Raw genomic sequence first — 67,453 nt, forward strand, 5'->3', positions numbered from 1 at the left:
TTTCACTTAACATTGTTTTGTACAACAGAGGCTGTCACGTCGTCTACGCCGTGCGGCTGGTCGTTGTGGTTGCAGGACAAACACGACGCATGACGTGTACGATCCTTCCGCAGGAAGAGGAGCCTTGGGTTCCTCTAGTCAAGCAGCTACAGGGGACGAGGAGGACGAGGAGGCCGAGGACGACGATGACATGGACAAGAGGCACGATGAGCTTGGGCCCTCTCAGCTCCATGACGCTCCATCGACTTATCCTACACCGCCTCTAGGCACTAGGCGACGCCGTCCCCGTGACCCTTACACTCCAGGCACCAGCGCTCTGGGTCACAAGGGTAGGGGCAAGAGTAGGAGACAGTGAGGGACGTGGTAGATGTTACTATGAACTATTGTATTTACTTATCTTTAATTATTCGGGACCGTATGAATATTGTGGACTATTTGTACTTTGCATGACATATTATGTTAGTTGTGATATTCGTTGTGGTTGCATTATGCTTGTTGGATGAGTAAATGTTTAGAATATATATTGATGTCTCTGTTTGTAACTGTGGATGCTTCTAATACAAGACTGTATCTTGCGAATTTTTTTCGTGAATCTTTAATCATACTATACTTGTACAAAGACACAAATGTAGTACACAGATTAACTATAAATTTATTACGTTTATAATCCAGGAATATTTGTACATACGCTGTGTACAAGAATCTATGCATTTCAGAGAATCTATGATTTTCATAGAATAAATATAGACTTTTCAGATACACGGACATCATCGAATTATCACATCACTGATATAGACCTCTCAGCTGCAAGGACAACATGCAAGGAAGCACAACTAAACTCTATCTCCACCATCCATCTTATGACTGTTTGATCCAAGGGCTGAGGTAAAGCGGCACACGGATCGCTGACATGGCACATTGACAGGCCTCCATTCCTCCTCTTGACCTATAAATAACCACTCACTCCCTCTCATTCACACAAACAATAAGGAAGAAGAACACTCCTCAGCATTTGCTTTCGTTGTAGTACCAATGTCTGGAGGGTCGTCCAGAGGGAGAGGAAAGGGGAAGAAAACTACCTAGGGGTGGGAGGGTCCTCTTGGTCCCGATTTCTTTGAGGAAGCTCTTTATGAGAGGTTCCCAGTTGAGAGCAAAAGTGATTTCACCAAAGAGGCACCACTGACAGGATACGATGAAAGGAAAGAAGAGTGGCCAAAATGCATGCATGGTGAGGACTGCCTAGTGCAGATGTTCACCGAGGGAATAGATGGAGGTCGTCGTTTCTTCAAATGCCCGCGAGCATGGGTAATTTCTTTTACTATTTGTTTCTTCATTATGTTTGTCTTGTATATCACTTACACGACATACTTTTTGTAGTCTTCCTTGACAGAAGAAAACTGTGGGTTCAGTAGGTGGGTCGATCCTCGACCTATTTATCCGCATGCGGAGTACATCTACTACCTACAAGACCGTATCTTCGATCTAGAAAGGGAAGTTAGCAGCGGTTACAAGGACGACGAACAGGACGACAACAACAATGGTGCCGATTCACAGGAGGCACTCTGCAATGATCCATATTGCACCTGCCCTAACCACAAGAAAAAGGGGTCTCCCCCATCACCCCCGCCACCACCACCACCAACAACGGGAGGCTACTATGGAGAAGGTGCAACACAATTTGCTATGTGGCCACACTACTAGGATGAGTTTATGTTTTTCTTGTGGAGAATCCCAGGTTTAATTATCTAAGGCATGTTAGGTTTAATTACCGAAGGCATGGTTTAATTACCTAAGGCATGTTAGGTTTAGTCAAAGAACACTATGTACCCAGGTTCGGTACCTGTAGTCACATGCCATTTAATGTGTTTCGTGTGTTGATTTCTATAATATCGTATGTCGTTAACTGTTTTTTGCAGCACGTGTTCGAATAGAAATAAGTCTATATTATTAAGCGGAATATTAAGACCATTGATAATGAAAACAACCACATAATGAAAAGTTAGATACTATATCATATTACACAACATATTAATAGTATAACTAAGTGCCGACAGTAGACAAAGGGGCAAATGCACTTCCAAATCCTCAATCTGAAACGTACTGAGTAAGCAACTCATCATCCGAGTACCAGTCCTCTACTACAACCCTGTTGCTGCGGCTAGGCTCAACTGCGTTGCTCTCACCTGCCTGTCGCTTGTAGTAAGCGGCCTCCGCTTCGTCTGCGGCCGCTGCGGCCTGAGTGAAGAACGCGTCGTCATCCTCCTCTGCCTGTAAGCCTGCCTCTGCTAGGGCGATGAGCTCGCTCAGTCTGCCAGTGTCGTCGTCAGCCTCCTGCGCCTGAATGCCCGCCTCTGCTAGAGAGATGAGCTCGCTCAGTCTGCCTGTGTCGTCGTCAGCCTCCTGCGCCTGTATGCCCGCCTCTGCTAAAGCAATGAGCTCACTCAGTCTGCCAGTGTCGTCCTCATCCTCGTCTCCATCATCACACAGCACAATCGATGATTGAACGGTGCGACCAGCTCGTGATCTATGGGCATCTAACTTCTTCTCCTCATATCTTGCACGAGCCACCTCTACAGCATGTTCTCCGCTGCAACCAATCCCTTGATGTATAAAATGCAATCAGTTAGCAACTCGATAATATTACATTTAAAACCAGGCAATGAAAAAAGGTTTTCAAGCACTCACTGGCACATAATGTAGCAACATGCTCGTCCAAGACCTGCATCTGTACTCTTGTCTCCTCCCTTGCCTCATTCCTTGCCCTCTCCTCCTCTAACGTCGTTCGCCTCTCCAATCCCCATTTGTTAAGCCCAACATCGATCGGGTTACAAATACCGCGCTGTCTAGCAAACTCACACATCTTTTCTTTGTGATGTTTAACGAATAGGTTGACGTAGTCAGGTCCATATCCCCTCTTCCGTGCAATTAGTTGCCTCTTCTTTCAGTTCATCCAAGAACTTAGCTTGACCATCATAACATTCCCAACTGCATTTCCTAGTGCTCTGTTCAAAACAAATATTATATCATATATGTATTAGGAAAACAAACAAAATACGATTTCATGTTTACCAGAATTATAACAAACCTCATCATACTCAATCATATGGCCGCAATAATGACCTATTCCAAGCTCCGAAGGGACTAGGCCATAGTTGGATTTTACACCACATTCGCACATGACAGGAGGTGCTTTGTAGATTACACGTTCTTTCTTCTTTTCCTTAACCCTCCGCGGTTCTTCCGGCCATTGGTTCTTAGGACCATACAACCACTCCTTGAAACGACACTTCGCCATTGAATACACCTAAATAATGAGACATTAGTACATAAACACATATAGCTCAAGATTTTAACACATATACTTTGCACTTACTTCATGCTTGTTTGGACACACAAACTCCAACGTATTCTCAGGGTTTATCACAGCTCGATCTCCGTAATCGCACAGAGGAGGTTCCTCGAGTCGTCTAACGGCGGCTAGGTGCTTCTCCTTAGCCGTCATTGCCGGAGGGTTAGGGGGGGTGGAACCCACCGCTTGAAGTGCTCACGTGGATGTCTCCCTCTAAACCAATCGTCGAAAAACAGGTACCTAGGATCAAACTTTTCTGCACCATCGATCCACTGAAAGAAAAAGCACCTCTCATGGTCCTACACAACGAGATTCCAATAATATATTAGTACCATACTTAAACAAATAAAGAAAAAGGATAGTACAAATAATTTCTTATATTAAACCGACTACATATGTAGAAGCAACGCGCGGCTGTGTCCGGATGTTTCGATTGAAAAACATGGGCCGGGAAACCACAATCACAGTTAGGGACAGGAAGGTCAGGGGGAACAGGGGCATCTTTGCTAGACGCGTCGGGGTATAATTCGCGAGGACGACCCCGTTTTCGCCAAAACTCCTCCCGAAACATTTCTTGCATCTAACAAATAGGATGTAATTTAGCAAACATAAATAAAAACATCACAACAAAATATCAATGAGAACCATAACTACAATACAATCAATTTCGTTATAAGAACCAAAAGCAGTTAACATTATACCCTAAACCTAGGGTTTCTCATTTCATCCACAACAATAAAACCCATAACATAACTACATTCGGCTTGGTTTGCTAGCATTTTTCAACCCTTGAAATGAACCTACAGTTGTATAATACATATATTGAGGGATACAATGAAACCCTAAGTGATGACGATTCTTAGGTTCAAAAATCCGACTAATATATACCGAATCGATGCGAAAAAAACAAGGAGGGGAGCGAGGATACCTTGCTCTCGAAGATCTACGGATCAAATCAAGGTTTTCAAGGTCCAATATGTCGATTCGTGAGGTAGGATGAAGTGGCGAGAAAAAAAACCCGAGGAGAAAGAAGAGGAAGAACGCTCAGGGAAGAAGGCTGGGCGGGGGTTAAATGCAGGTAGCTCGGCGCCAAGATCTACGGCGCCAAGCTCGGCGCCATCCGCTCTGGCGCCGAGCCCCTTGCAGGCCGTTTGCCCGTGGCCAGGAGCTCGGCGCCAGTCACTGTGGCGCCGAGCTCGGCGCCACTCACTCTGGCGCCGAGCCAAGGGTCCATTTCTGGAATTCTTTCCGCCAGGGGTCTATTTGAGAGAAACTTTCGGAAAAAGGGTCAAAAAGTAAAAAATTCGAGAAGCGGGAGCTGAAGCACTTAAGGCGGCGGCACTCCACTTCCATCCACAGGAAGCCACACCTGAAGATGATGGGGCCGGGTGTTGATTCAGTAGATGAAGGCCAAAAAAGCATCGTGGATTTGAAGCTCCCCCAACTGATGGTAGACAAGTCATGCAGATGTTCTCTTTTGAAGGAAGCTGTTTGTGCAGTGCAATGCATTTGGGAGTCGACAGTTTCTTTTCTTTTCTATGGCTGTTGTTGGTCTGTTGTTGGGCTATGAGAGCATCTACTTTAGTTTACTTTCTCTAGTTAAACTCTTTTACCTCCGGGGGGCAGTAGGCCCTTTGTGCTGCGCTTCCTGGAGTATCTAAGTAGACTCCTTTGATTTTCTTCGAAACTTGGTCGGTAATTTGGTTGCTTCGTGGAGTAATTAATTAGCAACCCATAGTGGAAAAAAAAGTATCCAGAAAGGAATAGAAAAACCTTTCGAGCATCCAAGTGCTAGACTAGGGGACTACAAAAGCTTCCCTGGGATAATCTTTTTAATTTTATCGCAGCTAGCTAGTTCCTGATGGATTGCTGCTAACTGTTGACTACTTCACCTTGACCTACACTTCCATTCCATATCGCCACAACTCTTTATATATTACTTTGTTTGACCAAATAAAATATAATAACAATCCCATGGATGCAACTATATATAGTGCTTCTCGTATGTGTCATGTCAAAACTAATCCACGATCCAATGGAAAAACCGACGCGGCACGCATGCACTACCATCATAAAATCACTGCAACTTGGATAATGTCAACCTAACACAACCATCAGTGAAGCTTGCCTTTCTTTGCATGCCTCCAGTTAGTGGATCGATGTGAATCATCATGCCACTGCCCTAGCTAGCTAGATTGACTTCGCTGCGATCACAAAGTCAATCTAGTTCCTTCTTTGCAGCACTATGGTAATCACGTACTTTTGAGCTTGCATGATTTTAGCAGCAAGTCAACGGATGCATCGTCCTGCAATGCTTGGGCTGCAAATTTACATAGAGGCGGGCCGCGGCGGGCACTGCAGGCAGCCTCTGGTCAGCCCAAGCATAAAAGCTGGCAGCCAGCAAGGAAAGCGCACAATTGGGCCTCTAAGTCGAGGCCCAACCCTTTTCAAAGCCCACAACTGTGCCCTTCTGTCCTTGCCGGCAGCCTTTTGCTCTCCTTTCCGGCTCCGTCGCCGTGACAGCGCTTCCATCCAGATGCTTGGTGGTTTCTCCGTGCTGCGCTCGCGTGCCGTCCTCCCACTCTCACTCGCTACGCCTACTCGCTTCCTTCGCCGCCTACCCCACCCGCGCGCCGTCTCCTCCTCTTCCTCCCCCCGCTTCAGCCGCCGCCGGGGATGGAGGCCTCCTACAAGTTCGGGCCCTACAAGATCGACGCCAGGGAGGTCTTCCATGCCACGCCCCTCTCCTACGCCATGGTCAACCTCCGCCCCCTCCTCCCGGGTATTATTCCCTTCCCTCTTTTCGCTTCGCCTTTGCCGATGCTTTGCTTGCCTGCTGTACCCGCCGCCACTCCGCCATATCAATCATTTTTGGTTTGTGGTTGCTATAACATTAGTCATCGCGAGAGAAAGGGGGAAAAATTCCAGCTTTCTTGCGGAAATGTGGCTAATGGAAGTTACATTGATCAAACAGCGAGTTCCAAATGCTAAATAAAGATTTTGTGTTGAGAGCCATTTCTGTCCTAATAATAAATTCATCCAGGCACCAGTGTACCATCGTACCATTACGGGTTGTTTCGGGAGGCTAGGAATATGGGCAATGTCTTATGCTTGGCTGGGAATTTGAACTAAGTTCCCTGCAAGCGGATGCTACTTGATCCAATCTAACTACTGAGTAGTGCTTGTCGTGGGCGTTGCATTCAAGCTTTGTAAAGCTTCAAACCATGCCACCACATCGCATTTCTTTTTTACCAGTTTGTGTTCTGCAGCTTTTTCTTAACCAGACAAATCATTCTTATGCAGGTCATATCCTTTTATTCAGCAAAGCGGCTTCTGTGCTTTCTTGGAAGTTAGATTTGGGCGGTTTATTGTGGCTGTGGAATTGGAGCTGCGAATCTATTTTCTTTGTGTTGTCATTTGGTGCAAAGCTGTCATAACTCATAACCCCACCAGAATAAACTTATTTGGCTCTAAGTTTGATACATCACATATTGACAAAAATGTGTTGTTCTATATATCATTTTTTCCTTGACAATACATACATGTTCTTGTGTGCCCCAAGCGTGAAGTGAAAAGATTCACTGATCTCAGTTCTGATGAGACAAGCGACTTATGGGTTACTGCAAAGGAAGTCGGTGTATGTCTTGAGCAGTACCATAAAGCATCTTCACTTACCTTTGCTATTCAGGTGTGGTCTGCGCTTCAATTTTATTGTTGTAGTGTGCTCATCCTTTCAGTACTAATAACCCAAATTTGTTATGGACTTCGTAGTTGTTATATTCTATGCTGACATACATGAAATTGCTTATTAACAAGTGATATTACTTATCAGGATGGTCCTGAAGCTGGCCAAACAGTTCCACATGTCCACATTCATGTCATCCCGAGGAAGAAAGGGGATTTTGAGAAAAATGATGAAATATATGATGCGGTACATGGCATAGTTTTCTATCAATCATGTTATTTTATTATGATGTCTGATCAAATAAAGCTTGCCCTTTTCCTTGGTATAATAGATTGATGTGAAAGAGAAAGAATTGAAGGAGAAGCTTGACCTGGACATTGAGAGGAAAGATAGAAGCATGGAAGAAATGGCTCATGAGGCCAATGAGTACCGTGCTCTTTTTTCCTAGAATAACATCTAGTGTAGGAGTTGGTTTCTAAGTTGAGCTGCCTGTTTGCCATGAATAAGTCTTGCTACTTCTTGTTCTCCATTGTCGTGATTCAGTTACCATTGCAGTGACATGGTGATGGTGTCCAGTGGTGTGAACTGGACTGGTGGCATGTTATGTAAGATGGAGAAATGGTCATCTTGTCTAAGGACTGCATTCTTACTGGCAAACCTTTTAGATTAGAAACTAGTTTTTGTGTACTGAGGAGTGAGGAGGATCAGCTGTTTGTTGGAAGGATGCCTTTACTACAAATCTTTTCTTTGTGTAACTGTAAGAGAGGAGGTACCATTTTCTGTTATCAAATCTAGACAGCCGTTAGGGATTGGATGTAGACTAAGACTCACAAATCACAAGCAGTGTACAAAAATACTATGTCATTTATTACTTTGGCTAAATCATTTTCTGAAGCCCACACCCTACCAAAAAGGGAAATTTATACTTCAGGGTTAAGTAGAAAATGTATGGTATCTTACAGAATCATAAAACCTTATACTCCATAGCTATGGTTCATGAATTGAGATTGCCTCCACCCTTCAAATTTTTCAAAGGCAATATTCTGTTCACTCTACTTCGAAGTATATTGTTATTATGTAGTTAGATCTGCCCCATCATTCCTTTTACTGAAAATTTCTGTCTTCAGTATGCTTCAAGTCTGAAACGAATCAGGTTACCTAGCTGACAGTTTAAGCAGATTAGCACAATCAACTCTTTAGATACTGTTAAATAAAATGGACTAGGATGGAAAGATGTGTGTGTAGTTCTTTTGTGGTGAGCTGAAGTTTTATTCCTAGTGCCGACTATCCATTATGTTTGTGCTTTGGAGAATCTTGGCCGGCAGTGATCTTTTCACTGAATAAGTTGCTTATTAGCATGGTGCTTCTGCGGAAACATCAAAAGTTAAGCTAATTCGTGGATGCAGGAATTCTTTCGATCTCTCGCCGACTTGGTTAAACTTTATTCCATGGCCCCATGCTGATGGTTCTGATTGTAAGTTGTTGACAACCCAGATGTTCTGTTTGAAACTCATGCTGATTGTTTTAGCTTTACGTTTTTGTGAGTGAGAGGTAACGGTCCATCGATCCCAACTGATGCGATAAGAATGTCAAGAAGTCACTGGCTTCGCTTAGTCTTTGAATGTTAACATACTTGGGGCTTGCGTTACGCATAGGTGAAGGCATCTCTTGTAACTGGTTAGATCTTGAATACCCCTTTCACCGATTTGCATCTTGGATTCGATCAACTTTAGTCGCTTTCATCCTTTTCATTGTGCTCTGCTTGGTATCAGGATTTTGAGCTTTGTTTCAAGGGATTCCCCTTGCTGGAGGCCATTGCCCACTGGCATGATAGGATGCCCTGCACTTGAATTACTCTGAATTCGTCTAGGTCTGTGTCATGAACTTGCAGTCTGGTATCCTGATATCATCGTAGCCATTTCTGTGGTGGCGAGCCTATTGCGTTTGTGGTGTCGTTGAAAATGTTCTTGGAATAAGTATAAAGTAGGTGATGTCAGGTGTATCCTCCACTAGGCACTAGCAAATACATGTCTTTTTCCCCTGCCCTTTGCATCACCATGCGTATCTGTGTCAAATCAAAATCTTGTAAACGCTTTCTCCTTGCTGCCTCTGCGCTACTGCTACAACTACGGTTTTACACTACAACTCTACTGTGAAGAACACACCATGGGCGTGTACGGTTTGTGACAGATCCTATCCATGACAACAACGATAGCCATGATCGTCGCCGCGTCGACACCCGGCCGGACGACGAGGCTGAACACGTCGTCACCGAGCGTCGCCGCCGGCCTGGACGCCACGCCGGCGTTCTTCCTCGTTATCCGCGCCGCCTCCTTGCCGTCGCTGCCACGACGGATCTTGCAGCTCCTCCTGGAGAAGGAGCCCTCGACCCGGTAGCCCGAAGCGGCAGCGGCCTGCGGGTGCTTGTTGCAGCCAAGGCCAGATAACGATGACGGCGCAGCAGTGCCTGCTGCTGACATGTGGACCTCTGCTTCGTCGCTGATCTTCAGAGCTGAACACCTGCTCATCGTGAACACTTGCTGCTGTGACGAGGCAGACGGCTTCTTGTCGACGCCGCCTTCTTCCGTTGCTGTGTAGCAGTTCCAGCGATCGTGCAGGCTGAGAAGCTGTTACAATGAAGAAAAAAAAACAGTTTTTACCCTGATTAGGAGCTGTGGTTTTGCTTAGTCAAAAGCTAATTGCGGAAAGGACAGTAAAAACCGGTTTAGGATCATGCTTGTGCTTGCCTTGTTGCAAGTTGCAACAAAAGGTTTGAATTCTTTTTAGAAAAGGCAGAGAGAAAAGGTTTCAATGATAGTAAGATAATAATAAGATACCAATATATATGCGACAACAGAATAAGATCTCATTGTATATGATTCTATTTCCTTATGAAAGCATTTTGTTTGCTTGTTTTTGTAGGCGACGGCATTAATTTTCCTCATATTTTGTCCTACTTTGGTTGATCCTAAATCTTCACACATGTCACCAAAATCTTTGAATTAATGTGGAGGTTACTACTAAACCAGTAAACAAAATTAGGGCAAATGCATTTCATCTGACGACGGCCTTCAAAGGCGCTGTCATATTCCGAGAGAGGAAAATAACAAATAAATGGGACAGAGTGAGTACTAATAATGGAGATAGCAAAATATAAAAAATTGACATTTGCGATTGATCGCTACATGTTGACTGTAAATAATTCTTTGATCCAGTCTTCGATCAAGCTTTAAGGAATGCTAATGAATTTCGTATACTTTTGGTATTACTTTATGTTGCTTCCAAGAATTTCATTCACAAGTAAGAAAAGAACACCGCAAAGGATAACCTGCCTCAAGAAAAATCACTGGGTCTGTTTTGCTGTATTGCCAATAATTGTTTTTATTTTTGAGGTCTTCATATCAAGGCAGCAGAAACGGATTCTTTAAAGTTGAGGGAAAATGCATGCATGTCCTAAACAAGCAGAAAGTCATTTGCTGCCCTGGATTGTGCAGAAACGTTGAGTAGTAGTAGCAAGTAATCACCTGTGGCCTGAGGGAGAGGAGCGGCGTGCCCTGTCCATCCATGAGCAGCAGCTCGCCGGCGCAGAGCTTCCGCCGCCGGGAGTAGTTGTCGACGCGGAACGCCAGCCTGCCCGCGTCGTCGTAGACGCAGAAGCCGTCGGTGCCCTGGAACCCCATGCTGGACCTCTTCCATACCGTGTACACCGCCACAGCCGGGCGGCGATCCGATGATGCCGCCGCCGCCCGACGAGCTCGGCCGCCGCGGCTAGCATCCGACGGGTGTATTCTATTGCTCATGGTTTGCTGCTGGCCTGGTCTGAGAAGGAAGGAAGGGTCTCCTCCCTGGAACGAGAACGTGAGGTGCAGAGATCAGAGATGGATGGGTGGGTTGGAACTTGGAAATGCAAGCTAACTGAGGAGAAAGGAGGCGGCAGAGAGGATGGGAGTAGAGTTTTGACGTGAGGGAGCAGGCAGGCGTCTGAAACTCTGAAAGCTGTGGCTTTCACAATTTTATTGTCATGGCGTACGTGAACGGATGCTTTGTTGAAATGAATCTCGAATGCCTACCTTGCATTGCAATGCCGGATGACGCATCTGAGAATGACCACGACGAAATGGGAAGCATCTGTTTGTGCAAATGGTCGTCGGAGTACGACCCTGCCCTACGTGTTCAAATACCGGTTTTTCTTTTCATGGTTTAAACACAAACCAGTGCTTTTTCAACTGCAATATTTGTAAGCATACAGCTGACCACTTATTCGCTACATGTTGCTATACCCAGGAGGTGTGGCACGCAGTCAGCAGAATGCTGAGCCTGCAATGCCCAGCTCCTAGCCCTGGACTGACAGTGATAGAATGGTGGCTGCAAAAGAGGCTGGGAATGAACAAACCCAAGAAGAAAGGATTGGACTCCACATTTATGTTGATTTCCTGGAAACTTTGGAAAGAAAGGAACGACAGAGTATTTAGCATAAATCAAACAAAAACTGTGGCACAATTGATATACGGGATCCTCGAAGAGGCTCAACTATGGATGGAAGCCGGCGCTAAGCATATGGTTTCCTTGGGATGGACGGCTGCAGTACAAGTAGTAGGAGGTTTAGGATCCTCTTAGTTTCTTGGCCTTCATAAGAAGTACCTCTAGTTGATTCAGTTCCTATGTAATAGAACTCTAAGTAATCAAATTTGCAGTTGGGTGAGAAGCATGATTATCTTTTCAGTTGGGTGAGCAGCCACACCACACAGGTCTGTCACATCAGCGCCACACCACTCCAGCGCCGCCGCGCCGCCAAACGCCGTCCACCACACCAGCGCTGCTCCGCCCCCACCGATCACACCGCCTCACCGACCCGGACTCGGCGGATCTCGCGAGCAGCATGTCCCGCCGCCCGCGACCGGTGCCTGGAGCTGGAGCGCGTCATCGCCGGCCGCTTCAGCTCGGGAAGCATCGGCCTCGACGACGCCGTCAAGCTGTTCGATGAATTGCTCCCGCTCGCCCGGCCCGCCTCGGTTCGCGCCTTCAACCAGCTCCTCACCGTCGTCTCTCGCGCCAAGGGCAGGGGCTCCTCAACCTCTGCGCTCGTCGTTTCCCTCTTCAACCGGATGGCCCGTGCCTCCCCCACCAAGGTATCTCCCGACCTGCGCACCTACAGCAAAATCATCGGCAGCTTCTGTAGCATGGGTCACCTGGATTTCGCTTTCGCCGCCTTTGGCCTCATACTTAAGAAGGGCTTTAGGGTGAATGCCATAGTCATAAATCAGCTTCTCAATGGTCTTTGTGATGCAAAGAGGATGGGTGAGGCCATGGATGTATGGCTCCGACGAATGCCCGAGTTTGGCTGCACACCCGATGTCGTCAACTACACCACACTTCTCAAGGGTTTCTGCAATGAAAAGAGAGCTCAGGAGGCACTTGAGCTGCTCCACATGATGGCTGATGATGGAGGTGGTAGCTGCCCACCAGACGTGGTGGCGTACAGCACTGTCATCAATGGCTTCTTTAGAGAGGGTCAGGTGGACACAGCTTACGGCCTATTTCATGAAATGCTTGATCGGGGGATTTTGCCTAACATTGTGGCCTACACCACATTCATTGATGGCCTGTGCAAAGCTGGAGCAGTTGACAGGGCCGAGGGTGTTCTTCAGGAGATGATTCATAAAGGTGTTAAGCCAGATAATAGGACATATAATGGAAAAAGTCTACTCCACCCCCCAACTAAGGGGGTGGTCTACGTAACCCCCTCAACTATGAAACGGTCTGATTTATCCCCTGAACTTTCCAAAACCGTCTATTTTACCCCCAGGCGGTTTTCAGCAGCAGTTTTGCTACAGTAACAGAGGTTTGCTACAGTTGCCGCAGTTGGACCATAGAAGCTGCAGCTATGAATTATTCTAATTAATTACAGACAAAATTGGATTTTCCAATTAATCTAAAACTACAGCAAAAAACTTTGTACTAAAGCGTACTATATTATATATTCGCTGTGTAGATCTACTCATGTGGAGTCCAACAAAATTAGATTTTCTATTTTATGATTTTTCTGTGATTTACTATGATTTTTCAAAGATTTAGCGGAAGTAAGGGAAAAAGACAAAGGCATGCACTGTAGCAAACATGTAGTTACTGTAGCAAAACCTATGTTACTGTAGTAAAACCGCCGCTGAAAACCGCCTGGGGGTAAAATATACGGTTTTGAAAAGTTCAGGGGATAAATCAGACCGTTTCATAGTTGAGGGGGTTATGTAGACCACTCCCATAGTTGGGGGGTGGAGTAGACTTTTTCCGACATATAATTGTTTGATCAATGGATATCGCACTACAGGACAGTGGAAAGAGGTGGTTCGAATCCTCAATGAAATGTCCACACATGGTCTGCGAGCAGATGTTTTTACTTATAGTTTGCTGCTGGATTATCTTTGCAAGAATAGAAACATCACAGAAGCTAGAAAGATTTTTTATTCTATGATTGGAAAGGGCATAAAACCTAATGTAACTACCTATAGCATTCTGCTTAATGGGTATGCTTCGAAAGGAGATCATGCTGATATGCATGATCTCTTAGATCTAATGGTAGCAGATAGTATTTCACCTAACCATCACGTCTTCAACATAGTGTTATGTGCATATGCTAAAGGTGGTATGATAGATGAGGCAATGCATATATTTGACCAGATGAGGCAGCATGGGTTGATTCCTGATGCATACAGCTATGGAGCATTAATAGATGCACTTTGCAAGTTGGGAAGGGTGGACGAGGCAATGCTTAAATTCAATCAGATCCCCTAATATCATTGTTTTTAGCTCACTAGTGTATGGACTGTGCACCGTCGACAGATGGGAGATGGTTGAGGAATTATTCTATGAAATGCTGAATCAAGGGATCCATCCCGATGCCACTTTCTTCAACACAATAATGTGTAACACAATGATGTGAAAACTGTATTATTCAGTGTCATTAAAAGCTTTTTGAAACTTCAGCTGAAAGAATGTATGTATTTTGTCTCCAAGGTTGGCCACTATACAACACTGTAAAGAGTTCGTAACAACTGTATTTGATCCCAACTGCTCAAATACATTTTTGAAAAGTTCACTGCTCAAGTACAAGGTTGATTACAGTTCAGCAGAAATTCCAGTTTTATAGTACAAGGTTGGTCATCATGGCCACGGAATCTCGAGCACCAATTCTAAACAATTTCCAGGTAAACTACCCTACTCATTCTTATGTTTGAACATACGAATCAAGGACACCAGCCACTGCCAGAAAATAGCCAGGTAGTTTGCCTTCTTTGGTTTCACTTCAGGCCTTGGCCCAAAGAGGCACACACAATGGCTCGAGAAGAAATTATTAAAAAGTTGTTCGAGACACTAATTTGTAGCAGTAGAAAAGAAGAACGCTGTGCAGGTACTGTCTGGTTGGTCTCACTGACCATGTACTGCGGTCGACATCCAAAGATCCTAGAACTACTCCCGCAAATCCAGGTTTGCCAGTCAAGAATGTACATAAATTATTACAGAAATTCCTCAAAACATATTTTACTTTTATCTAAACTGCAACAGTGCATAATCTGTAGATCATCATATCATGGCGATTGACCTATATAATATGTTAGTGACAGTAACCCACAGTGACTTAGACACGGAAGCTAACTTTAGCACAGTTTTCTACAGTGACTTAGACATGGAAGCTAACTGCTAGCCCACTTAAAAACTGCACTATCTTTTGATTTAGTTTGGAAGTTCTTACTAGTTTTTACACGTCACTCTATGCCTGAATTTAAAAATTGCCCTGTAGTGTGGTGCCAAAAGAATCATCGTTTGGTTGAACTGTTTATGCATATACTGGTGAAATGTATCTGTTCTCTTCAGCTAGCAACAATTCTTTCTTAGGGGTGATACCACTCTTGTATTTGATTGTTTTCTTCCCACCAGAGTTCTTCCACCTTGTTGACAAATGTAGATGACATTTCTATCACAGGAAGCCCTTTCGCATCTTCTTGGTGATCCAAATGAGCTTACACAAGATTTGGCATCCCAAGGCATGAGCATTGTTTATGAGCTTGGTGATGCATCTATGAAAGAGCAGCTTGTTCATGCTCTTCTGAACACACTGCTGGCACTGCAAGAAAGAAGAAGGCTATTAAGGTGCATAGTTTTCTTGATTTATATTTTATTTCTAGGCAGTTATGTTTTATTCCAAAGTATTTATGTTTTATTGTACTTGCATTAGTTGATGGAGGACTATGAGGTCTTTCAAGAAGGCACAATCGGCAATAATCCTACTCGAGGGAAACTTAGCACTTTTTTTTTTGAAGACATCACCGGAGGGGTGAGAGCCCCACCTGAATGGATTTTCCATTGATTCCGGCGAGCCGGTGGATGGAGGGTGCCAAGGCACCTACAGGGTCGAGGACCCGTAGTCATATTTAGATTACAAATGAGGAGGTAGGAGAGCTTAGTTCATTACAAACATTGCACACCACTTGTCAACTATCCATCGATCTTCGACTTTTAGGCGGCAGCTCCAGAGGCGACATGCTTCTTTGGCAGTAGCAAGCAGCCGCCGAAGGCAAGGCTGTTGCTGACGGAAGACGACGTCATGCCTATGGTTCCAAACTTGCCAGCAACAGAGGAGAATCATTGTAGAAAAGAGCTTTGATGGCACCTCAGCCGGCCTGGGCAATTCCCAGAGCCTGTTGACAGGAGGGATAGGCAGGTCTCTCCATCCAAGGTGGTTCCAGAAAGATCTAGCGACCGTGCACTGGAAGATGAGATGGTCACATGTCTCAGCGGATTGGCCGCAGAGTTCGCAAATGTCGTCATCCAGGACATGCTTGTTGTGGAGGTTTGCTCGGCACTGAATTCTTTCATGGAGCAGCAACCAACCGAAGAACCGAACCCGGGGGGGAGCATGGCTTTTCCAGACGAAGTTGTCGATCATACTGACTTGTCCGGAGTGTGTCGAGACACGGTTTATGCTGCCAGTGTCCAGCCTGTTCGCCGTGCAAGTAAACTTGCCGGAGCGTTCGTCTGGCTGCTGTTGTAGGTTGATGGAAGCGATGATAGCCTCGACCTCAGCCTTCTTGCTGCATGCCTGGGGAGAGAGTCGCGGCACCAGGATGGTCGCAAGGCCGCGAATGCATACTTCCCTGACTGAAACATTTGGCTGAGTGCAGTGACTGAGTAGGCAAGGAAATTTGAGTGCCAGCGTGGTGCCCTCTGTCCATGAATCCCACCAGACCTTGGTTATACATCTGTATGCTGGCAGTAGAGATTTCAGGCCATCCCAGTGGTTACCGTCATTGGCCCCCTCCAATGTTGATAGGTCTGTGTGTTGCCGGACCTAGCACTTACAAGGAGCTGTGCAGCCTTGCCAATGAGATGGGGCAACCGGACCTGATATACAAGTTCATGGATCTAGCTAATTATCAGGCTGCCCTCAATTCTAAGAGGGGTGCTGCTTTTGGATTTTCTAAGATAGCCAAACAAGCTGGCAAGGCACTTCAACCTTATCTGAATTCCTTAATTCCTAGGCTTGTCCGTTACCAACACTGTAGCTCGTGAACAGTACCACGAGGGGAATAAGATTGGTTTGCTAGCAGGTCATTAGAGATAAGGTTATTTAGATTAGATTGTGTTTGTTAGGTAGCTGGCTATATAAGCACAGCCACACCATCCATTGTAATCAAGCAAGAAGAACCCTAAAAGTAGTCAGAGCCTCCAAGGGAGGGCGACGAATAGGTTCTTCGTGCTATCCCTATTCGTCGCCCTCCCTTGGAGCCCCTATTCGTCGCCCTCCCTTGGAGGCTCTGACTACTTTTAGGGTTCTTCTTGCCAGTAAAGTTTATCTCTAATGACCTGCTAACAAACCAACCTTATCTCTAATGACCTGCATACTCAGTAAAGTTTCAAGTGTTCAAAAAGCCTCGATTAGTTTGGTGATGAAGCTTGCTAAGGTACACTGATGGTAAAACTTAGCAAGTTAAGCTGCATATCTGACATGAGAATTATATATATAACTCATTATGTATCTATTTCTGCCCCTCTCCCTCTCCATCCGTTTGTTGTATTATGTGTGGTTAGCACTCCAGGGCACTTCTACATCTATATAATTAAAATACAACAGTAGGGGCGTGCCTACTGTATTTCATTTTATATATATATATATTAATTATATAGATGTAGAAGTGCCCTGGAGTGCTAACCACACATAATACAACAAACGGAGGGAGAGGGAGAGGGGCAGAAATAGATACATAATGAGTTATAGTGGAATAGACTCAGTATTTTACTAAATTTGATGGTAGCTTTCTTGACATCTGTGTTTTAACTTTAACATATTCAGTGAACAAAAGATCATAGCTTTTTTTCTGTATTCATTTCATATGTTAATATACTATGCTCATGTAGCTACCATCACCAAATTAATCAACTGAAGAGGATATCCTTAGCTTATGACTTCCTAATGTCTTTAGGGTGCTGGTCCTGCCCTTCGACCTCATCTGCCAGAACTTGTTAGTTGTATGCTTGAATGTTTGTCAAGTCTGGAGGATCAAAGGTTGAATTATGTCGAGGTATGCTAATTTTGTTTCCCTTTTATAAGGACTGGTGGCTATGATTCTGCAGGTGTATATCTCTCAGATGCAATTCTTTACTCACTCCTGTATTTGGATCAAGATGCATGCAGGGAATGCTGGCATCAAAACAGATAAGCTTGAAAGCTTGCGTATAGCTGTGGCTAAAGATTCTCCAATGTGGGAAACTCTTGATATATGTATAAAAGTTGTTGACAAGAATTCACTTGATATATTGGTTCCTCGCCTGGCCCAAATGGTTAGATCAGCTGTTGGTTTAAATACAAGGTTAGTATTGCTTTTACCGTAAATCTTATTCATGATAGCATCAAATGCTGCATTTCTCATTACTTCAGTCATATGGTTTCATTCGTTTTCTGTCTGATTTCAGAGTTGGTGTTGCTAGCTTCATCACCTTGTTGGTACAGAAGGTCATGATTGACATCAAACCATTCACAGCATTGTTACTGAAGTTACTGTATAGTGCTGTTCTGGAGGAAAGGAGTTCAGCAGTAAAAAGGGCCTTTGCATCCTCTTGTGCTACTGTTTTGAAATATGCTAGCCCCTCCCAGGCTCAGAAGCTTATTGAAGATACTACCTCTCTGCATTTTGGTGGGAAAAATGATCAGCTATCTGGTGCAATTCTTATCAAAGCCTACTTGAGCAATGCAGCAGATATAATTTTCAAATCATGCTTTCTTTGTTCTCTTTTCATGTTTTACCTATTGTCTAATGTTTCTGATGCTTCTTTGATCTATTTTTCATGAGTTTACTTGTATATGACAATAATGGTTTACTTTTTTGATAACCAGAGTCCAGAGGTCCTAGTGGTGTGAAACCAATGAGTTTGCTCGGTGATTTTCTAAAGCAGGCCAGGTTTGGCAGCCTAGCTTGAAATTTACAAGCATGTAAGGAATCAATAATCCTTCCATCTGTTACCCCAAAAACTGTGTCGTTTATATCATCCCAGTAGCCCACCCTTCATTTTACACCACACTTATTCAAGTTTGCATTATGTTAAGTATCACATTTCATCACCATATATACACATCATGCTTGAAATAATCATATATCATGCTGGGGAAATCCAAATGTTCCTTTCAGATAGTGCCGATGTCATTATACAGTCATTCCAACTAATAACTCCAAACATCTCATGGCGATTTGGCCAAGAAAGTTCCGACCTTCCGACCTTTACATGGGCTGCACTTTATACTCATGGACTGGGTCATTTCCCCAATTCACCATCCTCACTTAAACATGCTAAAACAGTCTGAAACCAGTGAGACGAAAGGTTCGGGTGCCATGCGAAACCCTTTTCCCCAACAACAGTCCATGTTCCAAGTTTTCTATTTTCAAGCCAAAGATATCTCTGAAAATTTGAATGTTCAGTGTGTAAATTGTAAGGCAATGATGATATCTCTGGTCTCAAAACTAATATTCTGTCATGTAAACAAAAGGTAAATATTAAACCGTGTGATGAAATTCCATCCTTCCATCATGCATTTACCTAACTGCATTATAATGATATCTGTACCTAATGGAGTACTCTCTTGTTTACACACAAACTGTTTTTTCATCATTTATATACCATAAGTTGGTTGTCTGTCATGAAATTGTTTGAAGTGGAAGTTCTGTTGCCCATCATGGCATCACCTGAGGACATTTAGAGATGTCAGAATGCTTCCTTACAGGTATGTAAAAATTCATAAAACCGTATGTTCTTCATGGCAGCAAGTATTCATAAAAGACCTATTAAGCCTAATTAATCCATCATTAGCAAATGGTTACTGTAGCAGCACATTGTCAAATCATGGACTAATTAGGCTTAATAGATTCGTCTCGCGAATGAGCCTCCATCTGTGCAATGGGTTTTGTAAATAATCTATGTTTAATACTCCTAATTAGTATCTAAACATTCGATATGACAGTGACTAAAGTTTAGTACTTGGAATCAAACGGGGAAACAGAGTTTGGCTTTGGTCCCCTACGTTTCTGAGCTTATGGAATCTGATTGTCACTCTATATGTTCTTCTTTGTGCATAAATTTCAAGACCTTCAGAGTAAACGGCATTCTGAACTGCAGGTCTTACATGGTGTGCTGAAAGCATCTACTATGTAGTAGTATTTAATTTGTCGTCGTCCTAATTAGTTCTGTCAAACTTTCTTTTTTTGGCGTGCTGAGCAGATTCAGGAAGTCTTGATAGCATCAACACTGAATGTTATTTGGACGCAGCGCAGCTTTTTAGTCCAGGCCCGTCCTGTGCAGCCTCAACACTTGTCAGCATGCCAGAGTTGATTCACTGAACTACTGAAGCGTCACCTTCCTCCAAGTCCGTGGTGACTTGCACATCCACAATGTACTGAACCACGGCAACTCTGCTGCAGAGCCACGGCAAGGAGGAGGAGGAGAGGTTCTTGGACTTCCTCAGGGCAGCTCCTTCCAAAGAACTATGGCTGCACCGCTTCGGCGTCGCCGCCCCGCACGCCTTCCTCCGCTGCGTCGCCACCCTCCGTGCGCGCTCCGCCACATACGCACCGGCAGCCTAAGCCAACTTCTTCCTCCGCTTGCCGGCCTTCGCGCGAACGCGCTCCTCGTCTGGCTCGCTTTCGTCGCCGCGGGCGTCGCGTTCGTGTTCCTGCTGATGACGGGGGCGCTCGACTCCGCCGTGCCCGACGCTTCCCATCGCCGGCGGTGGACGGAGGTGGCGAACCAGGTGCTCAACGCGCTCTTCACCATCATGTGCATGTACCAGCATCCGCAGCTCTGCCACCACCTCGTGCTCCTGCTCCAGTGGCGCGCCGCCGAGCTCCGCGACGTGTACTGCAAGAACGCTGCCGCTGTTCCGCAGCGGGAGCGTGTGCACGTCGCCGTCGTGCTTCGCGTAGTACGCCTACTGCGCCCTCTTCTGGAACTTCAGCAGCGAGACGTGCCCGGACTGAGCCGTGAACTTGTGCATGGCACTCGGCCTCGGCTTCCCCGTCGCCGCCGCCCTGCACATGGTCTACGGCCCGCTCGGCAGAAAGGTCGTGCTCCCGGCGTCCATCGACGACGAGGACGCCGCGGCGGTGCTGGACGAGTCTACGGCCGTGAACGCCACCTCGCAGTACAACAATGGCAGAGCGGCGGTCGCCAAGGCGGAGTGGGCCGGCGGTCTGCTGGACCGCGCCGACGACCTGACGGTGGCGGCGCTGTCCCTAACGTGCACGTTCTGCGTGTTCGGGTGGAACATGGAGCGCCTGGGATTGGGGAACATGAACGTGCACGTCTTCACGTTCGCGCTGCTCTGCGCCGCGCCGGTGCTTGTCTTCGCCGTCGCCGCGCTCAACATCCACGAGACCACGACGCCGCGCTAGGGTCCATCGTTGGCGCCACCGGCGCGCTGCTGTCCGTGCTCGGCCTGCTGTACGGCGGATTCTGGTGCTCGCAGATGAGGCGGTGGCTCGGGCTGCCGGGAGACCGGTCCATGTGCGGCGCCCGGCCGGCGACCGCGGACTACGTCAAGTGGTTGCTCTGCGCGCCGTGTGCGCTGGCGCAGGAGGTCAGGACGGCCAACCTCTACTACGTCGAGGACGAAAGTCTGTACGTGAGGAACAGCGGTGACGATGACGTGTTGCTGGATGGAAAGCCGGCGATGGCGCCTTTGGAGAGAGAAGGGTGCGTTGCGCCATGGACGGCCAACAAAGCCGGCGACGGTGTCGAGTGTGTTGTTGCCGTTGACGCACCGCCGGTGCCGGTGGTGATGGTTGACTAGGCTAACAGATTGGTTCGTGTGATTCTTTGAGACAAGAAAAATTTGCCAAAACCATTTCTTTCTCCTCCGCCTCGACCTCCTCGCCGACCTCTCGCTTACACCGGCCTGCACCTCCACGCCCTACGCGTCCACTCCCTCCTTCCCAACCCATCCCACCTCACCTTCCCCTTCGCGCTCAAAGCCGCCTCCCGCCTCCCGGACCCGCACTCCGCCGGCGTCCAACTCCATGCCCGCTCCCTCAAGCTACCCTACCACTCCAACCCCCACGTCCTCACCTCCCTCCTCAACCTCTACGCAAAAATGCGGCCTCTTGCACGACGCCCAGAAGGCGTTCGACGAAATGCTCCATCCCAGCACCGTGTCACGGACCGCGCTCATCACCGCGTACATGGACGCGGGGCGCGTCCAGGAAGCCGTTGGAGTTGCGAGGAAGGCGTTTGCGAGTGGCATGCGCCCGGGCCCTGAATGCGTGCGCTCGTGTCACTGATTTGGTGACTGGCGAGGCCGTGTGGAGGGCGGCGGAGCAGGAGGGGATTGCAGGGAGCATATTTGTGGCAACTGCGGCATTGGACTTGTATGTCAAATGCGGGGAGATGGAGAAGGCAAGGGCAGTGTTTGACAGGATGCAGAACAAGGATGCAGTGGCCTGGGGTGCTATGGTTGGGGATACGCCTCCAGTGGCCATCCGTGAGAGGCCCTGGAACTATTCTTTGCGTCGGTGTTTTGGATCGGCGGGCCCTCAACCAACTAGTGAAAATATATTACATGCTCCTAATCTCGGATGGTGATGCAAAGAGATACAAGGTTTATACTGGTTCAGGCAATAGGTGTCCTACGTCCAGTCTGAGAGATCGATCTTGTATTACTTGCACCGAAGTGCTCGTAGTAGGGGGTTACAAGCAGGGTGAGAGAGGGAGCTTGTCCCAGGTCTCTGCGTGGAGCGGTGTGAATTGCTTGAGATGTTGATCTCAGGCAGCGGGGAAGCGTGCGTGTTACAGAGTGTTGCTTGCGCGTGAGTGAGTGAGTTCGTCTGTCCGTCTGTGTGTGTGCCCGTGTCTAGAAATGGCCCCGGTCACTCCCTTTTATAGTCGAAGGGGGGACCGGGGTGATACATGTGTTCGCTACGCAGCGTCCTGTAAGTAGAGGTGGCGTGTCCAAGCCCTGTAGCTTGCTACTGTGGCGGTATGGTCGATGGAGCGGCCCTGTCCTTGATGTGCTGGAGCAACGCGCCGGTCACATCCGATCCTGTGCGACGTGGGAGCTCCAGTGATAGCTTGACGCAGGGCATGGCGGACGACGTGCCGGTCGCTGTGTGCTGGTAGTGTAAAAAGCCGAGGCTCAGTTGGTGCCGAGGCCGAGCCATCGTGGGGGGCTCGGTGGGCGCGAATCCCGAGGCTGTCGAGACCCTGAAGTGGATTGCCGAGGCTTGGAGGGAGCAGTTGGTCCTGTACACTGATTCCGAGGCTATAGTGACCCGGACTTGACTCCCGACGCCGCGTTGTTCCTGGAGTAGGGGTTAGGTAGCACAGTGCAGTGCGGGCGTCGGTCGTGGGCACAGTACCGTGCACAGCGCCCGGTAACCCCTGCCCCGTCCTGTCCCGGACGGCATGGTGTTGATGCGACTTCCCGTCTCGTCGGCCGCTCTGTTGTGTCGAGCCGTCGTCCGGTTGATGTCGCGGGAGTGGTTGGTCGCATTAATTGGATGTGACGTTCTGTCAGGGAGATCGGTCGAGGTGGAGGCGACGAGGTTGTTGCCGAGCCAGCCTCGAGTGAGGCGGAGATTCGGTAGGCCGTCCGAGGCCTTTCGTGCGGGGCCTTGAGCGAGGCGGAGATTTGGTAGGCCATCCGAGGCCTTTCGTGCGAGGTCTCGAGCGAGGCGGAGATTCGGTAGGCTGTCCGAGGCCTTTCGTGCAAGGTCTCGAGCGAGGCGGAGATTCGGTAGGCCGTCCGAGGCCTTTCGTGCGAGGCCTCGAGCGAGACAGAGATTCGGTAGCCTCGGACAAGGCCGGGGGTTAGCCAATAGTTGTCTCTTGGCTTTGATTTTGACATGGTCTAAGCGATTTTTTCGGTTTTCGCTTAGGGGACCCCTTTTTATGGTACCCGACAGTAGCCCCCGAGCCTCAGGGAGAGTGTGAGCACTCTCCCTGAGGTTTTGACGAGACTCGGCTCGCGGCAGCTCCTGGCGGGGTGGTGTTTCGTACTCGAGGCCTCGGTGGGTGCGCGCGAGCGCACCCGCCCGGTGTAGCCCCCGAGGCCCTGGAGGAGTGGATTTATTCCTCCAGGGGCTTTTCTTACGTCGTGCGAGGGGTTTTATTGCGTTTGCCGAGCCCATGAGTGCGAGTTCAGGTCGCTGGGTCTTCGGCTTGGTTGCTGGAAGAGCCCCCGAACCTCTGCGTGGAGCAAGAGGGCGATCAGGAGTTTTTCTGTCTTTTTTGTGTGGCCCTCACGCATCCTTTTCGTTCGGAAGGAGGGGTGGAGGATGCCAGGCTACCCTAGGTGGGCGTGTACAGTGGCACCTCCGGTGAGCTGTTATTGGGTAAGTCCGAGTGGAGGCCTGTGCCCCATTCGATAGGGGTCGGCTAGCGGTCCAGAGACGCACTCTAAAAGTACCAGAGGGCTTCTCTAGTGGGTCCCAGGGCCGTTCGATGGGCCCTGGGGGCTCGATGCCTCCCTACGGTGGGATCCCATTTGGAGACCTCCCTTTCGGTCTCGGACATGACTTAGGGTATCCCAAGCATTTGCTTGCTTGGGCCTTGGCCATGTACGGGCTCGCCCACAGTCATCCCTGATTTTGTTTGTCCTGTGGCGGCTGTCGAAACTTTTGAGGGCCCAGCCTTCGAACCCCTGGACCGTAACGGGCTCGGTGCCATTTATCGCGTTTTTTTCGAGCCTCCGAGTGCGAGCTTGGGTTGCTTGTCTTTGTCCTGGGTGCAGGAAGAGCCCCCAAGCCTCCGCACGGAGCGAGAGGGCAGTTAGGAGTTCCCCTGGCTTTTTGTGCGACCCTCGCGCATCCTTTTCGTTCGGAAGGAGGGGTTGTTTGCCGAGCCCTCGAGTGCGAGCCTGGGTCGCTGGGTCTCGGCAAGGTTGCAGGAAGAGCCCCCGAGCCTCTGCACGGAGCGAAAGGGCGATCAAGAGTTCCCCTGGCTTTTTGTGCGACCCTCGCGCATCCTTTTCGTTCGGAAGGAGGGGTTGTTTGCTGAGCTCTCGAGTGCGAGCCTGGGTCGCTGGGTCTCGGCAAGGTTGCAGGAAGAGCCCCTGAACCTCTGCACGGAGCGAGAGGGCGATCAGGAGTTCCCCTTGCTTTTTGTGCGACCCTCGCGCATCCTTTTTGTTCGGAAGGAGGGGTGGAATATGCTAGGCTACCCTCGGTGGGCGTGAGCGGTGACACTTCCGGTGAGCTGTTATCGGGTAAGTCCGAGTGGAGGCCCGTGCCCCATTCGATAGTGGTCGGCTAGCGGTCCCGAGACGCACTCTAAAAGTATCAAAGGGCTTCTCTAGTGGGTCCCAGGACCGTTTGATTGGCCCCGGGGGCTCGATGCCTCCCTACGGTGGGATCCCATTCGGAGACCTCCCTGCCGGTCTCGGACACGACTTAGGGCATCCCAAGCGTTCGCTTGCTTGGGCCTCGGCCACGTACGGGCTCGCCCATAGTCGTCCCTGACTCTGTTGTCCTGGGGCGGCCATCGAAACCCTCGGGGGCCCAGCCTTCGAACCCCTGGACCGTAACGGGCTCGGTGCCCAGTTCCTTCGCCTGAAAGGAATCGGGTGGGGGATATTCCCCTCCCATCGGCTGACAATGGCAGGTGCGCCTTTTGAGGCGGTTTTCTCGGGGAGGCGGAACGGCGCCTGCCGCTGTTGCGGTCGGATGCGACGCGATGTCAGCGGATGGGACATAACTGTGTGTGCGATTAATAAGGAAAATGTGGGTGCGTGGGCGTTAAAATTGGATCTGGATTAACTATATCAGATTTGAGGGAAACTTCCCCGATTTCGTCACTCATCCGTTTCGCCCCCTTCCTGCATAAATACGTAACGAGCCTCGCCCCTCCCCTCCTTACCTTGCCTGCATTCGCCTTTGCTGCCCTCGAGCCGTTGCTAGGAACAGAGAGCGCCGGGGAGAAGAAGGGAGAAGGGCGAGGGAGAGAGAGAGAGAGAGAGAGCGGGAGAGGCAGAGCGAGGTTTACCGCCGTAGCCGCATTCTCCACCGCGCGATGGCCGGCGGCCCTGTTATCTCCCGGCGGATCCTTGGGGTCCGTCCGACGTGTCCGTGGAGACGCTGCAGTTGCTCGTCGACGACGGCCTTCTCCGCCCGGTTGCCGACCCCAATAGGCCGGAGTGGATTGCTCCGTCGGGCGAGCCGGAGCCGAGGCCACGCGAAGGGTACATCGTGAGCTTCGTGTCTTTCCACGAGCATGGTCTCGGCCTGCCGACGGACCGGTTCATGCGGGCGCTCCCGCATTACTACGGCATGGAGATTCACAACTTTAACCCCAACTCCATCGCGCAGGCGGCCATCTTCGTCGCCGTCTACGAAGGGTACTTGGGCATTGCCCCCCATTGGGAGCTGTGGCTCCACCTCTTCCGGGCAGGGCATACCACCAAGCCGACGGGCACAACGGGTACGAGGAAGGCGATGAGGGCCGGCGGCTGCACTCTCCAAGTGCGCCAAGACCAGCAACACCTTTACATCCCGGCCCAGCTTGCGTCATCCAATCGCCGCTGGTACACCAGCTGGTTCTACCTCCGCAACGACGACGGCGGACTTCCCCCCTACAACCGGGCGGGTCGTGGAGAGCTAGCCGGAGAAGTGGAGGTACGACGTCCCGCTGGTCGACCAGCCCAAGCTGCAGCCTCTCCTAGAGGGGCTGGAGAGGCTGCGCAGCCACAGCCTTACGGCGGCTGTGGTCATGGCTGCCTTCCACCGCCGGAGGGTGCTGCCGCTAATGGCTCGGTGGCGGCGCCTATTCGAGATGACACCGGATGAGCCGATTGAGGGCATCCGGATGTCTGTCGTCACCCTCTCCGACGAGGAGATTCTACGTCGGGTGAGGGAGACGGTGGAGGGGTGGCTGAGGATCAGTGGTCTGACCCCGTTCGCGATGCGCCCATCGTGGGGGTACCTCTCTCTAGTAAGTCACACGCTGCTGCAGCCCCCGAGGCCTCCTCGTTCCTCACCGTTTCTCGTTCCCTTATTTGTGTTCGCCGTTCTTACAGGGGATGAGAGACGTGTGAGCCTCCCCGCCGCCCGTTCCTGAGGATGCAGAGCGGCGGGTGGTGAACCGGGGCGCATGTCGAGGCGTAGAAGAAGCGGAAGGACGCCGAGGAGGCAAAGCGCAAGAGGAAGATCCTTGAGCGCGAGGAGCTAGAGAAGCACCGCCGGCAGCAGAGGCAGGACGGTCTCCCGGTGGAGGCGTCTCCGTCACCGTCGCTGTCGATGGACTCTTCGGGCGAAGATGACGAGAGCGAGGTGGGGCGAGGTCCCTTGGACCATCTCCCTGACGTCGGGGCGTCGACGAGCGGCCCAGCGTTCCCAGGAGGAGGAGAGGAGGGCGCCTCACCCGCCCCAGGGCCAAGGCCGACACGCCCGAGGCACGGGCGTTAGGGAAGCGCACCGTCAGTCCGGTGGGCTCGACGGCAGAGGTGGAGCAGGCGGCGGCGGGGGCGACACAACTACCCCCGCAGAGGGTCGAGGGGGCGCCGGAGTCCGGCGAGGGTCAGCCGGCACCGGCGAACACGGAGGCCGTGCCACCGCCGTTGCAGAGGAGGGACGCAGTGCCGAAGCGGTTGTGTCCCCGTTCAAGGTGAGTGTTTTTTCAGTGGAGTTCGTATCGTCTCTTGCTCGCTTTATGGTCGTATGCTGACCAAGTGGGTGTTTTGCCTTCAGCCGGAAGCGTCAGGCGGAGGTGCCTGCCCTGGCGCCACGTAAGTCGCTCAAGGTGAGCATGGGCTCCACCGCTCAACGGGTGGTGGAGGCGCAGGCCGCCATACAGCGTGGCGTGGCGTCGGCGAGGGCCGACCCGAAGGAGCTGGTCGCCCAGGGAGAGGCTACCGAGGCGGCCACGGAGCGAGTGGGGGAGGAAACGCCTACGCCCCACGAGGCCGAGGCCCGCGAGTCCGATGGGGTCGAGGCGCCCTCAGTTGCCGAGGCCACCGAGGGCGAGACCGAGGCCCCCCGGACTTCCGAGACCGAGGCAATGGAGGCCGGGGCGCCCAGGACCACCGAGGCCGAAGTGGCGGGGACCGGAGACCCCAAGACCACCGAGGCCGGGGTGGCGGGGGCCGGCGTGAGCGCGGCGAAGTCGGCGGCCCAGGAAGTGGAGATGGAGGCGGGGCAAGCCACAATATCGCCGCCGGTCCAAGGCCCGCCGCCGTTGCAGGAGAGCGCCCAGGAAGTGGTGGTCCATTCGATCTCCTCCGATGATACTTCCCGGGGGAAGGAGGTGGCGGATGCCAAGGCGGCCGGCACCGTGGAGCAGCCGGCTCCGACCTCTAGCGAGGGAAGCTTGGCCCTTGTGCGGGTACAACCCAAGCCCTGCGGGTGGGATCACCCGCGTGTCTTGTGGCGGAGCCGGGACGACCCTAAGGGGGGGCCTCTGTTCGCCCTCGAGGACGCGGCCGAGGGGGGCGCTGGGACACCTTCGAGCAATACCGCCGTCTGGCGGAGCGGTCGCTACGGACAGCGCTGTCCGTCGTGGCCGACGATCTACCCGGGGTCGCCCAGGTTCGCGCCTTCTTTTCTCGTGCAGTGTCGTCTTTTTCCGAGTTTTCTCGCAGTGCATGACCCCTGTTTTGCCTATCTAGGAGCTCAAGGCCCAGTCCCTCAGGAAGTCATTGTTCCTCCGGCGGGAGAGGGACATCTGGGATCAGCTTCGGCAGCAGAAGGACCTGCTCGCCAATGCCAACGAGCTTTTGTCGGCGCGGAGCGCGGACATGGAGGACCTCCGCCTTCGCTGTGCTGATATGAATGCCGAGGTGGCTACGGCTCGGGAGCAGGCCGCCCCTTTGGTGGCGCGGATCAAGGAGTTGGAGGAGGAGCTGACCCGGGTGGCCGGCGATCGGGACACCTTCAGGTCCCGGGCTGAAGAAGCGACGACCTCTGAAGCAGCTAGGGGCGGAGCAGGGCTCGCACCTGTTGACGAAAGGTGCCCTGGCCGAGGCCCTCAAGGTGGCCGAGGCCTCCCGGGTCGAGGCCCTAGCTTTGAAGGAAAAGGCCAAGGGTGAGTTCCGTCCCCCTTGTGTTATTTGTTTTTCTTGCGTTCGACCCCTAACTCCCCGATGCGATGCAGAGCTGGAGAAGGAGGCTTCCCGGGCGGTCGAGGCCTCTCGGGTCGAGGTCCGGCGCAGGAAGGAGAAAGCCAAGGCCTCCTTGGTCAAGGTCCAGCGCTGGAAAGAGAAAGCCGAGGGTGAGTCCTGTAAGCCTTCACCCCTGTTTGGCTTATTTTCTTTTGCGCTTAATCCCATCCTACTTGTTTTGGCGCAGGGTTGGAGAGGGAGATCTCCCAGGCAGCTGAGGCCTCTATCGCAGTGCAGGCGGTGCTCGAGGCCGAGATCGGGGAGCACAATGCGCTGCAGAATGCCGCCCGTACCGTCTGCAAGGCCCTAGAGGTTGAGGGGGTCGAGTCGGGCAGCTCCCTTAGGAGCCGCTTGACTGCGTTGAGCGGCCAAGCGCGCGAGCGACTCCGGGGGGCGCTGCACACGGGCGTCAAGCGCGCCCTAGCCGTCATCGCCTCGCACTACGCCGGCGTCGACCTCAAGGCCGTCAGTGACGGCTACGTCTTGGCTGAAGATGACGAGGAGGCCGATGAGGAGGTCACGAAGCTGATGGAGGCGGCTGAGGGCCCCGGCACGGTGCTGGCGAAGCTGTTCGAAGAGGAGGTGGTTCCTCCCACGCCGTCTACCGACGCTGGAGACCCTGAGCCTTGACCTGGGCCAAAGGGGCCGTGTAAATAAATTAGGATTATTATTGTACCGTAACGTTTGTGGCTATCGAGGCCTTTTCTAAAGCACTTGCGTCTACGCTTCTTAATCGTTTTTATTGTATTTCCGAGCCTCTGCCCTCTGTCTCGTCTCTGAACATATCTCTTGCAAAAAACTTCCTCGGAGCCTAAGCTGCCCCTCGGGCAAAAGGTGGTGAGGGAGTGCCGTAGCCCGGAGGCGTAGGTCGTCTCGCGACTCGGCCGGCCTTTTTGCCTTAAGACAGACTTTCGTTCCTTAGGTCTTTTACAATCGATTTGTCAGAGCGCGCTAGAGAGTTTGGCGTGGAAATTTTTTCAAAAAATGACTAAAAAATGGTGCATGAGACTTAGGGGGGGAGTCCCCCGTTCTAGCCCCCGAGGGAGGCTCGGTTCTGCAGAGGCAGAGCCGTGTCTCGTTCAAGCCCCGCAGTGGGCACCTCTGTAGAGGCAGAGCCGAGTCTCCCTTATGGTGTTATCGTAACGCTAAGGCCCACGATGGGCTCGAGGGGTTTCTAAAAAATTAGAACAATTAAAGAACGCTTCTTTATTGTATTTCGAGAAACAATGTATACAATGCTTGGAAATTTAAGGGTAAAAGCGACGTAGCTGTTCTATGTTCCAAGCGTTGGTGAGGATTTCACCCTTTTCGTTGGCTAGCTTGTAGGTCTCGGGCTTTAGTACTTGGGCGACGATGTACGGCCCTTCCTATGGCGGGGTCAGCTTGTGGTGGCCCTTGTTTGTTCTGCCTCAGTCTCAGCATCAGGTCACCCACCTTCAGGTCTCGGCTTCGAATGTGTCGGGCTTGATAGCGTCGTAGGGCTTGCTGGTACTTGGCCGAATGTAATAGCGCAACGTCTCGGGCTTCCTCCAGCTGGTCGAGGGCGTCCTCGCGGGCAGTGCGGTTGCTTTGCTCGTTGTAGGCCTGCAGCCTCAGGGAACCGTACTCCAAGTCAGTGGGGAGGATGGCCTCGGCTCCATAGACCAGGAAGAACGGTGTGAACCCCGTGGCTCGGCTCGGGGTGTTCCTCAGGCTCCAGATGACCGACGGGAGTTCGACAAGTCATTTCTTGCCAAATTTCTTCAACCGGTTGTATACTCTTGGCTTTAGGCCTTGTAGGATCATGCTGTTGGCACGCTCTACTTGGCCGTTTGTCCTAGGATGTCCTACGACCGACCAGGCCACACGGATGTGGTGGTCGTCGCAGAACGTCAGGAACTTGTGGCCGGTGAATTGCATCCCGTTGTCAGTGATGATGGTGTTCGGAACCCCGAACCCATGGATGATATCAGTGAAGAACAGCACCGCTTGCTCGGACTTGATTCGGTTGATCGGACGAGCCTCGATCCACTTGGAGAACTTATCGATTGCTACCAGCAGGTGGGTGTAGCCCCCGGGGGCCTTCTGCAGAGGCCCAACCATGTTGAGCCCCCACACGGCGAACGACCATGTGATGAGGATGGTTTGGAGGGCTTGGGCCGGGAGATGCGTCTGCCGTGCATAGTACTGGCATCCCTCGCAGGAGCGTGCGAGCTTGGTGGTGCCAGCAACAGCCGTTGGCCAGTAGAACCCTTGGCAGAAAGCGTTTCCAATGAGCGTCCGAGGCGCTGCATGGTGCCCGCAGGCTCCCACGTGCAAGTCCCAAAGTAGGGCTTGACCTACCTCGGTGGTGATGCATCGTTGGAGGACACCAGATGGGCTTCGCCTGTACAACTCGCCGTTGCTGAGGACGTAAGTCTTGGCTCACCGAGCAAGCCGTCGGGCTTCGGTCCTGTCTGCGGGAAGCTCTCCTCGGATGAGGCAATCAAGGAACGGGACTCGCCAGTCCGTGCCCTGGTTGGCCTCGGGAGGCTCCATGTTGACTTCCATGACCTCGGGCTCAGCCGAAGGGGTCTCGGCGACAGAGGGGGCCATGAGCCCTTCGGTGGGCTCGACCGGTGGGCCCTCTTTCGCTGCCGAGGTGTAGTCGATGGAAGGCATGTGGAGGTCTCTGGCGAAGACGTTCGGGGGACCAGGGGCTGTGCCGACGCTATCTTTGCCAGCTCGTCCGCGGCCTTGTTGAATTTACGCGCGATGTGGTTGAGTTCGAGACCGTCGAACTTGTCTTTAAGGCGACGTACCAGCTTGCAGTATGCCTCCATTTTGGGGTCATGGCAGTTCGACTCCTTCATCACTTGATCGACGACGAGCTGTGAATCGCCTCGTACGTTGAGACGCCGTACTCGAAGTTCGATGGCGATCATCAAGCCGTTGACGAGGGCCTCGTATTCGGTTACGTTGTTGGAGGCGGCGAAGTAGAGCCGAACCATGTAGTGTATGTGCACTCCGAGGGGTGAGATGAAGAGCAGACCCACGCCTGCCCCGGTCTTCATCAGGGACCCGTCAAAGTACATGGTCTAGCATTCTGCCTGGACTTGAGCAGGTGGCAGTTGGGTGTCGGTCCACTCAGCCACAAAATCAGCCAAGACCTGAGATTTGATTACTTTCCGAGGCGCAAAAGATAGGGCTTCCCCTATGAGTTCAACGGCCCACTTGGCTATCCTACCCGAGGCCTCCCGGTTATGGATTATCTCTCCCAGGGGGAAAGACGACACCACGGTCACCGGGTGGGACTCGAAGTAGTGACGTAGCTTGCGTCGAGCCAAGACTATGGCGTAGATCAGCTTCTGGATGTGGGGGTAGCGTGTCTTGGTCTCGGAGAGCACTTCACTGATGAAGTAAATAGGTCATTGGACGGGTAGGGCATGCCCCTCTTCCTGCCTCTCGACCACCACGGCCGCGCTGGCCACTTGGGTCGTTGCGGCGACGTAGAGTAAGAGGGCCTCGCCCTTGGCCGGCGGTACCAGGATGGGAGGATTGGTGAGCAATGCCTTGAGCTTAGTGAGGGCTTCTTCGACCTCGGGGGTCCAAAGAAAGCGTTCAGATTTTCTCAAGAGGCGGTACAGGGGTAAGCCTTTTTCGCCAAGGCGCGAGATGAAGCGGCTCAGGGCTGCGAGGCATCCCATAACCCTCTGCACTCCCTTGAGGTCTCGGATTGGTCCCATGTTGGTCACGACCGAGACCTTTTCTGGGTTGGCCTCGATGCCGTGCTCCGAGACTATGAATCCCAAGAGCATGCCTTGGGGGACCCCAAAGACACACTTCTCGGGGTTGAGCTTGATGCCCTTCTCTCTGAGGCATCTGAAGGCGATCTCCAGGTCATCGACGAGATCACTGGCCCTCCTGGACTTGACCACGATGTCGTCCACGTAGGCCTCGACGGTTCGCCCGATGTGCTCGCCAAAGACCTGGGTCATGCACCGCTGGTATGTGGCCCCTGCGTTTCTAAGGCCGAATGACATAGTCACATAGCAGTACATGCCGAATGGGGTGATGAAAGAAGTCGCGAGCTGGTCGGATTCTTTTATCTTGATTTGATGATAACCGGAATACGCGTCCAGGAAAGATAGGGTTTCACATCCCGCAGTGGAGTCAATGATTTGGTCGATTTGAGGTAATGGGAATGGGACTTTTGGACATGCTTTATTCAAACCGGTGTAGTCTACACACATTCTCCACTTCCCATTTTTCTTCTTAACTAATACAGGATTAGCTAACCACTCTGGATGGGACACTTCCTTGATGAATCCGACCGCCAAAAGCTTCTGCACCTCCTCGCCGATGGCCCTGTGCTTTTCCTCGTCGAATCGGCGCAGGCGCTATTTCACCGGTCTGGAGCCGACCCGGATGTCCAAGGCGTGCTCGGCGACCTCCCTCGGTATGCCTGGCATGTCTGAGGGACTCCACGCGAATACATCGGCATTCGTGCAGAGAAAGTCGACGAGCACGGCTTCCTATTTGATGTCGAGGGTGGCGCTGATCCTCAGTGCCCGATCGTCGGGGCAGATGGGGTCGACCGGGACGAGCTTGACGGCCTCCGCGGGCTTGAAAGTCCCAGCGCGATGCTTGGAGTCAGGCGCCTCGCTACCGAGTCGGTCGAGGTTGACGATGAGGGCCTCGGCCTCCACGAGAGCCTCGGCGTACTCGATGCACTCGACGTCGCAGTCGTATGCATGCTCGTACGTGGACTCGACAGTGATGATGCCGTTGGGGCCCGACATCTTGAGCTTGAGGTAGGTGTAGTTGGAGACCGCCATGAACTTGGCGTAGCATGGCCGCCCCAGGATGGCGTGGTAGGTTCCCTTGAACCCAACCACCTCGAAGGTGAGGACCTCCTTGCGGTAGTTGGAGGGAGTACCGAAGCAGATGGGCAGGTCGATGCGCCCGAGGGGCCGTGTGCATTTCCCCGGCACAATGCCATGGAAAGGCACGGCGTCACCCAGCAGCTGTGACTGGTCGAGCTCCAGGAGCTCCTGGGTGTTGGCGTAGAGGATGTTGAGGCCGCTGCCTCCGTCCATCAACACCTTAGTGAGCCGGGTGTTGCCGATGATGTGGTCGACGACAAGTGGGTACTGCCCGGGGTTCGGGACATAATCGGGGTGGTCATCCTGATCAAAGGTGATCGCCTCCCGAGACCAGTTGAGGTACCGAGGAGCGGCCACCTTCACTGAGAAGACCTCCCGGCGCTCCCTCTTTTGCTGGCGTGCCGTGAGGCACGCCGGCACGCTGAAGGCTCGCCGAAGATCATAAAGGCGTTGTGTACCTCGGGGAACCCGTCGTCCTTGTCGTCGTCCCTGTCGCCGACGCCCCTCTTCTTGGCATCGTCGTCGGGGAGCCCAAACTTGGTGTAGTAACGCCGGAGCATGGTGCACTCCTCGAGGGTGTGCTTCACCGGGCCCTGGTGGTAAGGGCAGGGTTTCTTAAGCATATCGTTGAAGAGCCCGGGGCCTCTGGGGCCTCGGGGATTCTTGCGCTCTGCGGCCGTGACTAGGCCGGCCTCGAGGACTTCTTGCTTCCCCTGGCGACCCTTCTTCTTTTTCTTGGGGAGGTGGGGAGCCGAGGCCTCGGGGGCCTCGTCCCTCCGTTTCCCCTTGGCTTCGTTGTCGGGGAAGATGGCCCCAACGGCTTCTTCGCCCGAGGCGAAGTTGGTGGCGATGTCGAGGAGCGTGGCCACCGAGGTTGGCATGTTGTGCATTTCTTGGAGAAGCGCCAGATGAAGTCTCGAAGAGACTCGTCTAGCCCCTGGCGACAACTCTTGAGGTCCCAGGAGTTTCCAGGGCGCACGTATGTGCCCTGAAAGTTCCCGACGAAGACCCTTACCAAGTCGCGCCAGTCGTGGATCTGCGAGGGAGGGAGGTGTTCGAGCCAGGCTCGCGCCGAGTCTGACAGGAACAACGGGAGGTTGCGGATGATGAGTAGGTCATCATCCACGCCGCCTAGCTGACAAGCCAGGCGGTAATTGGCCAGCCAAAGTTTGGGATTGGTCTCGCCGCTGTACTTCGTGAGGTTGGCCGGTTGCCGAAACTGGGCCAGGAAATGAGCAGCGCGGATAGCTCTGCTAAAAACTCGAGGGCCAGGCGGCTCAGGAGAAGGACTGCGGTCCTCCCCGCTGTCGTAGCGGCCACCTCGGTGCGGGTGGTAGCTGCGGGCGGGCCCCTCATTGTCGTGGCGCCGTCGCCTGCTGACCACATCGTGGTCGCCTTGCGCCTCGCGTCGGTTGCCGAGGCGGTCGTGCACCGAGGGGACCCTGTTGGCTGTCGGTGCCCGAGCGGGCTCGAGACGAACCGAGGCCTCCCTATCCTGCCGAGGCGGTGCCGTGGGAAGTTCCAAGGCGCCTCCGCGCCGTCGAGAGGCGGAACTTTTGGCCTGCTGCACCGCGGCAGTCTCAAGGAGGTCCCGGAGCTCGCCGTGAGCCCGTCGTCCCTCCGTGGTAGAGGGCTCGGGCATCGTCCGGAGTAGCATTGCCGCTGCCGCGACATTCTAGCTAGCGCGATTGAAGATAGGGGGTTGCTCGCCCCCTTCGTTGTTGTTGATGCGGCGATTGACGTCGCGAGCCCTTCGTCGGGCTGCTCCGCCCTCACTGCGACCCTGCTGCTCTTGCTCGAGAGTGTATCGGAGTTGCTGCAGCAGGAGTCGATCTTGGTCGACCTTGGCCTAAAGCTGGCGGAGCTGCTCCAAGTCAAGGCGTCGAAGCTCCTCGGGGTTCTCGTTCCGCGCTGCCGATGGCACGATGCGTGGAGGTGTGGCATCGCCCGCCCCCTGGTGAAGCGGGGAATGGTTGCCTGCTCCCTCGTCCTCATTGCTCGCCCTCGACATCCTGAGCCCGATGTGGAAACACTCGCGAGTGGGGTCGTAAGTGTCTTCGTTGTCGGAGTCGGAGTAACCGAAGCAGTAGTCGCTCGTGGCCAAGAAGCGGCGCATAGCTTCAGGGTCGCGAAGCCCGGAAAAGTCTGCTCCGGCCCATGCCTCGTCCTCCTCTGAGGAGTCGGCGCGGGTATGGGTCGAGGTTGTGGAGTCAAGGTCGAGGGCAAAGTGTTGGTGGCGTCCTGAGGGCTCCGCGTGTGCGGAAGCGTAGGCGGAAGCATAGGCGGCGGTGATATTGCCAAACCCAAAAGGGTACAGGGATGGTGTCATTGCCGGGCTTTGCTCCGCCGGAGTCGGCTCCTCAGGAGACAGCGGGGCAAAGCTTGATGATGGGGCGTTGCTGCATACTACCGGCGCCTTTCCCTTGCCCAGGCTTAAGCTGGATAGGTCCCCAACCAGGGACTCCGTACCAACAGCCAGGCATGGGGTACCGGCGGAGCGCGGTGCGTTGCCCTAAGCTTGCGCGGTGTCGGGGTGGTCCCACTCGCGCTGTGCCTGGCGAGCGCGACGAGAGCGGCGACCTGGGCGCCGCCTGCGCCTAGGCTGCTGGGGCGTGACGTCGTCGATGGTCGGTGGGGCTCTGGGTGAGAGGAGTACCATATCGTACTCATGTCCTAGAGACATAAGCTCTAGGCTCCCGAACCAGATTATCGTGCCGAGATGCAATAGTCGCACGGGGTCTGCCATCCGGAGCTTGTCGGGATGACGAAGATGACACGCAGTAGATCCCCTGCCTGGCGCGCCAACTGTCGGTGTTTTTGACCGGTGGGCCCTCAACCAACTAGTGAAAATGTACTGCGTGCTCCTAATCCCGGATGGTGATGCAAAGAGACACAAGGTTTATACTGGTTCAGGCAATAGGTGCCCTACGTCCAGTCTGAGAGATCGATCTTGTATTCCTTACACCGAAGTGCTTGTAGTAGGGGGTTACAAGCAGGGTGAGAGAGGGAGCTTGTCCCAGGTCTCTGCGTGGAGCGGTGTGAATTGCTTGAGATGTTGATCTCAGGCAGTGGGGAAGCGTGCGTATTACAGAGTGTTGCTTGCGCGTGAGTGAGTGAGTTCGTCTGTCCGTCTGTGCGTGTGCTCGTGTCTAGAAATGGCCCCGGTCACTCCCTTTTATAGTCGAAGGGGGGACCGGGGTGATACATGTGTTCGCTACGCAGCGTCCTGTAAGCGGAGGTGGCGTGTCCGAGCCCTGTAGCTTGCTACTGTGGCGGTATGGTCGATGGAGCGGCCCTGTCCTTGATGTGCTGGAGCAACGCGCCGGTCACATCCGATCCTGTGCGACGTGGGAGCTCCAGTGATAGCTTGACGCAGGGCATGGCGGACGACGTGCCGGTCGCTGTGTGCTGGTAGTGTAAAAAGCCGAGGCTCAGTTGGTGCCGAGGCCGAGCCATCGTGGGGGGCTCGGTGGGCGCGAATCCCGAGGCTGCCGAGACCCTGAAGTGGATTGCCGAGGCTTGGAAGGAGCAGTTGGTCCTGTACACTGATTCCGAGGCTATAGTGACCCGGACTTGACTCCCCACGCCGCGTTGTTTCTGGAGCAGGGGTTAGGTAGCACAGTGCAGTGCGGGCGTCGGTCGTGGGCACAGTACCGTGCACAGCGCCCGGTAACCCCTGCCCCATCTTGTCTCGGACGGCATGGTGTTGATGCGACTTCCCGTCTCGTCGACCGCTCTGCTGTGTCGAGCCGTCGTTCGGCTGATGTCGCGGGAGTGGTTGGTCGTATTAATTGGACGTGACGTTCTGTCAGGGAGATCGGTCGAGGCGGAGGCGACGGGGTTGTTGCCGAGCCGGCCTCGAGCGAGGCGGAGATTCGGTAGGCCGTCCGAGGCCTTTCGTGCAGGGCCTCGAGCGAGGCGGAGATTCGGTAGGCCGTCCGAGGCCTTTCGTGCGAGGTCTCGAGCGAGACGGAGATTCGGTAGGCCGTCCGAGGCCTCGAGCGAGGCGGAGATTCGGTAGCCTCGGACAAGGCCGGGGGTTAGCCAATAGTTGTCTCTTGGCTTTGATTTTGACAGGGTCTAAGCGATTTTTTCGGTTTTCGCTTAGGGAACCCATTTTTATGGTACCCGACACTTTGCAATGCAGGAAGAGGGAATGAGGCCAGAATGTTACACAGTGGTTGGGGCTCTCTCGGCGTGCACAAGGTTGGGTGCTTTGGATTTGGGACGGCGGGCTGTCGGAATGTTGCACTGTGATGAGGTTCTTGACAACCCAGTCCTGGGAACTGCACTTATAGATATGTTCGCCAAGTGCGGGAACACAGGTGAAGCTTGGACGGTGTTCCAGCAGATGAGGAGGAGAGACATCATTGTTTGGAATGCAATGATCTTGGGGCTCGGCATGACTGGCCACGAGAAGATTGCGTTTGCCCTTGTTGGTCAGATGGAGAAGTCAGGTATGACACTGAATGATAATACCTTCATTGGATTGCTTTGCAGCTGTACGCATACTGGCCTTGTAAAGGATGGCCAGCGGTATTTTCGTAACATGACTCAGTTGTACCGAATAAGCCCGAGGATCGAGCATCATGGCTGTATGGTCGACCTGCTCAGTTGCGCGGGGTTGCTGGAGGAGGCTCATCAGCTGATTGAGTACATGCCAATGCAGGCAAATGCGGTTGTGTGAGGAGCACTCCTTGGTGGTTGCAAGATCCATTGGAATGCTGACCTTGCTGAACATGTGTTGAAGCAGCTCATCCAACTGGAGCCATGGAATTCTGGGAATTATGTGATGCTCTCTAACATATACTCTAACAGTGGAAGATGGGAGGATGCGGCAAAGCTAAGGTTGGAAATGAAGGCAAGTGGGGTTGAGAAGGTCCCTGCATCTAGCTGGGTTGAACTTGCTGTTAAGGTCCATGAGTTCCATGTCGGAGATAAGTCACATCCCCTCTCAGATAAAATTTATGAAAAGCTCGATGAATTGGGCATGGAAATGAAGATCATGGGTTATAAGCCGACTACTGAGGTGGTGATGTTTGACATTGAAGACGAAGAGAAGGAGCACACGCTAGTGCATCATAGCGAAAAGATAGCCATTGCATTTAGCCTTCTCACCACTGAACCAGGCGAGACCATAAGGGTCACCAAAAACCTCCGAGTTTGCAGTGACTGCCACACGGCCATCAAGCTCATATCAAGGATAACCAATCGTGAAATTATTGTTCGAGGTAACAATCGATTTCATTGCTTTAGAGATGGTCATTGCTCTTGCAATGACTATTGGTAGTATACAGATGACTTGTTGCAATTTTGTGCAGCTTGAGAGTAGGGAACATCTCTATTTTCATCTGATGTAAAACTTTAACCAGCTAGAGTTGTGAATGGATCACAGAAGTGGCAGAGTATAAGGCAGGTTGGTGTTATAGTTCTCCATTCAATTGTTTCTGCTGAAAGGAATGAATAATTTTCTGTTTATTTGCTCATGTGTTTCATCTGTTATATTAATGTGTTCTGCTCGATATTCCAGTTTCCTCCATTCAGATGTCAGATTGAGCATTATGGGCCTTCTAGGAAACATCAGTGCCATATACCACATTACCGTGTTGTCTCAAGGTAAGGGAACTGTCACCCAGTAAACTGAGATAAATCTTACCATTTAGCCTGCTTTACTAGGTTGCTCTCCCCCAGAGCTAATGCCTTTGAGATTTCTGCTCTTGTAGCTTGTACTACTCTGCACTGCATGAATTAGTACCAGACCTCATTTTTGTTGGATAAATGATGAGCACTGGATACTTACTTGACAACAGTTCATCTGTACATTCCCAGGTTCACACTAAACGAAGCACTTCTGATGCGCATACGTTAATACATAAAACATACACTCTGGCTTTGGTGTCTCACGCGCATTCGATCATTCACAGCAAGCTGTACAAGAACCTTACTACGAGGCTATCAGATAATTTGGTTCAGCTCCATTAGTAGACATGAATGTTTGCACTGCGCTGCTCTCTTCTCCAATCCCACGGCTTCTCAGGGTTCTTGTGCACATAGTAAGTTGCTGCTTTGTGCACATAGTTACATGTTTGTGCCGATATTGTTGCTAAACAAGTAAATATTCTAAGTTTTATGCAAATTTATTCAGCCTCCAACAAGAAAATCTTTTCATTCCTAGAACTTGAAGGTGTATGTGAATGAGTGGTGATCTGCATTCTTTTGTCCATTTGTGCTTTGGAAAAGCGAGCTGACTCATTCACTGTTATATGCTGCCTATAACGACATTTACATGCTTCTTTAAATTACATATGTTTCTCTCTACTAGACTTTCTGCACTTCTTCTATTTCTACTCATGTGAAAATATCTGATGTTATATTAACTTGTCTTGGTGAAGCCTTCAGTATTGGAAGAATGTCAATAAATCTATGTTCCTTGCTGTTGTTAGCTTTTCAAGTTATGTTAATTAGTTTAACTGTGGTCTTCTAGCAGTACCTGAGTGCAATAAATGAATGTTTTTTTGGATTTCATGGCATTTCCCCAAATGCAGCAATGCTCTTTTGCCTGATTGTAATTATTGAGGAGCTCTCGGTTATGCTAATATCTCCTCTGAATACAGTAGGGAATTAGTCATGAAGATGCTTGCGAGCTACCTCTGCCCAGTTTATGAACAATGAGCCTTTGCATAGCTCACAATATGGTTATTAATTTTTGTTACTGTGTCCAAATGTATTCTTCTTTAGAGAATCTGAAGATCATTTAGTTTTTAGGAATTAGGATGACTAAATTAGCATAGCAGCGCAATATCTCTTCTTGATTGACGTGTTTCTTTGATACATCTTGCTATGCTTTGCAGCAAGAGACTGGCCTGTGCAAGAATCTTCTTCAGGAGTATGCTCAGAAGATGAATTACGCCATTCCATCATATATTTGCACTAAACAAGCTTCAGGCGTAGCTCCTTTCATATGCACTGTTGAGATTGGTGGCATACTATACATTGGTGCTGCAGCTAGAACCAAAAAAGAGGCAGAGATAGAAGCTGCCCGAACAGCTCTTCTTGCAATCCAGGGTAAGTTTCTTATTATTCGATCCAGGGTATTCCGGTATGCAAACGTTATCCCTCCTTTTTGGCTCTTGCTTGGATACTTGGATAGGGTCATAACTGGGCAATGTTTGGTGCAGGTCAATCAGAAGGTTGTGCAAATGGTGCCACGAAGTACATTGTTGTTCCTGGACAAAGAGAGGTTCAAGAGACAGATAAAAGGCCAACTGAAACCCTCAAGTCACTCAAAGTCAAGAAAAGTGGTGGCAGAAAGAAATGGACCAAGCGGAAATTCATGAGGAAGACCGACCAGATTCTTGATGCTGAAAAGGATGGAGCTAGGGAGGCTGGGGATGTTCATGATTCTGATGTCCCAATGCAAGCAACGATAATAACAGAGGAGCCATCCAGAGACACTATGATACTGCATCTTGACGAGGAAGCTAGAAGAGTGGAACTGGAGCTTCTTAGAGAAACTGCAACGTAGTTAGTTTATGTTTGCTATCATTAGCTGATTGTATCCCTGATGAACCGAGGTAGGTAGATTGTGGTCAGGAAGAGTTTGTGTGTCAGATTTGAGCGGTTGAATTGCATAACCTGATTACTGGATTGCTGCTTAAATGGTCGCCATTCATTATTTGAATTTCTCTTATCTGAAATTATGATGGCACACATAACAAACAGAGTGGTATCCTTTCTGAATTTGCATGCATTTTCATGTACCAAATGCCAAGAACAGCACGAGTTTTAGTCAGTGTATGCGTATCCTTGTGTTTGAGAAACTAATTTTACAGTAGCGCAACAATTCGCAAGCATATGAATTGTATTTATGGAATATATCAATGAAACAAGTACTATCTTGTGCGGTTCGTTCAAAAAAATATTTGTAAGCATCTAACAGGAGCACTCATGTATCGTGTACGCGTGATCTATCGTTTTGTAATTTGTATTGTAGCCTCGAGAAAGAATCTGAGTGAAATTAACTAAAACGATTACAACACACACGTGGTGTTGACGCGACGTACGTGTGTATCATTTTGCAACAATCTCAAGAAAGGAAATGATCACTAAAATAAAAAACTATTTCATTAGCACAAAGGCATGCACAATTGTAAAAACTCGCATGCAAGTTAAGGTATCTTCAAATACTTGTATGCATCTCAATGTACATTTACAAGTTTTCATTCAATTCTCCGAATTATATTATTATCGTCCATTCATCCTTGCGCGGTTCACACTGACCACCACATAGGTCGGTCATCGGCATAGAGGAGAATCTAAAATATGTACAAGTTGCAAGCGTAAGCAATTGACATGTAGGTGCGTACTTACTAATAGCAGCAGCATGGCTTACAAGTTGGACATTTCCAGTCTGTTTGGTTACTGGGTTGATGTGGGTCGGAATAGGTTCGACCCACGTCATCCCGCGTTTGGTTCAAAAAGGATCGGACCTAACCCAAAAAACTGGGACAGAACCAACTCATTCCACTCGTCCCAAAACCAAACACATGCTTCCTGACCTCTTGCACGGTGATGTTGAGTTTTTTTTCTTCCCCTCTCAAAGGGCAATGGATTGATGGGCCTCAGTTTGGACTTTACAGTCACTTTGATCTCCAGGACCTGGGCCGATGGCACCAAGCGGCACACCAAGGTTTCAAGTGGCCCACTTCCAAATTTGCAACCCTACATCTATCCTCCTGCTGCAGAGAGCAGGTTTCTGCAGAAAATCCCTGCTGGCTGCAGGCCGTGAATTTCCATTTCCTTGATGCCAATTCTATTGTACATTTTGGTGAGTTCTGCACCGCATTACCTACCATTATTCACCTTTTTGAAACGAAACTAAAGTGTGCTACATGTTGAACCTATTGAAAACTGTACTATCACAAGTCTGAATGCACTACTGAAAAATGAACTCTCTCTTTTTTTTTTTGCAGTACATGCCTGTTGTATATTGCATCTAATTCTTTCTTGCTGGAGGACTGTGGTTCTTCCAGATGCAAATACAGTACACATGGAGACCAATCAAGTACGTGTTTGTGTTTCTTTTCTTCCCTTTCAATTTCAAACAATCGGTTGCATGGACTGTCAGATTTTTTTTTCACCCATTCCATTCATAGAATGGAAATTCCACAAGTCTGTTAGTGCCTGGGCTGACGGCCTCGCGCAACGGCCGCACGCGGCGCGCCCACCACGCTCGCCACGATCACGCCCGCGCTCGCCATGCCGTCCGCTCGCTGTGCTCGCTACCGTAGGACTCGCTCTAGTCGTTAGACATCCTGTGCTTGTATAAATGTATGTTCGACGCCCTTCGGGACATCTTCCCGGCGGCCAGCGTTCTTTCAGATGCAGAGCTAGCAATGGAACAAGTTCGCTGGTGTGCGGTAGGTGCAGGGGGCCTCTCGGCATTTAGATGGCCGGCATTAGGGAGATAAGCTAGTCATTGATATCTCATGTCTTCTTTCTGGTTGTTTATCAGTCATCATGTAGTCACGTTTTTATGCACCAAACCGTGTGCAAGTGCCCGGAAGGCCCACGTTGTAACGTTCTATGGCGGCGTTCGGCTTATCCCATATTCGGTTTGTTCGGCTTTTTTTTTTAGCCGGAACAGCGTTTTTAGCCAAGTTTCAGACCAGCGAACGGGGCCTAAACGTTCTTTTCTTCTTCATACAAAGATACGCAGTTCTCCTGCGTATTCACGAAAAATAAATGTATGATGAGATGATCAATACAAGCTGCGGTTCTTGTTCTATCTCGAGTTCTCACTCTCTTCATGGTATCAATGACTGAAGGTTCTGATCTTGTGAATCCCTTCGCGTCCACCTCTGCTTCCGCTCCCATGGCCTCCCCAGCCACCTCCTCTGATTCCTCTGCATCCTCTGCTTCCACTGTCCCTGCTGCGCCTCAACCCGCGCCGGCGTCCGTGGTCCAAACCATGAATATCCGGTCACATGTTCCAGTGCTCCTCGACATGGTGGAATCGAACTACGCCCAGTGGCTGTGCTTCTTCGAGTAATTACTAACCGGATGAAAATTTATAAATGTGGATGAAAATGTTATAGAGTAATTACTAACTAAAATCTATCACAACCATAATAAGTATATATCTATATAAGTATTGTGTTCGAATATTTAATAAATGAGAGGTAGCTCAAGGTAATAGTTTTGTAACAATAGGGCCTCATTTTTTTCCATTAGAGACTCCGCATTAGTTCTCGTGAGACACGCTGGAAAAAAAACAAATCCAATTCTCACAAAAATTAGAAACATCAATCCTGTAAACTCTAATAATCATTGGTCTATTATATTTTCTAAAGAGTTACCCACCACTAACATTATGAAAATATTCTAAAATAAACCCTAAACCTATATCAAAATCACAGAGTTCTACCATTATAAAAACTAATATAAAGTAACCCCATAATCTTCGTCCAATTTACTCATGCATATCATCATAAAGCATAACTTAAAATGTTATTCTAAATTTGTATCTAAGTTACCCACGTATATTGTTATTAAAAATAACCTAAAGTAAACACCTAAATCTTAATCTAATTATCTTCATGTGCATCATTCAAAAAAGTCGAAAAGTAAACTAATATATGATTCTTAATTACTTATTTATGTCATTGTTAATATAACTAAGTTAAGGTATATACGCATGATAAATGTCACCATGTAGACCATCTATACATGTATGTGAGAAAGTGATGAAAAGTATTGATTTTTATGCTAAACACAATGTATGGAGATGCGATACAAAATGAAAAAAGTTTGAATGTGGATGAAAAAGCGCATAGAGTAATTATAATTAAAAATCAAACATAACTGGACAAAGATAAGTACACATCTATATAAGTATTATGTTGAAGTATTGAAAAACTGAGAGAGTAGTAAGTAAACAATTTTGATTATTAACTATGAGTTTAATTTCTAAATAATTTTTAAATACAATAATTTTTAAAAACATTAGCCTACACGGGAGCACGGGTTGATGGGCTAGTTCTAAATAAATAAAATGGAATCAAGTGATCCTGAGCTGATTCATGTCAAATTTCTGCATCCCGAAAGATGCATAGGGTGCCAATCAAAACCAACTGAAACAGCACCACCAAATTGGTCAGCAGGCTGCACTCCACAACAACATGCATGCGTGTTCATTGATTGATTGTAGGCGGTTTAGTTTAATTAGCATCTCAATTATGCCCCTGCAGCACGCTGATGATTTTAATGAGAGGAGAATTGCACATAATCACTCCCTATTAGGCCCACGATGCCGCAGAGAGTTCTGAAGAGCTAGCTCCATCCATTTCCTTTCATGTGGTGAGCGCCAGCTGCAGGGCGAAGCTAGCTAGTGGAGGAGGAGCACAGAGATCATCAGAGTGGTCGGCATCAGAGCGCGTCTTGCTAGATTAGGTGACACACTACTCTGATTATATTGATGACAAGATTAGGTGCGATTCTTAGCTAGATTTCTGATTACCCACTTCCACTCTAGCTTTCACACATTACTCTGATCCCCATCATCGTCCACAATAATCTATTAGTGGTAGAGTTAATGGTGGGTTTGGTGTCCTTGCTTATTATGATTTATGAGTCAAATTAAGATGACAACCTCTTCCAAGTTGGATGTACTATTTACTTATATTTTAGTGCTGCTTATATCACTCAGTAATGTGCGTGTTGTTTTGGTTTATGGATAGAGCAGTGTTATTTGGCCATCATCAAATGTAACTTTTACTAAGTGGCTTGCTGGAAAAAACAAATTTAGCAAACGCAAAACGTAATGAAAATCCAGCTTTGCTATATGTCATTTATTTGCATGTTTACTATGTGACTAAACTTTTTGCCTTTTTGTGTGATCCAACAACTAACGACGAGCTAGATGCTCACTAGCTTTGTGACTGGTAGGATAGATGTCCATGTGGAGATCAGACTTTGCTGCTTATTTGAGTGCATGACAGAGACAGGCGAGGATCTGTTTGAATGTTTTGCAATTTGCAGCATGCACGTCCATTTCAACACCGCCAGTTGCAGGCAGATATGCATACAATATCAGCAATTCAGCATTCATCTTCCGTCGAGGATGGATAAAGAATACTTGTATAGTAATGCAGCAGGGCTAAAACTTGAGCACAACTAGCTATTATTGATTGCATCTGCACATCTGGAAAAGGTGACTTAGGACATGCCTGTGAGTGCTTGCTTTCTGACTAGGACACTTACTAACCTGACGACGTTGGCAACTCAGCTCCTCATGTTCAGTCAGTCACCTCTGACCAACGTCATCGCATCTATATGATTTCCTTGGGCTCAATGGGCCAAGCTTGCTGGGGTGTTTGGTTCCACGGACTAAAGTTCAGTCCCTGTCACATCGAATGTTTAGATACTAATTAGGAGTATTAAATGTAGACTAATTACAAAACCAATTGCACAGATGGAGGCTAATTTACGAGATGAATCTATTAAGCCTAATTAATTCATGATTAGCACATATTTACTGTAGCATCCCGTTGTCAAATCATGCACTAATTAGGTTGTATCGGTACGAAGAAACATAGTGGAATAATTCGAACTTGAGATTTCTACTCTAATATCATTCGACTCAAAATTTTTGATCCTGCGTTATTGTTATCTCGTTCCTTTCTCTAGATATAAGCTAATTAACGTGTTTTTGTTCCTTTTTGCCGACTAGTTTTGTGCTAATCTCTCGTTGCAATTCGACAGGATTTGTCAGGCACAATTTCTTTAGCATCATGTTGCTTAATCTGTGCAGTTATACTTATAGCCGCGACATGGAAAAACTATCTTAAAAAAATGAAAATACTGCCAGTCAATACAAGACAAATGATTAGTTGTAGTAATAATATTCCCTAAACTTTGTCCTGTTCCTTGATTCTTCTGACGTTTTTAGTATAAAGTTCTCTCATGCCCTGAATTTGATATTCTGTTTCGGCAATAGATGCCAAATGTCTTGTGAATCTTTTCTTTTTTATGAGGATGCAGCAGATCTGAACAGATGAAAATAGGCATGGATGGAGTAAGAGGACTACCAGCTGTGGTTCATCTTCAATGTGAACGCTTGACTTTCTATGCTGTACCAAACGGGTTAGCTGAAATGCTGAATCAAGTTCCTTCATCAGCAAACTTCTCCTTTCAGGATTCGACAAGCATCGGACACTTTTTTCTTTTGCATCTCCAATGCTGCTTCTAGGTGGAAACCACTAGCATAATACTGCTGTGATATGAGAATAATTGGTTACAACTAACAAAGTTGCAACTCTTTTTTCCACTAAGGGCCGCGCCCGAATTTCATTACTCCAAAAAAGCAACGAAATTACAAAGTTTTGAAGTCCGCCGCAAGTCTAAAAAGCAAGTAAAAGCTACGCAGTTGCTCCAGGATCACAACACACAGGGCTCCCTCTCCCCAAGGTGTACCTTTTAGCCGCCAGCACAGAGCCCTTTTAGCCGCTAGCACATATCTTTTCTGGCCTGGTGTATTACAAGTCTGATAAAGGTGCTACCTTTAACCAACAGCAAAATGAGCAAAGTTGCAGCTCAGATTACTCGCGAGTTACATTGCTCACAGTGATGTTACTTGTTACATATTGTCCAAAGTTCCCTTCTCGGAAAACTAAAATCATGAGTGCCTTACTGCCTACAAGTTATATCTGCAGAAACTTGACAAGTTATTAGGTCTTAGTCAGTTGCAGTCAATTTACGGCTGCATTTCACGAACTATATTTTCTATCTGTCTTTCTTTTGTAAATCACTGTGCTCTCTTTGCTTCAGTGATCATGCATAGTAGTCAGAAAGGGCTTCATCACCAAGGGCTATGAGGAGCAGACCATGGGTGTGTACGGCCTCCAACAGATCCTGTCCAGAACAACAACGAAAGCCATGATCACCGTGCAATCCACGTTCGGCTCGACCACAAGGCTGAACACGTCATCGCCAAGCGTCCAAGAATTTGATGCGGCTTCAGCCTTCTTCCTCACTATCCTGGCCACCTCCTCGCCGTCACTGTTGCGGATCTTGCAGTTTCTTCTCCTGAAGCAGCCCTCAACCAAGAAGTTGGGACCTTGGCCAGGATTGTCAGATGCAGTGCTGCATCCTGACATGAACACTTCTGCTTCATGACCATTTTGCAAAATCGAGCACTTTCTCATTGAGAAGAGTGGGTGTGATGTCCTCTTGCCTTGACCTTCTTCTGATGCTTTATAGCAATTCCACTGGTCGCGCATGCTGAAGATCTGTCGCAAAAAAAAAATCTTAGCTTTGTTAGCTTTTGCTGCTACTAGTTCTAATGAATTTGCTGGCCAATCGGAGACCAATATTTGTTTTCATCTGTTGTACCGGAGAAAATTAACTCCATCCGAAGAAAGAAATGAGATCAACGCTTATTTTTTTAATGTACTTCTACATTGGATTTAGTCACACTAGAGACTATAGTGAACTTTCAAGAAAGCAACCGAGTCTGGCAGTGGCTGGACACGACGAAGACTACAAAGCTAGCATTTTGTCAGTTCTGAGAACATTTGGTATTTTGTTAGGTGCATTTTTCCTATGGAGCTAACTGGCTGAATTTGCTGTAAAAAATTGTCGTTTTTCATTTTGTCTGAATCTTGTGGTGAGCTACCAAATGTTTGCAGTAGTGGTACTATGTGAAATAGACTATGTAAAAAATTGCATCCGATTGGTGAGAATTATTCTAGGAATTAAGAAAAACGGTTAGAGATAACAAACTCTCGTTGAAAGAGACCAGAATTATTTCTCCAGATGCTAGTACAAAAGAATGAAGTTCTGGATAGCCATTTCCCTATCTGAAAAAGAATACCCTGATATACATATACATAAAAAAGGACTAACTGCAACTAGAGATTATATTGTGGAATGCCTCGGACCTTATTCATTGTAACAGTACTCGATGGATGAACATCTGAATATCATGATGGATCGATCGATGCGACTGGATCGTGCACATCAGGGATCGGGCAACGGATGGATGGATCACCGGTACCTGTGGCCTGAGGGCGAGGAGAGGCGAGCCTTGGCCATCCATGAGGAGCAGCTCGCCGGCGAAGACCTTGCTGCGGCGCGAGTAGTTGTCGACGCGGAAGGCGAGGGCGCCAGCGGCGTCGTAGACGGAGAAGCCGTCGGTGCCGTGGAAGCCCATGCTTGACCTCTTCCACACCGTGTACTGCCGGGCCGCCGGCGACGGCGACGTGCGGCCGGCATCTTCGCCGCGGCGGTCTATGTTATATAAAAATAGCAGTTTCTGTGTACTGTATGCCAGTTTGCCGCAGTTGGAATTTGGTTTTTGTGGTAGTAGGTTGTGACTCGTGACCTTTATGATTGTGTGTTGTGTGTGCATGATGAGCCAGAGATGAAGATTCCCATGCCATACCTAGTACAAGTTGTAGGCAGGAGAAGCTTCGTTCTAAGAATGAGAAGATCATTATTTATGGAATTACTTACTCCAAACTCAAAGTTGAATATTTCTTGTTGTTTTTGCTGTTTCATTTGTCTCCTGAACAGTTGGGCACCTTTTGACGCAGCCACCGGTTGTAATTTCTTTTAAAACTTTTTATCTCTCTCATTTCTAATAAAAATTCGACAAAGCTCTTGCCGTCCGTTCAAAAAAAAAACCCCGAAAGAAAAGTAATACCACATAGCTTAGGTGGAAGCCATGAGACTACACTGTTGTACATCCATGTCATCTTTAGTTAGGTTTCTTCCACCTAATGTAGCTAGCTAGTAAGGTATTACAGTACAGCAAATTAAGAATTCCAGCTGATCGATTAGATGGCCGAATGAAAGCCCGAAACGAGTGAAGACGCCTGCTGGCATGCATGAAGAGACATGGACTCGTGAGTGTTCTTCAGTGATCGATCTCTAGCCAATGCCCAATGAGAAACCTACAATGTTTGTCACGTTGCTGACAACATTAGGGAGTACATCATGCTCGCTACTAACCAAAAATTGTTTAGTATGGCAAGCCTAGCCTAATGGTGGGTTCGGTGTTCATGTGAGGATCTGCAAGTTAATTTTTTTTTCTGCAAGTTGCAAATTCGATTAGCTGGTTCATCATCTATCACTCGATCAGCATCAAACTTTTGGGCGTTATGCAATGACATCAACTGTAGCTAACCTATAGATTCATATTATTCGATTGGTGGCAATTGAGATCAACTAGCGCATCCAATACTAGAGAACTCACCTTCCATCCAACCCTTTTTTTTTTGTCCCGGTTGACTTTAGATCTGGGATTGACAGAGGAGCTTTAGCCCCGGTTATAACTGCTAGTGGGACGAGGGAGCATTTTTGTCCTGGTTGGAAACACCAACCAGGACAAAACGCCCCTTCCCACGCACCCCCTCCTGGTCCCCTCTCTCCACCTTATCTTCCCACGTGCCCCCTCTTTCTCCCTTATCCTCTCTCCCGGCCTGCCCCCTCCCTTCCCTCCCGCGGCCCCCTCCCCTTTGAGCGATGGTGCCGTTGGCTCCCCTGGGTAGGAACCCGCCGGGGATCTGCTCGTTGCGCGAGCCATTGAGGATGCGTAGGACCTCCTCCGGCGTGCGCTAGAATCCGAGCGAGTCGTCGCCGGCGCCGAGGATGTTGCTGATGGTGCGCCGCTCTGCTCCCTGCTGCCGGTCGAGCACCTTGACCCCCTCGTCCTTGGTGCCGCACCCGGACATCCGGTTCCGCCACTCCACTGCACTCGCCGAGGCTCGAGCTCGCCACCGCCGGGTGGAGCTCGCCTCGCGGTGCCTCACCCTCGCCCGCCATCCATCCATTTTCGCCGGAGATTGGGCCGGCGGCGCCCAATCCAGGCGGCGGTCCTCGTCCACGACTGCTCATGGTTCTGGCTTCCCAGCAGCTCGGCTTCCCGCGGGCAGCAAGGCGCGGCAGTGGAGTGGGCAGGGGCGGCGCCGGCGCGGCCACGGTGGGAGGGGGCGACGGGAGGAGGTGAGCGAACCGGTAAGTTGCGTAATGAGTGACAACTGTGCGCAACTCCACGAGGAGGTTTAAAACGTGTGTTTTTGGAGCATCCTTGATGTACTTCAAAAAAAAACGTGGATCTGGTCCCAACTTCATATTTTTTCTGGAGCTGGAGCAGGGAGTTTTGTGGAATTGGTGGAGTGAAGCTGTTTTTTCTGGAGTGGAATGCTGCCAAACACCCCCTTAATCTGAATGAGTAAACTCACGTGCGTTATAGATACTATCAATAGTACACTTTGTGTTTATATTTTTAATAACTGTAGCAGGTTTAATTTAGACCTTCAGTAAGCACACTTGAATTAAAAACCAAACTCATCTTGTTGTCTAGTCAGAACTTGATGCCACTCGATCGCGTCAGAAATCTGGAAGTTTGCATTATCGTTCTAAACTACTACCATGACGAGTTACTTGCGGGAGATGTGGAGATGTCTGGGTTTTAGGCATTCGACGTCACAACTTGCTCTAAACTTTCTCAATTTTTTACCACAGCCTCCACATGCGATGACAACACACCTCGACAAGTTTCGTCATTTTCGGACTTTGTTTGGATTTTATATAATTTAAAAACACTTTTCCCGCAGGTAACTCGTCATGTTACGACACTAACATGGTCGTAACTTCATGCGAGGTCCTGGATACGGCCTCAACATACGCCGAACATCATGAATACCATTTTTTGAATGAACAAATTCCATTATTTCATGTACCTGCAGTTCAAATTTGGAATTGTCGGAAAAATTCAACGAAACAAAAATAATTGAAAAAATATAGCACAAAAAGTCAAAATTGTCTCAAGTTTTGAAGTTGAGATTTATTTACTGTATCAAGGCCCCAGAAAAAAATTGGGAAGAAAAAAACAAAAAAAATACTGTTTACCGAGTGCCAGTGGTGGCACTCGGCAAAGAGGCCTTTGCCGAGAGACGGCGCACGTGGCACTCGGCAAAAGCTGTCGCCCTGGCCAACCCTAATCCTAGGGCACTCGGCAAAAGGGACGGCCACGGATGCCATTTGTCCAGGCCCCCCTTTGCCGAGTGCCCCTCTTTGCCGAGTGCCAGGCACTCGGCAAAGATCCCCTTTTGCCGAGTGCTTCTATTTGCCGAGTGCCAGACACTCGGCAAAGAGATCTTTGTCGAGTGCTTGGTCTGGCACTCGGCAAAGAACCTCTTTGCCGAGTGCCCGTGGTTTGCCACTCCGTAAAGCTTATGGCACTCGGCAAAGGCACTGTTTCCGTAGTGCTAGTAGTAGACGTAGGGCATGAATCGGAACTGTGTGTCGATCCATATTTGTTGCTGTACTTGTGCATTGGGAATCTGTCACGTGGATATAGGAGAAACTCTAAAACGCGACGGGTCCTGGCCAGGGTTTGGCTCACCTTTTTTGAAGAAATAAATTTGAACACCCAAAATTGACTCAGATTTTCTCTCAGGTCTTGTTTAGATCACCTCCAAATTCCAAGTTTTTTCACTCTCTCTCCATCACATTAATTTTTAGCCGCTTGCATGGAGTATTAAATGTAGGTAAAAAAAATAACTAATTATACAGTTTAGTTGGAAATCACGAGATGAATCTTTTGAGCCTAATTGGTCCACGATTGGACAATATTTGCCAAATAAGACGAAAGTGATACTATTTATCAGGTTGAAAAAACTTTCAATCTAAACCCGGCCTCACTTATTTGCAAAATTTTGGTTAATTTCATCCGAATGGAATGCCTAAGCCAACGACGGCGCAACGAACCACCGAAAGAGGGCTCAACTTATTACGGGTCGGGGAGTTTTACTTTTAGGGACCCAAGAGCAGCTCTATACAGAAATCGAAGAGAAGTTGGCCTGCTACGTGGGTGGGGTGGCCAGTCGAGGGGAGGCAGTGGCGGTGGAAGGAGGATGTTGCTAGCTCTGATGAAACCGCTAGGAGTATTGGAAGAAAGGAACACCGATGAGATCCAAGAGCTAAAATTGCATCATACCACTCTTGGTCTCTTGCAATTGCATCATCAGAACATTGCATTCAATTGGAAAGCCCTCTTGTCAGACAAGGAATGAGGAAAGCAAAGGTCCTTACCCGGCGCAGTTGTTGGTGCCGGCGCAGCCGCAGGTTTGGGGCGTGAAGGCGCAGGTGCCGAAGGGCTTCCCCGGGAGGTTGCAGTCGATGGAGTAGCGGCAGCTCGTGTCCACGCAGCTGCTCGAGTTCGACGTCGAGCAGCACCTCCGCCTCCGACTCTGTCGTCGCCACCGCCGCCGCCGGCAGCGCCACCGACGACCGCGACCGGTACACCACGCTCCGCACCGGCAGGTACTCCGACGACGACGACTGCCGTTTCTCCTTGCCGCTGCCCAAGTTGCTGCTGGCTCCTGCTGCTGCTTGTTTACCCACCATCGCCAGGGGATTAGGACTGCATCAAGAGCATGATCCGATGGATCGACAGCCAGCGATAGCTAATTGATACTACGTACTACATACCTTGAGCTTGCAGGGAGGCGAAGAGGAGGGCGAGGGACACGATGGTGAAGCCGGTGAGGGAGATCATCGAGACAACACGGAGATGATGACGAGGCATGGTTTGTGGGGTTTTTCTTTTTTTTCCGGGTTGGTGAGAATGGAAGAAAGAGGGACAGATCACTATGGCCGAACCATCCTGATGGGAGTCAGTATACTAGAACTGTACGGTGGCTGCTTTCAGCAACAAAAAACTAGAGTGCTCCATGAAACTTCTCGAACTCCAAGATAATCCAAGAACTCTGTAACTAAAGCACAACCAGTCGAAAGAGTTTAATCACTCTTATTGGAAGAAAAGAAAAGAAAAGAGAAAAGTTTCGGTGCTGAAGAAAGTTGTGTGGACGGCCATCGAGCAATGGACCGGACAGATGAAAAGTTGCCAAGATGCATGCATGGTGATGATTTGGGTATTTAGGTGTCATTAATCCGTCCGTTATGTCCTTTACATTTCCCTTTCGAATGATCGCCCACCAATCAGAAGCATCATTTGGATATGACAGGATAAGGTTGCGTTGCACATCACATTCCGTGTGCGTGTGCCCGGTAGACCCGCGTTGTAACATTTCTGAACGTTTTTTTTAATACAAAGATACGCAGCTCTCCTGCGTATTCACGAAAAAAATAGCGGCCATCCTTATGAATGACCCAAATGGTGACACTTGTTTGGTTGCTGCGTCCCATCTGTTTTGTGCTTTCCATGGATTAGACGATAGGCTCCCTTTCATTATCAGCCCGGGAAATAAAGCAGAAACACTTTATTTGCCTAGGCTAGGCTTAACATCTGGGGCCTTCTTCTTCTCCACCTCACAGGCGACACCACGTAACGCGAGTGGTGATGGGGACGGTGACCATGGCTCGAGGGCACTAAGAATTATTATGTGATTATGATAGTATATACATATAGTGACTGAAAAATGACATTTGCTGAGCTATTTTTGCTCTGGATTCTCAAACCAGCTATCATTATGCATGGTGACTGGTGAGATCATTATTCTGAGATGTTATTAGGTCGAATCGTCACGCTGATGAATATTATTTTATTTTATTGCCACTCTGAGTCTCAGGGGCAGGCGATTATTAGCATCCAGGGTCATGTGTTGAGCTTTCTTAGTTGCTGAAGTTAAAAAAAAAAAGCCCTGGTATGAATTTTCAGTACATTTAGACTAGAGCATGCACTCACAAGATCAAGAGTACAGAATGAGAGCGAAAATGACACCCAGAACATTTTTGCTCTGGGTTTTCAAAGCAGCTCGAATCATGCATGATCATATCAGACCGTTCCGCCCGCGCCTGACGTTGCAGCCCCGGCCAACCAACCATTTGTCAACTTGAGCTACTCACGGATCCATCATATCAGAGTATCATTAGATCGCAACGTGTCACCAACCCACGTTCGATTCATCCAGCTATCCAGGTGTACTATCAGTCACGTCCCACAACAGACAGTCCATGTTCATTCAGTCCAACCACAACGGAACTCGATTCCCGCATTCTTCAACTCAGCCGGATTTGATGCTCATACAGTGAAACAGATGGGAAACATCAGCATCGAATAAGTTAATCACGCTAACATTCAGAGTTCCATACTGTGCCGCACAATTCCGAGGGCAAAGAGTAGAGATCTCGAATGCAACTCAGCTGGTAACAACCACTAAAAAAAGGAGCATGTACAGGGGGAAATAGGCTGGAGACAATGAGGAAAACAACGGAAATGCCTCTAACCTCACCCAGGTTATCACCTCTGCTACTCACTCACCAGTGCTGCACCTGATGCTTCCTAAGCTATGTCAGCAGAACATCAAAGGTGCTGAAGAAAAGGGTAAAACTGTGGATCACCCAACTGTTGCCTTTGCCAAACAAGGTTGTGGTCTAAAATGAACCGGGCAACAATTTTCATGCAAGTTCTGCTACTCATAATTCACTCCCCATTGACAAAGCTTTTACTCTCATAGTACTTCTCACTGGCTTCCTTCTTCTCGTTCCGCTTCTGTAACAAGCAAAAGGGAACAGCAAAAATGAATACAAACGACACCAGATCGATAGACCAGAATAAATAAAAACCACACCAACCCCACATCAAAGAACATGTTGCCAAGCATAATATAAGGGGGAAATATCGGTACTCAAGCAAAAATGCATCAGCACAATATCAGTACACAATAGCTCCCATATGCGCATCACTGATATGAAGAAGACAAAATCAAACCACGTGTAACTGTGAATATATATACTATACTACATGCTGCATACTGCATATAAAAGACCCATAACCAACCGATCATGTTAGCTACCTGGTAAGCTTCATGGTTAGCAACAATCCTCCTGATAATAGTACTTGTAGTGATATCCAAAGGACTCTCCAGCCTACAGTAAATGCCCATAGCTATCGGAACAGCATATGGATTTGAATCATCCTGATAAATGAATGAACAACGATTAGTTATCAATGTTGTGTCATTTTTGTGTTCAAAAGAGAAATGGTTCACATAAAAAAAAAGTAAAACTTAATTACCTCCATAAAGTCCATGTTCTCAGCAATTGTTCCATGAACAACTAACGAAATATTGAATGTGGTAATCTGCACATAGAAAAAGGAAGCTGGAGAACTCAGGCCACACACATACTAGTCATAACAGAAATTGCATCAGGTATACCTGACCTCGATCAATACATAAGAGGGCTCAATTGTTAACCTTCAAAAATATCTAAATAGTATATGCCTTCTAGTTGTTGTTTTATGCAACCAGTGTGGACAAACTGAGGACACCAAACCTGTTCTGGCGTACAATGCCCACAGTTTCTCATTATACTAAGCTATAATGATGCCTTTGGTTGGGGCAGAAACTCAGTCATTGGTAGCTTAGCAGAGGCCTAGCAACCATGGTGTTTCATTTGCAAGCTGCTCAGATGAAGACCAAGTTCCTCAGTTTGATACGAGGAACAAAATAGTAAAAAAAAATTGGAGGACTGCACTTTGTCAACTCATTTTTGTCTCTTCTTTTGTAGTGAAGTAGCAATAACATTGCCTATAATCACTCTACAAAGGTATATTGTTTTGTACAGGTTCTATCTTTGTGTTTCCCAGCTATTTGAATCTCAGAGATTTATCTTTTACATTTTCTTAGGCTATGGTATGGCTTTTCAATGGGATAAAATAAACGCAACCTTACAGATCTTACAGCAAATGCACTGTCTCTTAAGAATACCATGTACAAGGAACAACTACAGACAGTTGCATCATGGATTCTATACAAAAGTCAGGTAATGTCATGGCTGAAAACTCACCATGTCTTTTGAAACATCCCATGGAGCACCAATGATCACCTCATCAACATAACGACAAGCCAAAACACTCAAACTTCTTTCATGGAGATTCATGATTGGGCGATGTCGTCCTCGTGTTGAACTGGCAGGTATAGTAAACACCAACAGAAAAATAGGCTGAATGTCAGTGTTAAGAGCATCTCCAGCAGTTTCCCAATTCCCAATCCAACTACTGTATTGGGAGAGTTGGTAAAAAAAATAGTGCTCAGAAGACTCCCTTTACTTTTCCCTTTTCTCAATAATTATTGGGACAACCCAATAATTCACCCCCAACTCCCCCTAAATAAAGGAGGGTGCAAAAGTAATTCCCAATAACAATGAAATGGATATTGGGATACCCACGTTAACTAGTTATTGGGAAATATTTATTGGGAGACTGCTGGAGATGCTCTAAGGGTATTGTTTAGACGTATTGCATCAAAAGAAATGCATCCACTAATAAACAAGGACTACTGCAGAACTGAATTAACTTGAGCATCGTAGCTTGTAAAGAATTAATAAAGGAGAGTAAAAATGCAACCATCATATTACCTTATGGTCTGATCCGTGTGAATGCCCACAAGCAAAAAGTCCCCAAGTTCTCGAGCAAGTCGCAAAATCTACATGGAAGAAATTACAAATACAAGATAGTCAGAATCACTATCTTTTGGAGGGTTAAATCAGTTTGCTCCCATGCAAAAACAGAAAACGGAAAACAGAAGTACAGCTAACAGCCCAACACAAGCATAAACAGGCATTTGTCTCTCTATAAGCTCACTTATTAGCTGATGTCGTGGTTTTCTCCTTTTTCTTTCTTTTCCTCCTTTTGGTTGGGTTGGCATGTGGAAGGGAATTCACATTTACCTCAACATGTCCAGCATGGAACAGATCAAATGCACCATCTATGTAAACTATCCGAGAATCTGGACCTGGGCCCTGCATTGAGAAAGTCTACAGTCAACAGAAAGAACAAGTGGCCATATTCAAAATTCAAGTATAGCAATAGTTGTACCAAGTAAACTAAATCAATTATTTACAGCTTCCAAGAAATGAAACTATACTATGGCCAACTAAATTTTACATTCATTTAACGAACAGCTTTCAAATGCTTTTAAGAAACAGTTGGTCGCCCAACCATATGGACTTTTCTGATAATTCAAGGACTTATCAGCTTCTACTCCCAATGTTTTACTTCTAGAACACACCGACACTATGGACAAGATAAAGTCTCAAGCAAGCAATTTTGATCATCAGTTCTTGTAAAATAATTTGGTAGTAAAAAGTACAAAAAAATATATATTAATTTATCAGCAGACTATTCACAAACCAGAAGTAAATGATAAATTAATGCATGTGAAACTGTAGAAGTCATACCCTGCTATTTGAGAACTGAACTATTCGCCTAGATGTTGGAAGGAAATGAGATACTCTAGTTCCACTTCCAGATCCACTATCATCAACTTTCTGACCATGTCCGCTACTGAATTGCCTTTGTAGCGAAGAGTGATTGTGGGCATCAGAAGATGATCTCTCTCTAACACAAAGAAGCATCCGTCCTATCATGAAGCAATACTTGATCAACATGAGAATAAAGCCTTTTCATCGCCACAAATAGTGTACTCACTAGAAATAACCAATTTATTGGTCCCCAAAAAGTTGAATAAATTGGAGTTCTAAACCAGAAAATGGGTATAACAGAAGATTTATGGTCCATGCAGTCATGGGAACAAGAACAATTGTGGACTGCTCGTCCCTTTAAATATTTCTTAATATGACACTAGATTCACATGGTTTCCTGAAGGACAAATCAGCTGACAAAATCTTTTGGACAGTACAACTGTTGACAAAAGAAGTTTTTGATAGATCTAAAATCAATTGCAACATTGAAGGACAGCTGTGACGCTCGGTCAACAATAACTAGCAACTGAGACTTAGAACCTAAATATTCCCTATTTCAGACTTCAAGATCATTAATCAGTAAAACAAAGTTTTAACATAAAAAACTGCAAGTAAAAACTAAAGCAGAATCAGTACCAACAATATCTGTTGTTGAAACTCCCTCAGTTCTTTTAATCTGCTTATATCGGCCAGCCTTTTTGGCAAGAGCATATGCATCAGTACCATCTGGTAGCAAACAAGGATCGTCGCCATGGATAATATAATCTATGTTGTACTCAGTGAATAGCTTGTTCATGAATTCTTTGGTTATGGCATAAGGTGCATCTGGAATGATATCATCCACCCATTTGACAGCACGGACCATTATCATTCTGCATTACCACAAAAACGAAGAAAGATAAGAAACTTGCTATAAATCTGTCAAGGGCGTCGACGCCCAAGGTAGCTGGACCGCGGCTACGGAGTTCGTAGCCTCGTTCCGTCGTCGCCGGCGAGGTTTTACCCCTCAGCCGTTGGCTTAGTTGGTTGGAGAAGAGAGAGAGGAATTAGGGAATAACTTCTTCTTCCTTTCATTAGTGCCCGATTACACGAATATATGGCCTAAGGCCCAAACCAACTAGAGCTAATTGTTCCTAAAATTGTGGAACTGAAACAAGGGAAACTATCCTATCTTTCCTTCCTAGCCACTGGTGGTTGGAGCGCCGTGCGCCTCCCTGGCCGCTCCTGCCGCGCGCTCAGCGCGTTCTGCTGCGCGGCGGATGTCGCGGGCCCTCCTACGTCGAGTGTAGGTACGTCCCCACATGACATCTCCCTCCCCGTCGAGACTCAGCTCGTCCTCGAGCTGAAACGTGGGATGCTTGGCGCTGAACGTCTCGACGTCTTCCCAAGTTGAGGACGCCGCCGACTCTCCTTTCCACTGGATCAACACCTGACGGAAGCCACGGGCGAGCCGATAGCGCACCGCACGTTCCGGCTCTGGAGCAACCACGCCATGGTGCACGGGCGGCAAGGGCGGTGGAGCGTCCGGCGGAGGCCCTTCGAACTTCTTGAGGACGCCCACATGGAACACGTCGTGAAGACGGGCGCCGGGAGGAAGAGCGAGGCGAACCGCGACCTCGTTGATCAACTGGATGACGCGGTAGGGGCCGTAGTAGCGAGGTCGGAGCTTTCCCGTAGAAGCCTGAGGAAGAGACGCTGATGCGCGATGCTGAAGCCGGAGAAGGGCCCAGTCGCCCACCTGGTACGTGACCGGCCGATGGCCAGCGTCGTAGTGGCGTTTCTGAAGAGCCTGCGCCTATTCCAGCCGGTACCTGATGTCATCGAGGAACTCCGCGCGTTCCTCCATGCTGCGGGCGACGGCAGGCACCCTCGACTCGCTCGGCTCGTACGACCGAATGGACGGCGGGTCCCGACCATAGACGACGCGGAACGGCGTGTCGCGCAGGGACGACTGGTAGGCGGTGTTGAAGATGAATTCCGCCCATGGAAGCCAGCGCAACCACTGACGCGGCCGGTCACCTGTAAGACACCTCAAGTACATGATGATGACCCGGTTAGCCGCTTCCGATTGGCCGTCCGACTGTGGATGGAAAGCGGTGGTCATGTGGAGCTTGGTGCCCAACAAGCGCATGAGCTCGCGCCAGAACGTCGAAGTGAAGACGGGGTCGCGGTCCGACACCATCGACTGTGGTACCCCGTGGAGCCGTACGATGTCGGTGAAGAAGGCCTGGGCGACGGACTCGGCGGAGTACGGGTGCGCCAACGGGATGAAGTGGCAGTACTTGCTGAACCGGTCCACCACCGTGAGGATGACTGACTTGCCGAGGACACGGGGCAGCGCCTCAACGAAATCCAGCGCAATGTCGGTCCAGACCCCCTGCGACACAGGTAGAGGGAGCAGCAGCCCGGCAGGATGCAGGTGCTCGGACTTGTACCTTTGGCACACGACGCACACACAAACCAGCTCCTGCACCAACTGCTTCATGTTAGGAAAATGGAAGTCGCGACGCAGCCGATGCATCGTGCGTTGGATGCCCTCGTGCCCATCCTCGTGCACGGCCAGCATGATCTCCTGGATGAGGGGCGACGCCGGCGGAATGTAGAGCCGGCCGTTGAACTGCACCATGCCATCGGCCAAGGACCATGGCGCTCCTCGGGTTCCCCCAGCGATCTCCTCGCGGAGCGCGACGAGGCTCGAGTCAGCGTCCTGGGCGTGACGAAGGCGCTTGACGAAGTTGAACCGAGGAGCCGATAGGGCGAGGATGGCCCGGTCCTCCATGTCGCGGCGGGACAAGGCGTCCGCCACGGCGTTGGCCGCACCCGGTTTATACTCCACCGAGAAGTCGAAGCCGAGTAGCTTCCCTACCCAATGGTGTTGGGGAATCGTCGCAAGCCATTGATCCAACAGATATTTGAGGCTATAATGATCCGTCTTCACGAGAAAGCGGCGCCCCCACAGGTACGGCCTCCAGTGCCGCACGGCGTGGACGAGGCCGATGAGCTCCCGCTCGTATGCGGCGAGGGCGCGATGGCGTGGCGCGACCGGCCTGCTGAAGAAGGCAATCGGGTGCCCCTCCTAGATGAGGACCGCGCCGAAGCCATGGGAGGAAGCATCACACTCGACGGTGAACGGTTTGGTGAAGTCCGGCATGGAGAGGATGGGCGCCGAGGTGACCGCGGCCTTGAGTGCGGTGAACGCAGCCGCCGCGACGTCGTTCCAGGAGAACCCTTCTTTCTTGAGGAGGGCTGTCAGCGGGGCGGCGACGGTGCCGTAGTTGTGAACGAATTTGCGGTAGTACCCCGCCAAGCCGAGGAAGCCGCGTACCGCCCGAGCCGAACGTGGCACCGGCCAGTCGAGGATGGCCTGCACCTTGGCTGGATCCATGGCGACCCCCGTCTCGGAGATGACGTGCCCGAGGTAGGAGACAGTGGCCTCGCCAAAGGCACACTTGCTGCGCTTGATGAAGAGCTGGTGGCGACGAAGCTCCAAGAGCATGGCGCGGAGGTGTCGGAGATGATCTGCCCACGTGCGGCTGTAGATAAGAATGTCATCAAAAAATACCAGGACGAAGCGACGCAGGAACGGCCGGAGGACGTCGTTCATGAGTGCCTGGAAGGTTGCCGGGGCGTTGCACAAGCTGAACGGCATCACCAGGAACTCGTAGAGGCCGTCGTGAGTGCGGAACGCCGTCTTGTGGATGTCGGAGGGCCGCATGCGGACCTGGTGGTACCCCGACCTCAAGTCGAGCTTGGTGAAGAAGCGGGCGCCGTGGAGCTCGTCGACGACGGGGATCGGAAACGCATCCTTGACGGTGAGCGCGTTCAGCGCACGGTAGTCGACGCAAAAGCGCCACGCGCCGTCCGCCTTCTTGACGAGGATGACCGGCGAGGAGAAAGTCGAGTCGCTGCGGCGGACGATGCCCTGCTCGATCATGGCGGTGCACTGACGTTCCAGCTCGTCCTTGTGGGCCGCCGGGTACCGGTAGGGTCGGACCGCGACCGGTTGCGCTCCTGGCTTGAGGACGATATTGTGATCGCGGGCGCGCTTGGGGGGCAGACCCCGTGGTTCGGCGAAGACGTCCTCGAACCCGGCAAGCAGCTCGTCGAGGAACGGCGCGCTGGACGTCGCAGCGCAGGCCTCCAGGGCGCCCGGCGAGGGCACACCGGACCAGCAGACCGTGCGGTCATGGTGCTGGAACGAGACCGTGCCGGCGACGAAGTCCCACACGAGCCGACCGAGCGTGGCCATCCACTGAGTGCCAAGCACCACATCATATCCTGCAAGAGGCATGACAAAAAGGTCGACGCAGAAATCAATCTTGTTGACGACGAGCGGGGCGTGTCGGATGACACCAGGGCAGGGGACCTTCTCGCCATTCGCCACGGTGGCCGTGAGCCGCGGACGTGGCTGGATGGGGAGACCGGTGCGCTCCGCGGCGGCCTCGGCGATGAAGCTGTGCGTGGACCCCGTGTCCAACAGGGCAACGAGGGTGGTCCGCCCAGAGCGACCTGGACTTGCATGGTGTTGCCCCTGGCCACCCCCGCGACCGCGTGCAGCGAGAAGACCGGAGACTCAGTCTCTGGCACGTCATCGTCCCCGGCGGCGGTGTCGTCGTCCTCGTCCTCCACTTTGCTGTCCAGGAGGAAGAGGCGCTTGCAGACTTTGTTGTGCCCGCGACCGTACTTCTCGTCACAATTGTAGCACAGCCCAAGACGGCGGCGCTCCTCCATCTCGGCCTGGTTCAGGCGACGGACCGGACGGCCCTCCACGGCGACCGTCGGAGCGGCAGCCTTGGCGGCCGGGGCACTGACCTGGGGCGCACGTGGTTGCGGCCCAGGCAAGATCCCCCGAGGCGTGGGCTTCGGCGGCGCGGTGGTGTATTGGTCCATCAACTCCATCTGCCGTGCAAGGCTCATGGCGGCCACCAAGGATTGAGGGTTCTGCACCTGCACGGCAAGACTGAGCGGCGGAAGGAGGCCGCCCGTGAACAACTGGACGCGCTGGGTTTCGTTGAGGTGACCCGCGCGTGGGAGGAGGGCCTGGAAGCGGTCTTGATATTCCTCCACCGTGGTCGTCCGGCGGCAAGACGCCAGCTCGAACAGAGGGGCCGATCGGAGGGGCGGCCCGAAACACAGGTTCAGGAGCTCCTTGAAGCGCGGCCACGACGGGGTGCCCCCGTCGGTTTGGAGCTGCATGTACCAGAGCTGCGCCCCCTCTTGAAGGTTGTAGGACGCCATCCAGACCCGTTCTTCCGGCATGATCCGCTGCTGCAAGAAGAAGGACTCGCACCGGTTGAGGAAGATCAACGGGTCGCTCTTGCCGTCGTAGTGCGGAAACTCGGGCCGCCAGTGCTTGGGCGGCCGATCTTGATGGTGTTCGCCCCTGGACCCTGGACGTGCACCGGACGTGGACGAACCTGCGATGGAGAGGTCGGCGATCGCCTTGGCGTTAGCCTCGATCGACTTCTGCATCAGGGCGACGGACGTGGTGAGCGCCTCGAGTGAGGCCTTGAGATCATCCCCCATGGTGCCGGCGCAAGATGCAACTGACGACGTGGGTGAAGATGGGGCGATGGCAGCGGCGGCTGGTGGTGGGTTAGGGTTGGCGGCGGCTGGTGGTGTGGCTGATGGCGCGGCGGCTGTTGGCGAAGAAGATCGACGTGACCGTGATACCAGGTTGTCAAGGGCGTCGGCGCCCAAGGTAGCTGGACCGCGGCTACGGAGTTCGTAGCCTCGTTCCGTCGTCGCCGGCGAGGTTTTACCCCTCAGTCGTCGGCTTAGTTGGTTGGAGAAGAGAGAGAGGAATTAGGGAATAACTTCTTCTTCCTTTCATTAGTGCCCGATTACACGAATATATGGCCTAAGGCCCAAACCAACTAGAGCTAATTGTTCCTAAAATTGTGGAACTGAAACAAGGGAAACTGTCCTATCTTTCCTTCCTAGCCACTGGTGGTTGGAGCGCCGTGCGCCTCCCTGGCCGCTCCTGCCGTGCGCTCAGCGCGTTCTGCTGCGCGGCGGATGTCGCGGGCCCTCCTACGTCGAGTGTAGGTACGTCCCCACATGACAAAATCATAGAGGAATAAGAGAGCAACATATTTGATACTCCCTGACAAATCCAAAGAATCAGAAACATAACACCACATAAACGCATAAATTTCCATACAGCCAGGTCATACATAAAGGAATAACACTATAAAAAATGAGATAAAATAAAAAACGATCATGTAAGGAGTATTTGTTGGACAGTGCCAAACCAAAGTAACCTATCTACTTCATTAAAGATGTGCTACGAACACTGGTGCTCTTGGCCTTAACTCAATTTGTGGATGAAACAAAACATGTCCCACAAGAACATAAAACTCTCTGGATTGTTCCCATTTTGTGGAGATTGCAGGAGTGGATTGATCCAAGACAATTTTGTGAATCTCAAAGAGATCAAAGTTTTTTTTTTGAAACAGCTGGTTGCACAGAGGTGAGTCCTAACTGCTGAAATTCCCAAATAGAACTGAACTGCTGGAGGTCGTGAGCATGTAATAACTAAAGAAAAAACGTTACTTTGGAAACCTGTGTTATGCAACCATATGCTAGAATTACACGAGGCATGACATGACACCAGAGATTGAAAAAAAAATGATAGGGTGATGTGAAATTGAAGGTCTAGAGGGTACTACCTCTCGTGGAGCGGCGTGACGGGCGGCCCCTTGTTGGCCTTGATCTCGTCGTCGCTGATGACACCGACGATGAGCTCGTCCCCGAGGGCGCGCGCCTGTCGCAGCGCGTTGCAGTGTCCGTAGTGCATCATGTCGAAGCATCCGTCCATGTAGACGCGCACGGGGGCGGCGGCGGCGGCGCTGGAGCCGGCGCCTGAGCGCGTCGAGCGGCGGCAGGGACGGAATGGCAGCGGGCCCCGCGAGGTGGAGCGCGAGCACGGAGGCGCCCAACACGATGCCGCCGATGACGCACGCCGCCAGCGTCCGGGCGCCGCAGCCGGTGCTGGTGCCCGGCTCCATGGAGGAGGAGGAGGAGATGGGAGGGGCACGGGAGGAGTGCGCGGAGTGCGGTTTGTGCCTGTGATTGTGGTGTGGGAGTGAGGGAGGGGATCTAGGGTTAGGGATGATGAGGGTGTGCGGGTGGAGGGGCTATCGCCATGGGAGGTGAGGTGAGGAGGGGAAGGGAGAGGAGGGCGGTGGTGGCGGCGAGGCGAGGTGGAGGGAGGACGAAAACGCTCTGGTGCCTCCCTCCGTCTGGGGAAAGTGGGTGTTTGGGTCGGCTGCCATGTGGGGCCAAGATGTCAGTTGAGGTGGGCAAGATCAAGGAACCATGGCCCCACGTGTCATTGATGTTGACAGCCTTGAATGGATGGAGCCATCCACTTTTTATACTGTCAAACACCCTATTCGCTTGTTGGTTTCAGCCAGGCTTATTCAACCAGCCAACAGTGTTTTCCTCTCACAACAAACCAGCACCGGTCAGCCCAAACCAGTCCAGAAACCAACCAGCGAACACGCCAAAAAGCGATTGATGCTTATACTCGAGTGACACGATTAATGACTTTGGTTAATGAATTGTTTCTCATCATAAAAAAACAACATGTAAGCACATATTATCCGATTTAAAGAAGACCGCTTCCGCTTTGATTTCCGACATTAAAAAATCCGTATTCGCAACCGAATCCGTACAATATCCGATCCGCTTCGAATTCGATAAAATAAAATGTATTAGGATATGGAAAAGCTATTATCCGCTCCGATCCGATCCGTTTTCATCCCTAGTTAGAATTGAGCTTTGAGTGAAACTTTTGTGATGTTTCAAGTTATGAAGCTATAATTTTCCCTTATCCAAAACGAAACTTAGTGGACGCGTAAATAATGAAATTTTGGTGGCAAATACAGTTGGGTGCTTTATGTTCTAACATTTAATCTTGTTCCCCGCCGGCCGCCCCCCTGGCTAGTTCAGCGACGTAATTGGCGCCGTCGCGCTCCAGGTGGTGCACGTGCACCGCCACGCCTAGTTCAGCGACGCACGGTGCCGGCGCAGGGTGATCCCCACCCTGTCCTCCTCGGCGTGAAGACAGGTGGGTCCCGTGAAGGGTCCACTCCAATACACGGCACACGGGTAGCCGGCGACTCCGATGAGTGGGGTTGAGCAGTCTCTGTGTATGAAACTGATGCCAACCTAAACTGCTTCCCTTCAGAATGCCTCCTACCAAACTACCAGAAAGAAAGTTTCTGAAACTAGACCTTCAAAAAAAAGTTTCTGAAACTATACGAACGAAAAAATGACGGCTGCTTCTCATGCCGTTGTATCCAAATCAGCATTTCTTATTTCAGCAAATAATAACTGAAAGGTATATCAGGGAATGATATAGATAGCCTTGACTGTCAGTTGATAACTGAAAGGTAACTTCAGAAAACTTTGACTGCAATATGCGGTGTCTCAGGATTCTGGAGCAAGTACAGAGTAAACCGGCAACATTCTTGTTATCAGCAGACAGATATGAAGATTGTAACTACACAAAGCGAAATCTTTCAAGCATCATGTGGAAACAATACTTTTCAGAGTCTGAAACCGATGTCAAGCTATACTACTTCCCTTCTGGGAGAATGCCTCCAACTAATCAACTACCAGAGAAGAGTTTCTGAAACTACGCGAATGAAAAAATGATGGATACTTCTCATGCAGTTGTATCCGAAGCAGCATTTTGATTTCTGGAGATGAGTCACAAGTTGTTGTCACTTTGTCAGTAGTCCTGCTCTCATACACCTCTAGGGCTCGTCAACATTCGGGTGCCACAATTGTGCAGCAGCTGAATTCACAACTGGCAAGTGAAAACACGATTCAGTTAGGAAGCATGTTATGGGTGATGCAACTATTTGCAGCAGTTCAATAATCTCACAAACTTATGTAAATAAAAAAAAAGGATAGGAGAAATCAGTAGCAAGGTCAATACTAGTTTTTCTGACAAGAGAAACAACTCGATTTTTTCTGAACCAATCCTGCTTATCTACAGCATGTTTCAACTTAGTCCTCATTGACAAAAAAAGCTACCATTTCCTAAAGCACAATTTCAGAAGAAGTGGATTGTACATGCAGCAACTGTTTCACAGATCTCTCAGAACAGTAACTTCGAAACTATCTGTGAGCTATTTCAAACAAATACAGGATTCAGAATACTCTGAACTGAACATGTGAGCTATTTAAGACAAATGCAGGATTCAGTATACTCTGAACTGAACATGTGAGTTATTTCAGACAGTGCAGTTTCAGTATACTCTGAACTGAACATGTGAGCTATTACAGACAATGTAGGATTCAGTATCTGTATGTCATCAGTATGACATTATTATCTACTAAACATCTGTCATGCAGCAAATATTAGTGCATCACAGACAATTTAAAACTACAGAGCTATTATGAGCTACTTTCAAAAAAAAAACAGAACTATTATGAGAATGTTGGTTATGCTATACTGACGTTTCCAATCCCATACAGTACGCAGCTGAATGCGCAAGGAATAAAGTAAAAGAGTGAAACAGTTAGGCGCTAGACAGGTTGTATTTGTGATGCAACTGTTGCAGCAGTTTAAAAGAAGGCATTCAACAGAAAACTGAAAATTCTGGACAGTTCAGTCAAAGTGGTGGCACAATCTGCTGAACAGACAAGGTAATAATAATGAATCAAATTATTTATATTTCCTAACTGTTTTTAGTATCTATAAA

The 67,453-nt window shown here is 49.7% G+C and overlaps 8 protein-coding genes, 1 long non-coding RNA gene and 2 pseudogenes across 13 annotated transcripts; 7 read left to right on the forward strand and 4 right to left on the reverse strand.

The window, feature by feature from the left end:
* Positions 1–2,940: 2,940 nt before the first annotated feature.
* On the reverse strand, positions 2,941–3,660 carry LOC136519636 (uncharacterized). Its single transcript, XR_010774994.1, has 3 exons — positions 3,374–3,660; positions 3,086–3,304; positions 2,941–3,002 (listed from the first exon to the last, which is right to left on the reverse strand). It is a non-coding gene; the product is annotated as an uncharacterized lncRNA (long non-coding RNA).
* Positions 3,661–5,869: 2,209 nt separating this feature from the next.
* LOC136519628 (bifunctional bis(5'-adenosyl)-triphosphatase/adenylylsulfatase FHIT-like) lies at positions 5,870–7,683 on the forward strand. The gene is made up of 4 exons (XM_066513019.1): positions 5,870–6,133; positions 6,891–7,037; positions 7,182–7,280; positions 7,366–7,683. Exons 1-4 carry the CDS (start codon positions 6,026–6,028, stop codon positions 7,480–7,482), a joined length of 471 nt encoding a protein of 156 aa, XP_066369116.1. The 5' UTR covers positions 5,870–6,025; the 3' UTR covers positions 7,483–7,683.
* A 1,154-nt stretch (positions 7,684–8,837) lies between these two features.
* On the reverse strand, positions 8,838–11,226 carry LOC136519612 (protein LURP-one-related 8-like). The gene is made up of 3 exons (XM_066513000.1): positions 11,105–11,226; positions 10,559–10,879; positions 8,838–9,661 (listed from the first exon to the last, which is right to left on the reverse strand). The coding sequence occupies exons 1-3, from the start codon at positions 11,129–11,131 to the stop codon at positions 9,182–9,184; spliced, it is 828 nt and encodes a 275-aa protein (XP_066369097.1). The 5' UTR covers positions 11,132–11,226; the 3' UTR covers positions 8,838–9,181.
* Positions 11,152–13,823, forward strand: LOC136523463 (protein Rf1, mitochondrial-like). The gene is made up of 4 exons (XM_066517140.1): positions 11,152–11,217; positions 11,319–11,498; positions 11,729–12,713; positions 13,315–13,823. Exons 1-4 carry the CDS (start codon positions 11,152–11,154, stop codon positions 13,821–13,823), a joined length of 1,740 nt encoding a protein of 579 aa, XP_066373237.1.
* Positions 12,123–19,542, forward strand: LOC136519621 (uncharacterized). 3 transcript variants are annotated; one of them, XM_066513011.1, is made up of 6 exons: positions 12,123–12,163; positions 14,046–14,516; positions 15,013–15,179; positions 17,510–17,608; positions 17,712–17,896; positions 18,000–19,542. In XM_066513011.1, exons 4-6 carry the CDS (start codon positions 17,558–17,560, stop codon positions 18,373–18,375), a joined length of 612 nt encoding a protein of 203 aa, XP_066369108.1. In that variant the 5' UTR covers positions 12,123–12,163; positions 14,046–14,516; positions 15,013–15,179; positions 17,510–17,557; the 3' UTR covers positions 18,376–19,542. The 3 variants fall into 3 exon arrangements, with proteins under 3 accessions (XP_066369108.1, XP_066369110.1, XP_066369109.1); XM_066513013.1 differs by lacking the exon at positions 12,123–12,163 and having other exon boundaries at positions 13,349–14,516; positions 17,722–17,896; XM_066513012.1 differs by lacking the exon at positions 12,123–12,163 and having other exon boundaries at positions 14,201–14,236.
* A 10-nt stretch (positions 19,543–19,552) lies between these two features.
* LOC136523464 (uncharacterized) lies at positions 19,553–21,363 on the forward strand (annotated as a pseudogene).
* Positions 21,364–25,804: 4,441 nt separating this feature from the next.
* On the forward strand, positions 25,805–29,286 carry LOC136523465 (basal body protein 10-like). The gene is made up of 5 exons (XM_066517142.1): positions 25,805–25,899; positions 27,248–27,881; positions 28,165–28,505; positions 28,650–28,738; positions 28,844–29,286. Exons 1-5 carry the CDS (start codon positions 25,805–25,807, stop codon positions 29,284–29,286), a joined length of 1,602 nt encoding a protein of 533 aa, XP_066373239.1.
* An 8,393-nt stretch (positions 29,287–37,679) lies between these two features.
* Positions 37,680–41,069, forward strand: LOC136519620 (double-stranded RNA-binding protein 8-like). 3 transcript variants are annotated; one of them, XM_066513009.1, is made up of 6 exons: positions 37,680–38,731; positions 38,822–38,916; positions 39,031–39,116; positions 39,330–39,553; positions 40,352–40,565; positions 40,679–41,069. In XM_066513009.1, exons 4-6 carry the CDS (start codon positions 39,488–39,490, stop codon positions 41,023–41,025), a joined length of 627 nt encoding a protein of 208 aa, XP_066369106.1. In that variant the 5' UTR covers positions 37,680–38,731; positions 38,822–38,916; positions 39,031–39,116; positions 39,330–39,487; the 3' UTR covers positions 41,026–41,069. The 3 variants fall into 3 exon arrangements, with proteins under 3 accessions (XP_066369106.1, XP_066369107.1, XP_066369105.1); XM_066513010.1 differs by having other exon boundaries at positions 37,680–38,916; positions 39,311–39,553; XM_066513008.1 differs by having other exon boundaries at positions 37,680–38,916.
* LOC136523466 (putative pentatricopeptide repeat-containing protein At3g08820) lies at positions 37,744–39,369 on the forward strand. Its single transcript, XM_066517143.1, has 5 exons — positions 37,744–38,169; positions 38,254–38,731; positions 38,873–38,916; positions 39,031–39,116; positions 39,330–39,369. Exons 1-5 carry the CDS (start codon positions 37,744–37,746, stop codon positions 39,367–39,369), a joined length of 1,074 nt encoding a protein of 357 aa, XP_066373240.1.
* Positions 41,070–47,077: 6,008 nt separating the features above from the next.
* On the reverse strand, positions 47,078–49,814 carry LOC136519615 (protein LURP-one-related 5-like). The gene is made up of 2 exons (XM_066513002.1): positions 48,556–49,814; positions 47,078–47,788 (listed from the first exon to the last, which is right to left on the reverse strand). Exons 1-2 carry the CDS (start codon positions 48,907–48,909, stop codon positions 47,369–47,371), a joined length of 774 nt encoding a protein of 257 aa, XP_066369099.1. The 5' UTR covers positions 48,910–49,814; the 3' UTR covers positions 47,078–47,368.
* Positions 49,815–54,373: 4,559 nt separating this feature from the next.
* LOC136519608 (ethanolamine-phosphate cytidylyltransferase-like) lies at positions 54,374–64,887 on the reverse strand (annotated as a pseudogene).
* Between the last annotated feature and the right edge of the window lie 2,566 nt (positions 64,888–67,453).

This window comes from Miscanthus floridulus, chromosome 18, assembly GCF_019320115.1.
Source record: "Miscanthus floridulus cultivar M001 chromosome 18, ASM1932011v1, whole genome shotgun sequence".
Lineage (NCBI taxonomy): Eukaryota > Viridiplantae > Streptophyta > Magnoliopsida > Poales > Poaceae > Miscanthus > Miscanthus floridulus.

Bases quoted from the DNA above. Each gene is read 5' to 3' on its own strand.
- LOC136519612 (XM_066513000.1), bottom strand. From the start codon at position 11,131: ATGCGTCATCCGGCATTGCAATGCAAG. The intron at 10,880-11,104 runs GTAGGCATTCGA...TTCTCGTTCCAG, and splicing joins ATCCGGCATTGCAATGCAAG to GGAGGAGACCCTTCCTTCCT. The intron at 9,662-10,558 runs GTGATTACTTGC...TCATTGTAACAG, and splicing joins TCCTCTCCCTCAGGCCACAG to CTTCTCAGCCTGCACGATCG.
- LOC136523465 (XM_066517142.1), top strand. From the start codon at position 25,805: ATGCGGGCGCTCCCGCATTACTACGGCATGGAGATTCACAACTTTAAC. The intron at 27,882-28,164 runs GTACAACCCAAG...TTGCCTATCTAG, and splicing joins GAAGCTTGGCCCTTGTGCGG to GAGCTCAAGGCCCAGTCCCT. The intron at 28,506-28,649 runs GTGCCCTGGCCG...GATGCGATGCAG, and splicing joins CTCGCACCTGTTGACGAAAG to AGCTGGAGAAGGAGGCTTCC.
- LOC136519615 (XM_066513002.1), bottom strand. From the start codon at position 48,909: ATGCACACACAACACACAATCATAAAGGTCACGAGTCACAACCTACTA. The intron at 47,789-48,555 runs GTACCGGTGATC...TTTTTGCGACAG, and splicing joins TCCTCGCCCTCAGGCCACAG to ATCTTCAGCATGCGCGACCA.
- LOC136519628 (XM_066513019.1), top strand. From the start codon at position 6,026: ATGGAGGCCTCCTACAAGTTCGGGCCCTACAAGATCGACGCCAGGGAG. The intron at 7,038-7,181 runs GTGTGGTCTGCG...ATTACTTATCAG, and splicing joins CACTTACCTTTGCTATTCAG to GATGGTCCTGAAGCTGGCCA. The intron at 7,281-7,365 runs GTACATGGCATA...TTGGTATAATAG, and splicing joins ATGATGAAATATATGATGCG to ATTGATGTGAAAGAGAAAGA.
- LOC136523466 (XM_066517143.1), top strand. From the start codon at position 37,744: ATGTTGCACTGTGATGAGGTTCTTGACAACCCAGTCCTGGGAACTGCA. The intron at 38,732-38,872 runs GTAACAATCGAT...AACTTTAACCAG, and splicing joins TCGTGAAATTATTGTTCGAG to CTAGAGTTGTGAATGGATCA. The intron at 39,117-39,329 runs GTAAGGGAACTG...GTACATTCCCAG, and splicing joins CATTACCGTGTTGTCTCAAG to GTTCACACTAAACGAAGCAC.
- LOC136523463 (XM_066517140.1), top strand. From the start codon at position 11,152: ATGGGAAGCATCTGTTTGTGCAAATGGTCGTCGGAGTACGACCCTGCC. The intron at 11,218-11,318 runs GTTTTTCTTTTC...TGCTATACCCAG, and splicing joins CCCTACGTGTTCAAATACCG to GAGGTGTGGCACGCAGTCAG. The intron at 11,499-11,728 runs GTATTTAGCATA...TCAAATTTGCAG, and splicing joins GGAAAGAAAGGAACGACAGA to TTGGGTGAGAAGCATGATTA.
- LOC136519621 (XM_066513011.1), top strand. From the start codon at position 17,558: ATGCTTGAATGTTTGTCAAGTCTGGAGGATCAAAGGTTGAATTATGTC. The intron at 17,609-17,711 runs GTATGCTAATTT...ATTTGGATCAAG, and splicing joins AAAGGTTGAATTATGTCGAG to ATGCATGCAGGGAATGCTGG. The intron at 17,897-17,999 runs GTTAGTATTGCT...GTCTGATTTCAG, and splicing joins GCTGTTGGTTTAAATACAAG to AGTTGGTGTTGCTAGCTTCA.
- LOC136519620 (XM_066513010.1), top strand. From the start codon at position 39,488: ATGAATGTTTGCACTGCGCTGCTCTCTTCTCCAATCCCACGGCTTCTC. The intron at 39,554-40,351 runs GTAAGTTGCTGC...TATGCTTTGCAG, and splicing joins TCAGGGTTCTTGTGCACATA to CAAGAGACTGGCCTGTGCAA. The intron at 40,566-40,678 runs GTAAGTTTCTTA...TGTTTGGTGCAG, and splicing joins AGCTCTTCTTGCAATCCAGG to GTCAATCAGAAGGTTGTGCA.